The sequence below is a fragment of the Equus asinus genome, chromosome 18 (assembly GCF_041296235.1).
Source record: "Equus asinus isolate D_3611 breed Donkey chromosome 18, EquAss-T2T_v2, whole genome shotgun sequence".
Classification (NCBI taxonomy): domain Eukaryota; kingdom Metazoa; phylum Chordata; class Mammalia; order Perissodactyla; family Equidae; genus Equus; species Equus asinus.
This window is the reverse complement of record NC_091807.1, coordinates 31,635,537-31,707,473: the sequence shown is the minus strand read 5'-3', so window position 1 is coordinate 31,707,473 and position 71,937 is coordinate 31,635,537. Positions and strand designations below refer to the sequence as shown.

Genomic DNA, 71,937 nt, shown 5'->3' with positions numbered 1-71,937 from the left:
CCCTACAGCTTCGTTGGTGATGACGGACAATGGAGACAAATCCAGATGTCCAACCAGAAAGGGTGAGTTAACTAAAGCTGCGACATCTAACAGCAAAGTACTGTGCTGCTATAAAAAGGATTGAGGAAGTCTCTGTGCGCAGGTGTGGACAAAGTTCCAGAACATCTCCATGCGCAGGTGTGGACAAAGTTGCAGAACATTTTGTTAAGTGACTAAAAACCAAGGTACAGAGTATTGTGTATAGAATGTTACATCTTGTATGATAAAGGAGGGGAGATAAGAATGTATATCATATTGAGATACACATAGTCTAGAAGAATCTACAAAAACTAGAAGGGGGAAGTGGGAGACATAGCTGATGGGGGCTGGGATCAAAGAAAGGAAGACATTTTAGGCTTTTCATATTTTTAAGGAATGTGAATGCATAGCATGATGAAAATTTTAAATTAACAAACTTGTCTGTCCTATATGAAAATATCCAAAATGGGCAAATCCATAGAAATAGAAAGCAGATTAGTGGTTTCCAGGGGTTGAGGGAGGAAGAAATGGAGGCTGACTGATTCATGGGTACCGGGTCTCCTTTCGGGTGAGGAAGGTGTTCTGGAATAGACGGCAGTGATGGCTGCACAGCATTGTGAATGTACTACGTCTCATGGTAAACTTTATGCTGTCTACTTGACCACAATAAAAGAAAAAATAAACCCCATCTATCATAACAGCTACATTTTCAGTTTCACAGGCCTTCATTTGGGGATCATTTTTTAATTCCAGAAATATTTCCCAAGTCCCACTCATTCTAGAAAACTGGAGAAACAAATGTTTGTTTCTGCTCCAGGCCTAAAGGTTCTTCGTGAACCCTTGAGAGACACAAGCTCACGAGAACTCCTGTTTCACCAATTGATCAAGAGCTGAAATCCAGAGAGTGATGGACAGCAGTGGGTGCGATGGGAGGTCGGAGGGTTGCTCAGCAGCTCCCTGAGATCCTGGGTGCTGGAGAAAGTGAGGATGTGAAGCCCCGTGGGCACCTGAGACCCTAAATCACTAGCTGCAGGGGCTGCTGTGGGAAGCAGAGGAAAATGTGACTTCCCCAGTGTGGACGAGCACACACACAGACCCAAGGATGAGACCTCTTTATTTTAGGGATGCGGGCATCCATCTGTCAGAGCACCGAGCAGGTGCAAGTCTGCATGAGCACTCCTGGCTCTCCAAAAATCTCCATGTGAAACCGGCGGTTCATTGACTACTTACCAGGTCAGCTGGCCAGAGAGACGATTCTGATGAACCAAATTGACTGACAGGTTAGAAACAGAATCAGCCCTTTTGAGTTGGGATGAGGGAGTTGAATCCGGGGATTCTCAAGGCAGGATCCACATCCATGACCTAACAAAGAAACATAATTTCTGGATATGGTTGGCAGCGGGAGGGAGGGTGGGGAGGGTCGTTCACAGAGCAGAACTTTTCAAAAAGTTATCTTGTTTTTTCCTTGCAACCAAACTGTGAGGAAGGGATTCTTTCTATGTTATTGAATAGGCAATCAATACTCTAAGAGTCTGAAAGTGGCTTCCCCAAGTTTCTCGGCTTGTTAGAACTCAACGACCAGATCTTAGCTTGAGATCCTTACTTTTCTCCAAGGTGCCATACCATCTCCCACCAGGATTATGAGTGGGGTGTTTGTGTGGGTGTGTGTATGCGTGTGTGACGCAAGTGTCACAACTTAACTCCCTGCAGGACGTGGAAAATATCACTTATCCTCTCTGTGACTCAGTTTGCTCACTTGTAAGATGATGGAGACAGTAATAATGCTTACTTCGTAGGATAATTGTGAGTATGAGACCAAGTAAGGACTTTAAAGCAGCAGTACAATGCCCGAGCCTGTGCCCAATCAACGTTGGCTAGTGTTATTTTCAAAAAGGAACAGTACTTGTGACTGCGATAAATTTTCTCTTATCTAGCACGATTGCTAACAAAATTTTCTGATTAATAAAAAGTTCTGATAAATAGATTTATCATGTATATCACAAATGGATTACTATGTTACAAAAATTAAAACAAAAAAATACTCGAAGTTGGACACTAAACTAATTTTTCTTGGATAATCCAGAATGCCTTTGGGGATCTGGTGGTTCCTCATTATGAATACCAACTTAATTTCCATGTAGATATGCAGCTACAGAGGTGTGTAGAGTGATCCAGGTAGAAACGCATCACAGAGGATGTATTGTTACAGTTTGAAAATGAAGGTGAACGAAGAAGCTAATCCAAGTCCGTAGTCCACTTTATGCTTGGAAGGGAAGACTGGCCTTGACGAGGCATGCCCTCATGACTCAACCCTCTGTGTCCACTGGCTGTTTGCTGGACTCTCTTCCAAGTTCAGAATTAGCCTGAAGCTCTTTCTTAAAAAGAACAGCTCGGCCCAAGGAGGTTGCTCAAGTGACATGTCAGGCTGTCCTGGGAGTACAGTTCTTTCCCAGCCACCTGAGTCATGCCAAATTGCTCGAGGCTTGTATTGTAGAGAAGTCTGAAAATATTTCTTCTTGCCATCCCTACCAGATAGAAGATTTCAGAGTCAATTACTGAGCAATGGACCTAAGGTCAACCATCCACTTCCCTCAGTCACTGAGGACAGCACCTTTGGGGTCCTCAACTGAATGGAGAAATTCAGTATCATAACTTCCCAACACAAGCCCTCTCCTCTAACTTGACCTGTGTCATGCTGCTGTTACTGTTTCCAGAACTCACCAGGACCATTTTTACCATTGACTGCTAATTCTCTCTCCCCATTGACGTTCCCAACCTCATCTCTGCCGCCCAAAGCATTCCCAAACTCATATTGCCCTTGATGTCTGTATCATTCAAGGATGCAATCATATTCTGCCTTACATTTCAGTATAAAAGTTCCCTTGTCTATGCCATGATTCCCCATCAGCTACTTGAAGGAAGGGTCCACATCCAACAGACCCATGTGGTGCTTAATAAGGGAACAGGCACTCAAGAATAAATGTGTCAGTGAATAAAAAAAGAAAGTATGATAGAAATCCCTGTTCAGCACTCACCTCTTCTACATATAATGAAAAATACAGAATTGACCCCGAAAAGATTTGATTTGGCATACCATAGGATAGTGCCTCTCAAACTTTAGCAAGCGCTAGAATTCTCTAGCTGCCTTGTTAAAATACACATTGCAGAGCTTCTGATTCAGTAGGTCTGGGGTGGGGCCCAGAATGTGCATTTCTAACAACTTCCCAGGTGATGCTGATGCTGAGGACCACACTTTGAGAAGCACTGCCTTGGATTCATGGTCCTCAACTATGAATCAAGAGGTTTGGATGCTAGCCCCAGCTCTACCATAGGTAGAAGAGGGGCCTGGGGCAAGTAATTTAAGCTCTCCGGGGTTCGTCAGCTGAAATTTTCCTTGTATGACTGCTAATGTTACTTTTAGCTCTAAAGCCATGAGTATAAAGGTCTAAAGTATCCTTCCCTGTGTCATGGACAGTGTTATCATCACGAAATTTTCAGACAGCAAAGGGACTAATCAAAACAATGACCACTTTTCAAATCTTGGAATCACAACAGTTCAGCCCCAAGTGATGCTGGGTTCCACTGAAAGGCTAAAAGACGAGAAAACTGAGGCCACACAGCACAGAGATTTAGGAACCTGACAGGGAGAAGAGCCAGCTCTGAAGAAAGCCAGTCCAGATTCTCCTATGGAATTAGAGCCAGATCTGAGTTTGGTTGCTCTCCATGGGCTCTAGGCCCCAAACGATGCTGTCTTTACTTAGGAAACAGGAGAGGCAGGCTCCGCAGAGTGCAATGTTGGCTCAAAGGCCAATGTCCCAAGAGAGGATGACCAGATGTCATAGTCAACTGTTCTTCCCTTCCTTTAGGATGGATCCAAACTTTCCCAGATAGTTGGTGTCCACTCTGTTCTTTGGCATCACCAAGCAGAGGGCCTCCCTCAGTAATGGGATCCCTACCCATGACCACGTGAGGAGGTATCAGCCCTTGGGCATCTCCAAGGGGAGAGAATTACCAGGCTTGGTTTCATATCCTCAAAGGGAACTATGGAATATTGACCTACAGAGATGTTGATGATAAGCCATGTTCCCCATGGCTATATTCAGGAGATGATAATGTAAAAATTAGGACTTTGGTGTGATTGATACTGACACTCAATGCATTTCATGCAAGACCCATTCTTCGCTTTTGTGTTGAGTTGGAATTTCCAGCATTTCAGCCACTGCCTGCCCTCCAGCCCTGCCAGCCTCTGAGACCGAGCCTCAGCCGTTCTTGAGGCATTGGCCACTGAGGGGCCTGCCACTCTTGCTTTATAAGTAAAGTCAGCCTCCTTCAGACCTGGAGCTCCTGATGACCACGTTTTGAGAAGCACATATTTTCGATAACCACTCCTGGGAGGCGAGTGCGGTATCATTCTCAACTATAAGTGAATAAGTTAAAAGAAGGGTGGATATTCTTTAGTCTTTGACACTTCCTCTTAGATGCTGCTCATCTCTCCTCTGGCACTTTAAAAAGTTTCTCAATTAAAGTAATCTAGAAAGTTGGTGGCTAACCAGATAACCATCAACATCATGAACATTTGTGTTGCACCTTGCAGTTTCCAAAGTGCTTTGGTATGAGTTATCTCATGTAATCCTGACCGCTTTGTACTGACTGACTTCTCTAAAGATTGATGGTCATGCTTAATAGTGGCTCGCAATCTGGATGACAAAATGGGAACAGCTGAAAGCAGGAAGGCATAAAGATGATTTATGCCTTGCAGGGCCCTTCACATGCCTTCTTGACTAGAGAAAGTGAGTCAGACTCGGTGTGGGTGCTTGTGCTTGATTATGGCTTCAGAAGCCACCTGGGCCAGAGGGGACCTCCTCACAGGATCCCCGGTGAAGGATTTTTCTTGGGGAGGTTTTTCAGGGCCAAATGCCACTTGGAACAGAGCCAGGCAGTCAACATTAAAAATATTTTGGAGTGATATCGCTCCCCTTAACATTGTTTTTTAGACAAAGTGAAAATGATTTCACTTCCATTTCCTCTTGTAGTCTCAAAAAGAGAGGTGTGATTCTTATTGGCCTTGAGGAGAAAAAGTGGCCTGTTCAAGACCTCCCAACCAGTGGAGTAACTTGATTCTTGGACTAGCTCCCTGACCACGAGGTTGCTCTGCCTGCTGAAGCCAGGCCAGATAATCAGGAAGGAAGCATATTAACCCTTGCTTTTACCCAGCTTCTCCTATTTTCATGCACTTTCCTGTACTTCCTCATGGCAGTCTCAAGAGCTGGGGAGGACAAGTCTTCTACAGATGAGCAAACTGAAGTTCAACTAAGTTAATGACTTGCCCAAGGCCATACAGCCCTTTGCCCAGTTATCTTAAGTCCCAGTTAAAGAAGATAGAGAAGCCAGCAAAGAGAGACTGTAGACTGAGGATACACCATTGGGAAATGAAAACGCTAGGCATGAGATTGGTCTTTAAGAAATGTCTGCAACTGCTTGGTTGTCTCAGTCCCCATACTGGCCAAATGTATGCTCCTCACCCAAGAAATTGATTCATTTCTGAAAGCATTTTAAAAACGCGGAATGCTTTGTCCCTGAATAACCTTTCCTGTTATCTTGAAAGTTCATTGAAAACATTAAATGCTGGGGCCTACTGCTTGCAATAATTAATTGTCCAAATTAACCCAAAATTTCCTCCATTGGCTCCTGGGGCAACGTAAGCCAGTGCTGAAGGAGACCAACATTGACCATGGCCCCAAAGCTCGTCTCTCCAGGGTTAAACAGTCATTGCAACAACACCCTCCTGAAAGGACCCTATTGATTGCTCTGTTTATTAAATCTCTGCCGGCTTCTGTTTTGCATTTTTATTTTCTGCTCAACAAAGGATATACTGTTCTTTCCTAAGATCCTTGATTAAAAATCCAAGTGTTGAGTAATCTCGCTGCTTCCACCCATTCTAAACCCTCCCCCTGTGCCTTGACTCTCATCCACTTCAACCTCCCCCTCCACGGCTCTTAGGAAGATGTGGATCTGAAATCCACATTGTGTGATCTCGCCATACACACGCGCATGTACAAATGGCAGCCCAGGAGACCCCGGGACGGGGAGAGGGGAGGAGAGTGCTGGGAATTGCCATTCTCCTGAGATTAGTTGGTTCCACAAAAATGAGCTTCAGGTGTTAACCATTAACCAGGCTCCGGGTTCTAGATCCAAACTTTCTTTATGAGTTGTTACACAGCGTGCAAGACAGCAGGACCGGCCGATCTCCATGGAGCAAACTGGGAAAGCTTCTTATGATTTCAGGGGGTTGGCACTGAATTTCCCGGGGTAGCAAATCACTCCTGTGCCACCCAGCCCCAAATCCCCAGGCGAACACCACAGGGCTTCCGCAGCAGTTGTACAGGTGCTGGAGGCCCCTGCATTGGCCTTGTCCGGGTGGTGGTCCCCGCAAGGGAGCACTGCAGATTTTACCTCTGATTGCCACTGCATTTCAAAAACGTCTCCTCTTTAAAAGTGGAAATGGATCTTTAGACTTCTCCGAAATGCCAAGTAGAACCTCTTTCATAGGAAACTAACATCATCAAAATTCGGAGTAGTTTGATAGGTGATTTAACTAGTTCTCGAGCTGCCAGGCAGGGCCACCCCAAGATGTCTCTGAGAGATGAGATGCTTTCTTTGTCAAGATCTCCCGAGGAGGAGACGTCCCACCTCCACCACTGCAGCCACTTCCATTTCTAGAGACTATTTCTTTCTGGAAGAGTCTCACAGAGTGAAGTCAAATAGCCCCTGGACTCATGGAAAGCCTGGTCCTCAGGACAACGGGGAGAACAGGCTCCTCTCTGGAGACCACATTCTCGGGGAAGCCTAGAGCCCTCATACAATATGCTTCTTGATAAAGATAGAAATCGTTTCATCTGTGAAGACACTTTGTGGTTGAAACTGTATATTCATTTCTTACCAGGGAAACTGCTCTATCTCACTCAACATTGCTAAACGAGATAGCTGCTGAGAACAAAATCAGCATGCTTTGATTTTATTTATCTTTCTCGAAAAAAAAAAGTTATTTTGTTCCCGGAACATAAAAATGAAAGAAGAAGAATCATAGAAAACACTTCATACTTTTTAATATTTTTAAAATAGCAACATTATGTTATTTAACATCTCTCACGAGGAGATGATCCCCTGGAGAAAACAAACAAACTCACCCAAACTGGAGAGTCAATCGCCTTCCAAATCTGCCTGGCGGGAAGATATTCATGATTCGGAGGTGGCCTCTTGTGAAAGCTGGAAAGTCATGTCATAGTTACACAGGCTACGTGAAGCCTTGTGTGCTCTTGGAAGCAGAGCATTCTACGGCTAGAAAGAACACCGGAGATTACATAGGCCACATTCCTCTCTTGGCAATAAGGAGCCTGAGGCCTGAGACCAGGGTTCTGGCTACGTGACACCTGGTCTGGTGACCGGCCATTGAGCAAGGAGGCTGCCTTGATTCTCGTGTGCACACATTTTTGCCTCTACTCTCCAACTCGGCATTCCTATTTTGGCAGAGATTTCACTTCCCCATGCTTTTGAGTCCATGGGACCATAACTCCTAAGTGTCTTACAACACAGTGAGGGAAAAGCAAATCCATCTCCCCACCACAACTCTTGTCACTTGAAAGACTTGCCTCGTCTGGATGGATAAACCAGGACCGTCCCTGAGCAAAAGACACAATATGAAACCTACGTCCGGACAAGAAACCATCATCAGGCATTGACAAGTGACGCAGAATGAAATTCAAAGATAATAGAGAAGAATTAGTGTCTCTTGTTTTATTTTTCCAAACTCCATGTGACTTCTCTCAGACTATTTGTTTCTTTCTAAAGACAGCTTTTTCTACCACAGGAGAAACTGTGGCTTTTTTTTTTTTCTTATTTTTAATCTTTGCAACTGGCTTTTGGACTGAATTCAGGGAAGGCCAAGGGAGAGAAATCTGTCTACCTGGAACCTGGGACACTCGGCCACCTGTACAACATGAAATGTGATCATAACAAGGCATTTCATTGACCAACTGCAAAAGAATCCTTCCTCCTGCTCCACCCTCCCTCCCCACCCTTTGGCACAAGCCTGAGTAAATAGGGACATTTGGTGCCAGGACTTGAAGGTCAACAAACTCCTGCTTTGTCAGAGGAACCTGGGAATCAAGTCAGTGGACTTCACGGAAATGCCGTACCTTCTCGCTCCCTGGGTGTTTGAGCCTAGGGATTAGGAGTGAAGTGTCTCAGGGAAGCTTGCCAAGATTGTCTGCAGTAGACACCTAAGCTATGGTGTGGCTCGGGGTAGGGGGTAAGGGGCAATGCCATCTCAGCTGACCTCAAATCATGGGTTATGTTGAGTAAGGCGGATTTCCTTTGGAATGGCCATTACAGATCCTCAAACTCATCTGGGGCAGGAGAACTCTAAGATAGCCCCCAAGATTCCCAGACCCTGGTGTACATGTCCTGTATAATCTCCCCACACTTGAGGAGGGGCAGGACCTGTGCATATGATGGATTATCACCCCTGTGGTTAGGTTACATTATGTGAAAAGGCAAAGGGATTTTGCATATGTCATTGGAGTCCTTGATCAGTTGACTTTCATTAGAAACATTATCCTATCTGGGCCTGGCTTCATCAGCTGACTTTAAGTTAATCCAAAAGGAGAGAATCCAGGGTGGACCTGACCTAATAATCAGATGAGCCCCTTAAAAGGTGGACGGGGGGTCAGAGACGAAAGAAGTCAGAGAGATATGAAGCAGCAGAGATGTTCTTCTGTTGACTTGAAGAGGAAAACTGCCACATTAGGCAGAGGACCATGTGGCTGGGAATGATGGGTGATCTCTCAAAGGTGAAGTCCTCAGTCCTACAACCACAAGGCACTGAATTCTGCCAACAACCAGTGAGCTTGGAAGTGGACCCCAAGCCTCCAACGAGAATCATAGCCCTGGCTGACACCTGGATTTCAGCCAGTGAGACCCTGGGCCAAGAACCCAGCTAGGCCACGCCTGGACTCCTGATCCATGGAACCCATGAGATGATACATGCATGATGTGTTAAGCCACTAAGTTTGCGAGAATTTGTTAGGCAACCGAGAAAACTAATATATCATTCTAGGAATTGCAGAGAGAAAATGTACCCATATTTTCTCCTTCGTTTCTCCATATCCATGTTTTCTGTACCTACTTTTCCTTGTCAAGGTGAATATTCAAAGCTAGGGCTTATTTTACACATGAGCAGTGCAGACAGCTTTATGGATGAGGAGGATTCTGGGAAAGGCTCCTGAGACCTCTACACCTGGCTGTTTGGGTTATTGAAGGTCTAGTCAGTCTTGTAGAATGTGTTCCAAGAGAAGGCATCTCATTGGACCCACTGTGTGTTACTAATCCTTGGTAGTACGTGATCAGATGGTTAGATATTGCTAATTTAGTCACAGACTGCATAGATATCCTAAATTTGGGGAGTGGTTCCACCAGAAAGGAGAACACCAACCAAAAATCCCTAAAGCAGGTGGCTAAAGAGGTCCGAACTTAGAACCAAGCCCTGGGCAAGGGCTATGAGCAGGGTGATGCTCATCCATGCCTGGGGGCCTGTTCCCAAGCATTATTACTGCTGCTAAACTGTCTTGCTGACTCAAGGTTTCCAACTGAATAGTTGGAAACAACATGGAAGATTATATCATCCAATTCCTGCATTTGACAGATGAGGAAACTGAGGCCCAGGGAGGTTAGCTGTCTTTCTCAAAGCCCCCCAGACAGACCAGCAGGGGCAAGGCCAAAACTCAGGGCTTCCAACTATTTCCCGTCTGGACACCTTTCCTCAAAATGACCCACGCGCTGCCTATTGGTTAAATCTCCAGCTCTCTCAAATAGGGCATCAGTTTCTGATCCTGGTTCAGCCTGCACCTGGCTGTCTTTGCTCTGCTGGCAGCATGACACTAATTCTTCCGAGAGGCCAGCTTGCTTCTTGCTTTAGCTGTGCTATCAGCTCTAGAGTCTCTTGTTGCTAAGTAATGAGGAGGTGACTCAGCCATTCCGAGATCCCGACCTCACTGGGTAAATTAGTTTCCTGTGGGCGCAGTAACAAAGTACCACAAAGTGAGTGGCTTAAAACAACAGAAATGCGTTCTCTTACTGTTCTCTTTTGCTCCCTCTGAAGGCACTAGGGGAGGAAACTTCCTTGCATCTTCCAGTTTCCAGTGCTTGCCAGCAATCCTTGGTGCTCCTTTACTTGTTGCTACATCACTCCAGTCTCTTCCTCCATCTCCATGCCTCTTCCCTCTGTGTCTGTGTCTCTGTGTCTTCTCCTCTTCTTATAAGGACACCAGTCACATTGGATTTTGGTCCTACCCTAATCCAATATGACCTCATCTTAATTTAACTAATTATATCTGCCAAGACCCTATTTCCAAATAAGATCATTTTCTGAGGTTCTGAGTGGACATGAATTTTGGGAGGACACTATTCAACCCAGTGCACTGGTTTTACATGTGTGCCCTTGGCTGGCTCAACCAACTACCCTAAGAGTAGAGATAGATTGAATGTGCGACCCTCTCCATCATTCCTCTCCCTCACCCACCCCCTACCAGGACTCATATAACCCAAGATCTATTAGAGAGTTAATGCTGGAAATAACTTGAAGAGCATCTAGCCAAGAGCTGTTAATCCTAGCTGCACAAGAGAATTGCCTTGGGAGATTTTTAAAGCACAGCCCCAGAGATTCCAATTCAGTTGGTGTGAGGTGTTGCTTGGGTATTGGTAGTTCTTAAAGCTATCCAGATGGTTCTAACGTGCAGTCAAGGTTGAAAACCCACCAATCTAACCCAATCCGTCAGTCTTCAGATGAAAGACTTGAGGCAGGCAAACCTTTCGCCATCCCCTTCCCCTCCATTTATTGCCACCTCCCAGCCTGGAAAATGTCAGTTCTCTGACTGGAATGTCCTGCTCCTTCTAAATGGTACAAGGCCCCCGGAGTTGACAGAACAAAGCGCGTGTGGTGGGCCACACTCTCCACTCATGAGAGAGAAGCAAATAGACCTCAACACCACCATGAGACAAAATGGTAGCCACCTCAGTGCTGCAACATCATCCTCCTTAATACCAACACACAGCCATAACCTATGAAACTGTTTATGTTGTGCAGGCTTTATAAACTGTAAAGTGCTATACAAATGTGCTTAGTCACTTCTATTATTTCATTTGTGGTAGCATCCTCTCAGTAATGTCATAAAAATCCTTAAGCGTGTACTTTGCCCACTCACCCATTTGGTTTCCATTACACGTGTTCCTGGGCATCTTTCTGGCCGCTATTCTATTTTCTCACTGTAACTGCACATTATTGAAAAGCAAAGAGCATTTTTTTTCACTTCTTTTTCATCATTGTGTATTCTAGTACCATAATCGATGCAACAAATTTTTCTTTTCCTTTCCTGAACTAGCAAAAAACACCAAAGTAGGCATCAAAAGGGCCTGCCCAATACCTGAATCCCCACTAAATGACCCTGAGATTTTCTTTGAACAATACTTTTTCTTGGGACCAGTGAGTCATTTGTGACCTGCAAAAAAATGAAATGAAATAAAAATTGAAAGATTCTGATGAAGGCAAGACAAGTCCTTCTGCCCAGTCTCCCTTAGAGTTCCAGCTATCCTCCCAACCCATTTCTCCTTCCTCTTGGCTCCAAACTTATGAAAACCCAAGATCATGGCGACAAGGAGCCCCATAACATGAACAAGCATCTACACCTCAGCGTCATCACAGATTTAAAAATCAAGAGACAAGAACCTTGTTAAAATGACCTATGTTTTTCTTTTCTCTTATTTCTTTTAGTTCAGTCCACACTGTTGGGAAAAATGTGTGCAAATGGTTACGTACATTTCAAATACTTTGGCACAAAATATGACTAGGAAGGGTCGTCTCGATGACACTGCCCAGAGTTCCAGGGCAGGACTGGGGCCTCTGGCCTTCTCTGCAATTTGAAAACCTCAACACTAGACAATTTGCAGCTGTGGCTAAATTAACTCAGTTTTGGTGTCATTTCTGAGGGCTTCCTGAAAGGCCTGTCACGCACCAGAAAGTTCTCACATACCAGTGGACTGCTCCACAGCCAGTCCACCCCTACCGGGGAGTCCCCTCTTGCTCTATTTCTCTCTCTCTCCCTTTGAATCCTCTTCATGGAAAATCCAAAGTCTGTCTTCATTTTGCCTTTCTTTTTTTTTTTCTGAGCAGAAGGACACAGAAAGAATCTACCTGGTTTGCTCTTTGTGGGTTTGTGAGGAAGCTGCCTTCCGGTTTGATGAAAGGCTGTCAACCATCCTTCTCCACTAAGCAATGCATTCAAGAAGTCAGCGCTCCAGGATGCAAAAGAGAGCCAGAAAAGAGGTGGGCTTTGGTGACAGAAGCTGCTCACTGCATCGTAGTAACACAGTCATAAATAAGTCACAAGCAGTCGTCACATTTTCCTTCTTCTCGGGCAGTAAAATGGATTGGAACACAGTCCAAGGACTGTGGACTGAGCAGAAGGACCAGTGGTCCAGATTGCCCAACTGCCTTTGATGCAGTTCTACCGTGAAATCAAATGGATGGATTTATTGATTGCTTGGCAGTTGATTCGGGAACAATTAAGTAGGTGGTCAAGCAGCAGGCTCCCGCTGGCAGAGGAACCTCATTCCCCATCCTCCGACCTCACACCTGAATCGGGGGGCCAAGTTGCTTTAACTATACTCAGTTAGTGGTCTGTTTGCAAAAGTAGTTCGATGATGCATTACTAAAACCCACCCTATAGATAATGTCTCTGATGCTTGGGTCACCATGGTAATGGGTGCTTGAGTTTTTCAGGAACTGAGAGTCGACTCCTTGTCCAGTTCAGGCTGGTTAAGATCACCATCAAATGGGCCTGCTCAGGTGACCAACAGGTTACCCTTTGTTGTCAAGGAGCTGAAAACTCCGCACTCAGATCATGGTAAGGCCGCCATTTTGTGAACACACCTCCTGTGATGAGCCATGAAGCCTGACTACGCTTGCGCAGATCATGGGTTACCTCACTTCTCCTTACCTCTAATCGTCTATTTCCACACTTCAGACCACTCTGCCCCTTTGTCCCATAAATATCCCTAATCCGCATTTTCAGGGAGGTGAATTTGAGATTGGTGCTCCCATCTCCTCGCTTGGATACCTTGTGAATAAACCCTTTCTCTGCTGCACACTTGTCATCTTGGTGATTGGCCTATCTGTGCAGTGGGCAAAATGAACCTGGTTCAGTAACACAGTGCACAGCCCCTCCACCCCTCTGGGGCAGGTGAGGGGCCAGGAGGAGGTTCAGGGGACGCAGCCACAGGATGGAGGCAGGAGGATGGTTCCTCCCACCAACAACTGCACAAGTGCCCTGGCACCCTCTTCCAGGCCCAGGGCTGTAAGAACAAGTCAACTCAGGGAGGTGTGCTGACTCCAGGAGCCAAGGTTCGTGAGGAGAGGAAGTGTGAATCTTAGCCACTGTAGGTTTCTTGAGACCCAGGAATTTGCCCCTTCTCTAAAACCCTCATGCATCTCTGAGCCATCATGTGTTGGGCTCCAGCAGGGAGCGTTGGGATCATGGAGCTTGGAGAGGAGAAGGGCAAGGGACGACCCAGGGGCTCTTTTCAGTTCCTGAAGTCTACAGGGCAGTGCCCACCCCCACCCCATATCTCTTTGCACAAACAGGAAATGAATGAGGGGCTACCAAGCTGTGTTAGAGGTGGGCACGGCGAGGAGCTTCTTGTCCTTGAGGGCACTTCCGAGGCAGGGCAGAAAGCCGCAGGGCAGAGGGGAAGCCCCCTTCACAGACATCCTTCAGCGCAGTCGAAAACGCAACCTGACCATCTGGGTGTGGACTTCTGGGAAACCAGGCTGAGACCAGCAGGATCACACTATCCTTTGCTTCTCTGGCCCTGGAAACCGCCCTGTGCCACATGGGCGGCCCTGAACTGACACTGAGAAGGCAGGACTGGGTTTGGATGACGTCCTGAGCTGTATCTGCATCAGGCCAGGGGCGTCAACCCAACTGGTACCCGTTCTGAAGCCCAATTCCTGCTTCAGGTGGGATGAGGCCTCCCGGCTTCTGGGAATAGGAGGAAGCCCCACCCACTGGTGAGGAGAATGGGTGGGGCTTGGGCTCTGGCTTGAAGACCACTCACATGGACTTATCTGCTTTTCCACTTCTTGGGGCCTCAAGTAAATGTCCCGCAACTGAAAACAGGGTCTCCAAGCCAAATGGGAAGGGTCCTGAGAGAGCCATCAGGCCACTGTGGAGCCAGCCCAGTTCACAGGGTGCCTGACAGACCACAGGACCAGCCCTGGATGGCCCACAGGGACCCATCAAACGGGACAGCTGAACAGTTGGCAACCCCCATCCCACACATGGTGCTTCCTTGTAGGAAAGCGGGAGGTCAGGGCTTAACTGCCTTCCACCTCTGTGAGAAAGGCTCAAGGTCCCATGAACTTGCAAGCTTGTGCCCAGTCCATTTTGACATAATCCAGGTAAGAAGAACAAATACCAGAAAATAACGTGTGTGCAGCCAGACACATCGCAGCTTTCACAGCGAACTTTTAAGCACGCTGCTTCCTACATGACTGGGAGATATTGTTCCCATTTTCCAGAAGCAAAGAGTGAGGCTCAGAGAGATTAAATGATCATTCAGACGTGTCAGAAGTATCGGGGGCAGACTCAGGACTCTGTGTCTGCTGTTGTTTGTTTTGTGGTTTTTGAAACATGTCCACTGCCTTGAAGCTTCTTATAGAAAAGAGAGAGTAACATGTTTAACTTGTTGGCACTTAATGTGTTTGTAGGGGTTTGTATGTGTGAACGTGCCTCTGTGTGTTTGTGCATGAGTGTGACTGTGTTGTGAGTGTGCACATATATGAACCTGTGTGTGTGTGTACATATATGAGTGCGCATGGATGTGAGTGTGTGTGTCTGGGGAGCAAAGGGCTCGGGCATATGTATATTCAATTCCTGGGGATGGACCCATAGATCAGATTTCTGGTCTCTAAAAGTCCTTTCCTGGGCTAAATTCTATCCTTCCATCCCCATTTTCTGGGCAGTATCAGAAAGTATAACTTTGCGACGTTTTCTGTATTCTCCTCCAGCCCACATTTGGAGATTCTGTGTTCAGAAGTAAAGCTAATTTTTTCTTTTTTTTTTTTAAGATTGGCACCTGAGGTAAGATCTGTTGCCAATTCTTCTTCTTTTTTTTTTTCCTTTCTTCTTCTTCTCTCCAAAGCCCCCCAGTACATAATTGTATATACTAGTTGTAGGTCCTTCTGGTTGTGCTGTGTGGGACGCCACCTCAGCATGGCTTGATGAACAGTGCCATGTCTGCGCCCAGGATCCAAACCAGGGAAACCACAGACCGCCAAAGTGGAGCGTGCGAACTCAACCACTCGGCCACAGGGCCAGCTCTTAATTTTTTTCTAATTGTCAGGCCTCTTGGGCAACTAGAAGCCGAGAACGGCATCCCCTGCATCAGAGAAGCTTCACACGATCAGCCTCAAAGGAGGGCTTCATTCACAATTCGTCCACATTTGCACTATGTATGGTGTGCATTTTGTTTCAAAAACCACAGTATAATAGAGATTTTAAGGCAGCAGATCAACCCTGGAATATTTCTCACCTTCCCACATATGATCAGCTTTTTCGGGGCCTGTGAACAGGCTGCTGGGAGGGGAAGACTGGCAGGACCTATTCGCTTTCCTACAATTACATTTAAAAATGGAACAGTCTTCAGGGCCTCTATTTCAGCCACCTGGACAAAGTCACGTGTGTCTTTTCAGACCTCTTTAAGGCTCCATTAAAATGTCTTTGTGGTTCACAATTCAAATACAGATCATCTCTAATTCAAATACCAATCATCTCTGGTTCAAAGTTGCTGTCACCATTTTAAAGAAAGCCCATTTCTGTTCATTTTATTTCTTTAAGTGGGGAATGTAAAGTAAAAAAAGAAAATTAAAGCTATTGGTTCCATGTAAACATTTTTATAATTTGTTCAATTTTTAAGGCACATGGAGTTAATGTAAATCATTTTAACATCTAAGAATACAAAGTTTGCACTAGTAACAAATGGTAGTCTCTTCATTTACCAAGTTTAAGTGCAACATTGTAAATCTTGTTTCACTCCTAAACAGATGTGAAACATGAACAATAGTGACACATACTAGACACAACCTCCAAAACTGTATGGCTAAAAAGAAAGCAGACTGCTGGAGTCTCTCACGCTCAGATAAATCTGTAGCAGCCAGTAACAGGGACAGAAAGTGACCATAGTATCAAGGACTTTGTTTCTCTTATTAGACATTTTCCACTAAATCCCAGGGCAGTTACTGTTAATGAATTTTACTCTCTTCCAAATGAATTGACATAGAGCAGATGTATACTTTTTTTTTAATGAGCATTTTAGCATCAACCGCACTCTACAACCAACTCAACAAGAGGGTTTTCTGTAAGATGTGCGTAAATGTCAAAGGAACACAGCCTGGCAGATAATGCTCAACCCCTGTGAGGTCTTGATGAGTATCTAAACAGCCTCCCATTTTGTCTTCCATGCCTTGAGTTGGAGCCCAGCAACCCAGCCCACACACACAGCTGTTGATGAGATGCTGGCTACAAAGATGGTGGAGGGGAAGCCACAGACAAACCAGAAAACCCTTTTGAGTCAACAGTTTCCACTTCTTCCCCAGTTTGACCACTTACCAGAACTGCCCAAGGGTAGTCACCACGAACTTAAACTCCTTGGATTTTCCCTGCCTGACCTCGAAATGAGATAATAAAGGGCAGAAAAACAACAGAGCCAGGCTAGCCCCACACGCCATCATCCTGGAGAAGTACGGTGTTAGGTCTTAGAGAGAGCGGTCATTAGAAGGAATCAAGGTGTGCTTGATTCACATTTCAACACCGGGCAGGGGGATTCTCCAACTTGCAGCTGATTTTAAGAGTCCTCCTGAAAGCATGGTCTCCGTGAGAGGGACTGGAGCAAGAGAAGGCATCGGAAAGGGAGCTGGAACAAAAGACACAGACAGGCATTCTCCCCCGTTGCCTTCCCAGGAACCAGAGGCAGTGCATTATGGAGGCAGTGACAAGGCAGAGTGGGGACCCTCCATGGCTCCTGGTCCCTGCCGGTCCCTGTGGGTCTGTGGACTCTACAGTTCTCACCCCTGTGAAACCTGATCACAAGCATCCTCTCTAGCTCTGCAGTGCGGAATCTCTTTGTTTTGTGTTCTCTATGGATGATCATCAAGGCATTCCCAAGAGGTTCCCTCTCAGCCCTCTACAATAAAGTGACACAAGACCACACATGAATGAGACTGTGTGTGCTGTGAAGGTCTGTGTGTGAGAGAGAGACTGAAGCCGGGGAAGATGCTCACCAATAAGTCACCAGTAGTTATCCAAGTGTAGTGACACTTCCGGTGATTTTTTTCTTTCTTCTTTATACTCTCTGACATTGTTTTAAAATAGGCATATATCATTTTGTAATTACAGAAACAGTATTTTCATTCTAAAAAAAATTAAACTACGATTTTACAGGAGAAAAACAGGCTATGCATGATTATGAAAACTATCAGAGACAGACAAATTTTTTAAATCGAAGGAGGAATTGAACCCAAACTTAATCTGCTTTGAAACAAACTGAAAAACACGTGCCCTAAATATCATGGGTTACAATGTCAGTGAAGGGCAAAGACGTACATTAACATAAACTGGGCAATTGGTGTGGATAACAACAGATACTGAGATTACTCAGATACACAAGTGAGTTGACAAATTACAAGGCCACGTATGATTTGGTGTTGAGTGGATCCTGGATATTGTTAAAATATAGGCATTATTTTGCAAAGGATGGTTACTGGGGGAAAATGCAAAGAACACCATCTTCTCATAGCCTCGCTTGTACAACTGAGACAGAAGACGGAAAACACCCAGCTTCACTTCATTCTTTTCGCAACGTCCAAATAGGCATGCTCGATCTCCTGGTCAGCCGGACACGTGTTTGTGAACTCGTCCCTAGCATAAGCATTGTTCAAGTATCTCCAGATGCCAGTCATTTCAGAAGGAAATTCAAAATCTCTGTATCTCTTGGCCACAATCTGAAAATGAAGAGGAAATAATCAGCAAAAGGAAAACCCACCAACGTAGGCACTTAGATCAGACAATCCACTCTTTGAGGCGTGTAGTAGATTCTCTTTCTCAGGACGTCACCCTATAGCCCCGCTGGCTACCCCGAGTTGCATTTTGACTTTGCATGGGGCATACTGGGTATGGGAAAGCTTGTAAAGGTTCTGGACTGGAAACAGTGGCTCCCCACAATCCTGCCCACCAGTTCATCATCAATGATCCTTGTGATGCGCTGACATGAACGTGCTCTGTCCTGCAGTGGGTTTCTCCTAATGTCCCCAGCAGTTTTCTCTTTGTGTTCTGCTGCTGTGTTATTTGGTGCCTAAAGATTTGTGACAGATCTTCAATTCAGATTGTGCCAGGACCACTGTGAACTGTCCTCTTTCTCCTGCCTGCTCAGCCTTACCTCCTGAAATCCCAAATATGGGGGTATGCTATTCCTAAGGATGTCCACCATCCTGCCACTGACAGGATCATTTCATTGTGCATCTTCTGTGTGCAGAGGATAGATTCATGAACAAAATGGACACAAATCCTTACCTCATGGAAATAGTGGATGTAAGGAGAGGGCAACTGAGAATAAGCATCGTGGGCAACACAATGGTGTGGGATGTTTCCTTTGGCTGGAGGGGTGCCGTTGGGGAATTAGTCACAAAGGAGGGTGTATACCGTTGGGGACTGTATCAGTTTCCTGGGGCTGCCTTAACAAAGGACCACAGACTGGGTGTTTTAGAATAAGAGAAATTGATTCTCTCACAGTCCTGGAGGCCAGAAGTCCAAGATCAAGGTGTTGGCAGGGCCACACTCCCTCTGAAGGCTCTAGGAAAGGATCTGTTCCAGGTCCTTCTCTTCTAGCTTCTGGTCATTCCTTAGCTTGTGGCAGCATCACTCCAATCTCCAAATATGTGTGTGTGTCTCTGCGCCCAAATTTCCCTTTTATTAGGACACCAGTCATACTGGATGGGGGACCCACGCACGCCACTCTAATATGACCTCATCTTAACTGATTACATCCACAAAGACTCTATTTCCAAATAAGGTCACATTCTGAGGTCCTGAGGGGCTAGGACTTCAACATTTGAATTTAAGGGACACAATTCACCCCCTAACAGGGACCCAGGGCTACAAAGGCAGCCTTGGGATGTCTGAATGACGTGAACATGGGACTTACCACAAATTAGAAGATCTCTGGGACTTATTTCTCAGATTTTGGAGGCTAGCAGCTATTGGTGCAACAAAACAGGACCATATAACGTTCAGAAAGCCCTAAAGTGTTTACCACCTTTTGCCTGAATTCAACCTACTGCTCCTACTGATGTTTAACGTGAAGAATTCTGCTTTCCTTTCTTTTTATTTTTTTTAAAAGATTGGCACCTGAGCTAACAACTCTTGCCAATCTTTCTTTTTTTTTTTCTGCTTTATCTCCCCAAATCCCCCCAGTACATAGTTGTATATCTTAGTTGCACATCCTTCCAGTTGTGGCATGTGGGACGCTGCCTCAACATGGCCTGATGAGTGGTGCCATGTCTGCGCCCAGGATCCGAACCAGTGAAACCCTGGGCCGCTGCAGTGGAGCACAAACTTAACCACTCGGCCACGGGGCCGGCCCCTCTGCTTTCCTTTGGTTTGCATTTGCCTGGTGCATTTTGTCCATCTTTTTATTTTAACATTTCTAAGTAAATTTGTTACATGTATGTTTCTTATAGATGTAATCTTGTTTTTATAGTTTCTAATTTAATGCTTACTTCGTTTTCCATCTTTTTGTGTATATTTGTGCATTTGTGTGTGTGTTTCCCTTTCTGGTAGTTTAGAAAGTTCACGGTCCGCTTCAATTCTTCCAGTCATTTCTTACATAACTTTCAATAAAGGGAATTCTCTATTTCTTGATTGATCAACTTTAGATGATCTCTATTTATTCCTGACTATGACAAATGAGGAAATTAGCATAACTACACTTCTTTCCGTTTCTTCTCCCTTCTGCCCCTCCCGTTGGTTGTAAGCACATCCAAGTTTACTGTGTATTTTGATTCTGTCCTGTACCTAGAATTCCCACTGTTGTTTAGTCTTAGTTCTGGTTTTACATTTAAATAGGCTCTATATTGACCAGCAATCCTTTTATACCACACATCTTCTCTGTTCCTGGATCCTTACTTTTATTTTCATTTTATTATTTCATCATATAGCAATACTATTTTTAAAAATGGCCCAAGAGTGCTTATTTTATTGAGACCAGAAGTCTAGGTAAAAAGGACAATTTACCCTGGATATAAAATTCTTACATCACACATCCTTTCCCTTAATTCTCTATAAATATTAAACCACTGTTTTCCGGTTTTTAATGCTGTCATGGAGACTTATGAGGCCAGTCTGAATTTCTTCCCTTTGTAGGTGGCTTTACTATTTATTATTTCACTATCAGTGCTATCGTTGTCGTTGTCATTGTCTGAGTGCCCAAAGGCTTCTTTTGCATCCTCCCAGTCCAGGACCTCATCGAACATGTCTTAGTGTCCTGGTTGTTCTGGACAATATTTTTCTAATCATAGCACGTTGTTTAAACTGATGGGTCAAGTCATCCTTGGGTTCAAAATCATTTTCCCCAGGAGCTTCCTTTCTTTCTTTTTCCTTTCCTGTTCTCTTGTTCCTGACTCTGCACATCTGGGATCTCTCTAATCTCCTTTGTCTCTTGTTTCTTCTGCATTAGATTTGGGATGATTTTCTCAGACCCACCCTCCGAATCCCTGACCGATTGCTGCGACGTCTTTTTCTCTCTCTTGCTACTTCTAATATAACTTTTATTTCTGAAACTATCTTGTCCTTGTCTTTTTCGTGAGCTCTGCCAGCCTGATTTTCATCTTCTTTGTGATGTTATGTTTTTTTTGGCATCTTGTGTCTTGTCTTTGAGCTTCTTCTCAAAAGATCCACGCTCTCTTTCTTTTCTTTGAAGCCATAGAGAAGTCTCTGTCTGGAATGTTCTTTCATCTACTGGAGCAATTCTTCATCAGATATGTGTTTCTCACCTGCCTTTTCCTCTTTTTTCCTTCTCTTTATCCCTTTTCCCCTCCCATTTTTGGTCTCTTTTGTCTACATGGAGGTCCCACTTGGACTCTTTCTGGTTATTAATGATCTTTTAATGAGGCAGGTCAATTGGTCCTACTATTCCTTAAAAATAGTGTGGAGCGCAAAGAGACCGAGATGGGGCAACTGGTAGACCAATTTGGATATTTACCCTCAAATACCCTCTCCCCAATTGCTGATCTGTACTCTGCCCCAGGGACACGTCAGGGTGAGGGTTAGGGTCAGGCTCAGGGTCAAGGTTAGGTTTAGGGTTAGGGCATCTTCCACTCTGAGGCTCAAAGACTAGGCAGGAGGTCACCATGGCTAAAAATGACGCGCTGGTAATTCATAGTCTCTCTTAACTGGTTCATGGCTTGTTTCTTTTCTCTGCTCACAAAGCAGTCACAAAGCAGAATCCTGCCTCTCTTTTCTCTGCTCACAAAGCAGTCACAAAGCAGAATCCTGCCTCCCTTCTCTCCTCCACTCCACCTCCCCTCCCTGTGCCTTTGGAAAGAGGACAGATGGCAGAAAACAAAGATGGCTCCTCTGTATGGCTCCTCCTTCAACTCTGCCTCCCCAGAGATCTCAGCTTGACAATGATCTCTGTAGGGATATTCTTCACTTCTCTGTGGCCCACTCCATGCCCTAGGCCTCAAACAGAGAAGTCTGGGCTGGGTTTTTAAGGACTGCGTTATTTACTTTTACAAAAATCGAAACCTTGCTAAAGATATAGAGAACCACGCCTTGGCTCTGTGACAACTTGCACTGGAGGAAATTTCTTCATCTTTGAGTTGGTGATCGGTCCTTTTCTGGTTTTACGAAAGATGAAGCTAATGCTCTATTTTTTCAAATTGTTTTTGCTGGGTTTCAGGAAGGGAAATAAATTATGAATTCCTTTACTCTCTCATCTTTTACCATAAATTCCTTTAGACTGATTCTCATTTCCTTTCAGAAGTGCTCCATCCTGGAAGATTATTAAGCTGTTTGATATTTTGAGTGCTAAATGGCTTTGAAGATTTTGCTGTTAGGTCTTACATTGGAGCCATGTACTGCTTTACTTTACTCTGAAGTTTACCCTTTCTACTGAAAACTTAAAATAGTCCTTTTTTATAGAGCCTTAACAAGTTGCAATTGATGTTGTTTGGCTGGGGTATTTCTCTTGCTCTTCCCCAACATCCGTGTACCTCTGTGATGCTACACTAGTCATAGAAATGATTAGAACACATTCACTAAAGGGATTAAACCAGAACACAACTACATAAGTATTTGTTGGAAAATAGCTCCCAAACTTCCAATTTGGACAATCACCAATGTAGCAGGTTTGAGGGGCTGAGAGGCTTTCATTAAACGTTAGATGTCGGGGCACTGGCAAAGTTATGGAAAAGAACGTTCATGTGTGGGATCAGCAACATATTTAAGGCTTGGATTTCAAATTGGTACTCCTTGAGTACAACAGGGAAAAGAGAAGAAAGGGGAGAAATGGGGCAAGGATTGGGAGGGGCATAAGGAAGGAAGAAGAAATGCAGGAAGAGAAAGACAAGGGAATGATGTGGGTAACCAGTGGTGGCTGGGAGCCCACAGGAGCTTCAGGGCCACAGACTGTGTGACCCTAATTGGTAAATTTCTAATGCCAATTCAATGCGTTATTAGAACACAGGGCCCTTGACTTGTATTCCTCTGTGTCTTCTCTCCCAACTGCCCTATCCTTATACCAAGGACCTAGCTCTAGACCTGGTGGGATTTCATAATCAAGATGGCTCAGAACAAGTCTTGGGCTTCTTCCTGGGGCATCTGGGGCTACTGAGGGCCAAGGACATAGCAACAGTGATAATCAAAGTTAACACCTGTAAGTGACAGAGAGGCAGGGGGCACTACTGAGAGACAGCCGTAACCAAGGAGTCCAAGCAAATGTGGGGCCATCTGCCTTGGAATCTCAGGATCATCTCCGGAAGTTCTGATTTCGTAGGTCAGGGGCTGGATGAGGGCATTTACATTTCTAACAAGCTCCTCTAACAATTCTTATGCCTGCTAATGTTGGAGAATCACTGGTCTAGGGAACCTTTAAACCCTAATAGTATATGACCCATGACTCTTATTATATGAGAAGACAGGATGCTCAATCTGGCAGAGGCCCAGCCAAGGAGCTGTCAGCTACTCCCTCGCTGTAGAAGGTGGATGTTTAGTTTACGCCAATTATCACCAACAATTGACTGAATTCATACTTTAATACTCACAGACTCCACGCATCACCTCTAAGCCTTCCCTCAAGCTGCTTTCACACAACTTTTCCTTAGTCTGTGGGGGTAAGACTTGAAAAGAGAAGGAGAGAGGATGGAGGAAGGGAAGCCAAGTTTGCAGATGCTTCTGGAGAATATGTGAAGAATACCTAAGAATATCTATATATCTGAAACTTGGGGTTTGGCTGCCTCACACAGAAATAAGCTAGACTTTTTAATTCAAGAGTCCACATTTTAGATAGTTTTGATGTCTGGCCAAAACACAAGTCAAACAAAATAAAACAAAGCCCCATTCATGTATTCAGCACCGCGGTAGGAGGAACGACCAACCTTAATAATATGGAGCTTGGGTAAGAGGTTACAGTCGGCGAGCGTGAGCTCGTCTCCGTCCAGGAACTTCCTTCCAGAAACAGCAACTTCCTCAGTGCTGTCGGCATCTATTTCATCAGGCAGAGGGCTATTTAAGTAATTATCCAGCTTCTTCAGGGCCTTTAACAGGTTCTTTTCATAAACTAAACAGAAAGGCAAAAAAGGACTAAGATAAGCCATGTGAGTTAGCGTCACTTTTCTCTAGATGTGAAGGAAGGAGACTGTCCCCTTTCCTTCCCAAGACATGGCCGGTGGGCAGTGGGGAGTTGGGAAAGAAGGAGGTGGATTTACAAGATCTGAATAAATCACTCATTCCTCCCTTGAAAAGAATGTTGGTGTCTACACAACACTGCTACTTCTAGAACACATTCATTTCTTCAAACATCTTCATGGAAATCCCATAATGAAGTAGGCAGTGGCAGAAGGTTCATTTGAACAGCTGGGTCCCCAGCTGAGAACTCCTGGTAATGATTACTTTCCCCAGAAAATGTCATCTTCTGGGCTCTCAACCTCTAGAAGAAGTGCTCAATCTCTTGAACCCCATGTGCAGACTCAAAGTTGGAAGGACTTTTTCTTATTTCTAGACACAGGTCCCTCCCCACTGTGAAATGAGTCAGAATTCCCAGGATCTCAGAAGAAGCCCCATCAGAGGCTGCATGGAGGTCCACGTTGCAAACCAAGAACAGGAAGATGGGAGCTACTCACTCTCGTGTGCATCCTTCTTGGTGTTCTTAATAAATGCTGAGAATTTGGCAAACACGTCATTTCCTGCGGAGTTAGAATCAGGGTGTTGAGTTCCCAGCTTAGGGTACCTTGAAAAATTCAAAATGGAAGGATCACACACAAGCAGCGTTTGAGTTAGGATAATACAACGGGGAGGGGGGAGTATCTTCCTCAGAGTGGATATAAAAATGAAACCTTCCCCTTGAATATCTTCCTAATCTTTTTATCTTCAAGGTTGGAAGCAGCACATTCTAGGGAAAGCATGAAACTGACTGTACTCATCCTGGGACACAGGGCCCCACCTGGCCTCGCTGGGCTTCATTGCCTCCCTACTAAAATGAAGGTGAGGGACCAGAAGGTTCTTTTCCAGGTCTAGCACCCATGACGTTGTCTGTTAACACACACGCCTACCTTCCAGCAGTGTATGTACCTAGGAAATGACCCACCCACACAACACTGACCAACCTCCTCCTCCTCACTTCCTGCTGTCAAACCCTAATCACCAGCCTGCAGGTGCAGAGCAAAGAAATCCAGCCACCTTAACTCAAGGGTTCCAACCTTGCTCTGTGTTTTCTGCAGCACACCACGGTATAGTTAGGAAGTAAGCACCATGGCCGCAGAAAACCAAACACACAAAGCCCAGAGCTTTAGCATGGTCTGTGAAGGGGGAAAGTGACGATCGAGCTGTGAAGGCTGTTTTGATGAGGCCTACCTCGGGGGAGCTAATTTCTCCTCTAAGAACTCCTCGATCTTATTCACATCTGTCTTGACTTCACCATCAAAAGTCATAAAAGGAGGGTTTGTTCCGGGCGCCAGGTTCTGCAGGTCCGCGGGTTTCCTGGGTGGGAGGGAACGGCGGTGTTTACAGGCAGCCACAGAGTTTGGGTTCATTTCCAAGGCTTAGCCGTGCCCGCCCCAACTTGAGAGAAACAACCCTTGAGGATTTCAAAGCAGGTTGTGGGTTTGCAAAATGTCCTACTGGTGATGAAAGTGGGGCCCTTTTTCTGGATATGGACGTGAAAAGTTAACTCTCCCCAGTGCTATCAACCAGGAGTACTGTTCAGATGGGCTTTCCAGAGGTTCACAGCTGACCAGTAACTGGCAGAGCAGGTTCCTGATGACACCCCCACTTTACGCCTCCCTGATCACGTCTGATCCAATCCTGTAATTACTGTTCGCCCAACACTCAAGCTTCAGTTCAGGGTCCTGCCTGTGGATGGACATGCCATGACATGGTCTAGTGGGTCCTAGTATAGTAGTGTGTATGTGTGTGTGTGTCTAGAGAATAGGGCACGGTTATTTCAATAATGCAGAAACCTTGTCTTACCTTTTCAGATCCACTGTTGTCACATTAAATATAACGCCCTTCAGCCAGAGTATCATAAAGAGACGCTGAGAAAATGGGCAATTTCCAATACTCTCACCATCGCAACCAGCCTACAAATTGAAAAAGAAATCTTTCTCAGAGCCAGTCTCACAGTTGTATTCCGCAACACATGCACACAAAATCATTATGAATTTCTGTGAATAGTCACGATACTATAAATATCTTTCTGGGGCCATTTCACTCAGCTTCTCTGCCAGGGGGAGGAGGGGGGAGAGGGGAGGGGGCACACACTTACGCTGCACTGAGCATTTTCTTTCTACCTTCCCACCACCTCACCACTTCCTGCCACCTTGGGCCTCCGAGTAGCAGTTTACAGAGGGAAAGAGCAGAGCAGCAAGAGGGAACGCCCTTTGCTACTCAAGGCAAAGAAGAAACACATGTTCTTTCCCTCCCTCCATCTCTTGATCCTCTCCAGAAGCAACACATCTCTCTTTCCAGGAGGATCACATTTAAAAAGAGACTGGCAGACTCTCCCACCGGGACACCATCCCGCATAGTCTCTGCTCCGCTCGTCTACAGAATGATCCCTGGACATTATAAAACTTCTGCGTCCCCTCCTCTGATTCGGCTTGGCAGAGTGATGGGGGACATTTGTACTTAGAGGGCAGATTATTGCACAGTTGGCATCGAGGGTGGAAGGATATGAAACGGTTCCTCTCTGATGACCCAAAGCAGGTCACATACACACATAGCTCAAACATGGGCATGGAAACATACTGAACACACATCCCCCTTCTCATGGGCTCCCGGCAGAGGGGAAAGGCAGATGTTGGGGAAGAGAAGTGACATGTGGGGCTTCGAAACTCCTAGGAAGTTCCGAAACTCTTCTTTCTCTTCCCACCTTTCTCCACTCCCCACATGGCTGACATGGTTGTAGTGTGAACAAAACGCTGCTGGAAAGGCAGAGAGGTGGCTTGGACACACTCCTCGCATCCCAGACTCCAGGCACCACACTCAGCCGGACTTCAATGATCAAAACGCAGCCACACTTAACCCGTGACGTCCATTTCTGCCAATGTCATCAAAAGAAAGTTTAGAGGAAAGCACCATGTCTATGACTCAAATAACAGAAGGACACAAGGCAGAAAGTGAGCTGCCGGTTTGGGAATTGAAGAAAGGAAAAAAGATGCCTCAAGAAAACTGGACAACTTAAGGAGTACTTCAGAGAGTCAGTTCTCTGATAGTAGTGTAGTCACTTGGAGAGGCTATTAATAACAGGATATCCCCACGGATTAAGAGGCTAAGAGACACACAACCCCATTTTAAAAAGACTTGACCGGCCTCTTCACAAAAGGCGAAATCCAAGTGGTCAATAAGCACATGAAAAAGTTCTTAACATCATTAGCCAGCAGGGCAATGCAAATTAAATCACAAACAGATACCACTACACACCTGCCGGAATGGCTAAAATGAAAAGATCTGACAATGTCAAGTGTGGACAAGAATGCAGAGTGGCTGAATTCCCATTCACAGCTGGTCAGAGTGCAAATTGGCAGAACTACTTTGGAAAGCTGTTAGGCAGCTATCTACCAAAGCTGGATCTACATTTGCCCTGTGACACAGCAGTTCCACTCCCAACAGCAGTGAGCGTTTATGGGCGTAAGAGACACACATACAAATGTTCTTAGCTTCAGTATAATGGCCAAAACCCGGAAACAACCCAGATACCATCAAGAGTAGAATGAACAAGCAAATTGTAGTACATTCATGCGATAGGATGCCACACCACAATGGAAAAGAATTAGCTATTCCTACAAGCAGCAGTGTGGATGAATCTCACATTCACTATCTTGAGAGAAAGAAACCAGACTCAGAGGGACCCTGTATAACTCAATGGCAGAGAAGTTCAAGTGAAGGCAAACTTCCCTGTGTGACGGACGTCAGAATAGCAGTTGCCCCTGGAAGCTGCCTATTTTCCGGGAAAGATGGGAGGGAGGTAGAAATGTTCTATATCTTGATCTGGGTGGTGGCCGCACAGGTATATTCACTGACAGAGTCTTAAGATTTGGGTACTTTATTGCATGTTTTACTTTAATACGGAAGAAAAGAAAGTAAAACTATTAATTCAGAAAAAAAAAATACTGAGAGTCAGATCCAGTGGGTCTGGCATGGGGCCCAGGAATCTGAATTTCTAACAAGCTCCTCCAAGGGGATAGGATACTGGTGGTCAAGGAGCCATGAAGATGATGGTGGACTTAATATGCTCACACAGCCGCCAATGCACTCAGATAACTGAGTTCCGAGTCCTCTAAGCTCTGGGCGCTTGCTTCACACTCTTCCAGCTCCTCTTCTCTCCCTTCCTGCCCCAGCATCCACCTGCTAGAGGGGAGGGGCTGAGAATTCCCTCGGCTGCAGTCTGTGAAGCTGCTGGGAGCTTGACGGGTGGGGAAGTGGACAATTAGGACCCACGCACCCAAAGGGCCCTGCAATAGCGCCCCCTCAGCCACCTGAGGCCATTCCCCACCTCAGGGTCCCTTCGCCTCAGGGCCATTTTGAAGGCTGCCCATCTCCTCCTCTCTCTATTCTGGAGCAAGAAGTGCAGAGCTGAGTTCTAGAAAACTCCCAGCGGCTTGCTGCTTGGGATGCCTGTGAAATCACGGTGCTTTCTTAACTCCTGCAGGTTTGGGCAGAGTCAAGCCAAGGAAAGGGGAGGGGGGAGATGAAAGCACAGGGACACAAAGCCACATATTTCGGCCAGTCCTGACTTGTTCCGCAGCTTTTAAACCTCTTATTTTTATGGCAGTTACACTAAGCACAGTAAAGTCTGAGATAAGTTCTGCAGAGTGGGGCAATTGTTTTCTTTCTCTTTCTCCCTTGTCTCCCTAACCTTGGGAATCCTGTTAGAACTCATTCCGAATGCCACAAATCCCCGCTGAGCCCGGGCGTCCTTCGCTTCGGTCGCTGGGTGTCTCGGTGAAGATCCCCAGCACAAAGGGCCCAGTGTCTGCGGCCGACCGGCCTCTGCAGCCAGCTGCTCGCTGCTGCCACTTCTGGGGAATAATTCTGTTGCCCAGGTCTCTCTCTATCTTGCTCTGTGTCCTTAGCAGACTCAAATTCAAGTTCAAAGTTTTTCCTTGAAATTGTTCTCACGATTTCCAGCCAGCTACTCTTTGGGAGAAATAAAGTGGGTAGGAGCGATACGCTTTTTAAAAAATGACAACTGCCTTTGCCATCCAGCTCGGGCAAAATGTGAACTTTTTAACAGGCTCCTTCCCGGAACTGCAACTGGGACAAAACATGTGGCCGGAGGGTGGGACAATGGTCTGCGTGGCCACGGCACCCAGAGATAGTAGTAAAAGTTGCGATTGTACATTTTCCGCCTTGTGGCCTTAAAATGGAGTTGTTCCAGCCCAGCACGGCTGGTGGACTGTTAGGCATTTTAGGAGAATTAAGTAGCTGCTCCACTGCCAAGGAAACAGGATTTACATATCCAGTGTTGCCTCATCTTAAATTGCTCTAAAAAATTTTTTTCTCTCCTGGTCTGTTGTAAGTGAGGGGGTTACGGGAACATGGTGGGAGTGACGAGGACGCCATGCTGCCTAATCTCATTACTTTAATGTGCTTCAGTGCTAGGATGTGCCAGCAAAAATAAGGCAAAGATATGCCATCTCCATAGCCCACTGTTGAGCGACACCAGGAGAGCAGGTCTTGGTCGCGTTCATCAACCAGAAAAGATGATGGATAAATACATATATATTAGGAGCAAATAAGTGACACCATCGCCGTAATTGGGACGTTTTATCATAAGAAGCTCTATTTTCCAATGCTGCTAGTTCTCTCCAGCTAATTACACTCTGGGCTAAAATTTCTCAGCGGGGCTCTCAGCCTACAGGGGAAATTTCTGTATGTATACATTTCTGATAAAATCAAATTAAGCCATTTGAGAGATCAGAGTGTCTTTTGTTTCCAGTGAAGACCCAGGCACTGGGATAACCCAGCATTGTACGTCTGCCTTTCAAATGTAACTTTTTCGAGCGCCTGTGATGGTAATTCTCAAAAGAAAAACATTAATGCCTCTGACAGGTTCTGAGAAATTCTGTTTGCAGCCGAGACCAGCTGTGGCATTTGAGAACACCAGTAATTCTGCTGAGTCCCGGCCTGTGCCCACCTCCTCCTCCCAGAGGCCCTCCGAGGGGTAAGGGGCCAAATATCGCTACAAAGGTCAGCAGTCCCTCTTCACTGCAGGCCTGATTCAAATTAGAGCTCTCCCACTTACTAAGCATCTTTACCTCCATTCAGACTTGCTGGGGAAAGTTGTTTTGTGTTTTTTTTAATTTCCCTTTCAGTTCTTCTTGCTTCAGGCAAATGACCTCTCCAATGCTGGGCTGGAGCTACATGTAAGGGGCACCACCCACGCCCCACCTTCCACGAAAATGATTCCAGTCCCACCACTGCCTCTGAAGGATCCAATGGGCCCCTGGCATCATAGTCCAGACCTGACAACGGGGTGATAACCCCCTCAAGATATGCTTGGTGGCTCCTGAGCACCCCACCCTCTCCTTCCTGCCAGAGCACGTAGCACACCCACCACCTTGATTTTCCACCTTCTTGGCTCCACCTTCTAGAAAGTTCTATATGGGCCTAAATGGTAAACACATTCTATAAAGTAAGCGCTTTTCCCTACTCTACCCAAATGTAATCAAAAACAATTTTGGGGGTGGCGAGAAGATAAAAGAAGAGGAAATAGATCAGTAATATTCTAATTGTCCCTTTTCTGTTAACTGGCTTTCAACCAAGGAGGCCAGATGTGTATCCTGTGTGTGGGGAGCTATTCCAGTCCCTGGAGAAAACCAGGAGGCATCTGGAGGCAAATAGCTAATTTGGTTGGCTCCATCACAGGGAAATGGAGAAAATCAGGGAGTAATGACGGGCCGTTCCATTTCCAATGTTCAGGAGGGACTTTAGGTTGCATAAAAACAGTAGCTGACCAGAGAAGGCAAGAGTCGGAAGGCAGAGTTTGATGTGGGAGGCCATGGGTGGCCACCAGAATTAGTTCTCCTCCAAGAAGAACAATGTGGTCAAAAGGACCAGCCAGGACTCTCTTCTGTTGGCAGCTGGCCCAGCAGAAGGCTGGACACAACACGGCCAGAGAGGAACAGTTAGAGCCAACCAGATGGGAGGCAACGCCTCCCTCCAAGTCCCACCTACAGACTTCCCTGAATTCTTCCCGCGTCCTTTGCCGAAAGCATGATGGCCTTCACATGCTTTGGGACCTGGCAACCAGACATACACCGCATGGCCAAGCACAAAGATCCTGGCCTTCGAGCTGAACAGTCAGTCCTCCTCGTCCTGCTGTTCTCCCTGGACATGTCCACAGGGGCCAGGGCCCCCTTCCCTTGGCACAGGCAATTTTATTTCATGTACAGTTGACTCTGAGGTTTGATGAACACCTCTCGCGGTATGTGAGGACCTGCGGGTTATCAGCCATCAGCACGTGGCATGTGGAACAGCTGGTCCTGACAGAGCAATGTGGGAGCAGTCACTGCTCACCAGGCTGCCCAGCCTGCACCCACCGTGTCTCTGCATCAGGGCCGGCCATTTGGAGCAGATGGGGCCGTGGAAATTGTCTCAAACCAGGGAAGGGTGGGGGACACTCCTACTGGGCTTCTTCCTGCTCCCGTGTGGAAGCAGGCGAGCGAGCTGGGACCTCTCCAACTCTGAAACAGTGGGTGTCTGGAGTCAGGGACCATCTCCATTCATCGGGGCAGCTCCCACAGGCCCTGGCAGAGTTCCTGGCACAAAATAAACACGTGAAAAATGCCTGGGGGCCTGAGTCCAATTGCTCCAATGCACTTGGTCCACTTCAGAAAGCGCCTCATGGCTCTTTCTTCTCTGGGCCAACGTCCACGAGCTTTTCTCTCTCAGAAGTTCCCAAATTCTCACTACTAAGACATCCTCCATGGAGAGTGACACACGGAAGAGAACGGAAGGTGGACTAGAGAGACAGAGAAAGGGAGAGCGAGACAGGGAGGGCCTGAGTTATGGGCAGGAAAGTCTTCCCCAAGCTTCTTGGTCTAATGGTTTGACTTAAAATGCAATATTTAAATAGATCTGGGACTTCCTGATTTTGAATAATTCTGCAAGTTAAAAAATGTACAATACTTTCCATTTGCCCAATAAGTTGAAATTTCCATTTTGGGGTAGCACCAGGTGTCCCTGAGGAGACATGGGCACCGGTGCAGGCCTGGGAGCCAGGAAGAGAGGATGTGAACTGGGGGCCCACTACTTGCTAATTGTGTGGCCTTGGGCAATTCTTGCCCAAGAAACTGACCCTCCGTTCCCCCATTTGAAAAACCGAGCTAAACATACCTAGGCCTTGCAGGATCTTGGGGTGACACACCTGAGTCTCCTGGGCTCCCAATAAAGGCAGCTATTATTGTCATTATCATTATCATCATCAACATCATCATCGTTACTCTTCCAACCTGAGCGCACCCGAACAGACAATTATGGAATTTAGAGTACTTTTTAACAAGCCTCAATTAGTGTGATTTTCATGCCAAACCGTATAGCCCTTAAAGATCCACTGATTTTTTTTTTCTCAAAAAGTAACGTCTCCTATATCTATTCCAAGTGAAAATTAAGAACCGAAGTCATTTTCTTAATTGCAAAAGCAAACGGATCTTCAGCTGGGAGGCGAAATAGCAGGGCCCTGGCCTGGCTTTGGTGTGTGGGAGTTACACCAACCTCTCGGAGAAAGGTCCCGAGGAGCCAGGAGAGTTGGCGCATCTTGACTGACGGACGGGCAGGGCTGACGAGCCCAGGGGAAGTGCTTTCCGTTTAAGAAATGACAGCCAAGCACTCTGCTTGTACGAGGGGAGAGGCTGATCTCTTTCTGGCTTTTGGAGTTGGCGCAAAGGGAAGCTGAGCAGAGCTGGCTGCCTTCTTCCACCGTCATGTCGGGGAGAGTGAATTCCACAGAAGGAGAGAAGGTGGCAACCACCCCCATCAGGATTTGAAGTACAACATGCCAGGACTGCAGATCCACATGAAGAAAGGTGATTACAAGTCGGGAGAGAAACAGACTAGCCCGTCCCTTCCTTGTTTGGAAGAATGTTTTTGAAGGAATGGTCTCCAAAATCGGCAATTTCTAAGGTGATTTTTCAAAACTGCTAATAGCGAGCCCTCACTGAATGCCTCCTCTGAGTTCAAGGACGGTTCCGAACCATTCACGGACTTTATGGGCCTCGAGCCTCTCACACTCCTGTTATCACTCCTGTTTTACAGATGAGTAAACTGAGGCTCAGAGAGGCCAAGTAAGCTGTCCAAGGACACACACGGGGTCAGATGAATAAAGATCTCTCTTGTTCTCCCCAACTGGATCTAATTAAAGGTTCTCAAGATGGAAACCAGACTGTTTCCCACCTTTACCTGAACATCAGACTGTCCCCCGGCACGGCTTTCCTCCCCTGAAATCTCTCGGGCCTAGATCTCGAGCCTCACACCCACATTCCTGTGGCAGCCTCCCGCTGGGCCTCTCTGCCTAGGAATCCTAGTCCCTCTGATCTTTCCTGTAATCTGGACAAGGCTAACCCTGATAAAATGCCGTTTGCCTTAGATCACTCTGCTGGAACGTTCTTCAAGTGCAAATTCGAGTTACACTGCTCCCAAGCAGTGGGACCACCGGCAAGTACCTAACCGACTAGCACCCTCTTGCCACATTTACAATGTAAGACAATAGTCCCTACTCCTCCGACCTGGGGGGAATTAACGAGATGTTAGTGGAAAACACACAGAACAATGCCTGGCACACGGAAACAGTCAGCAGTCTGTCTACCCTCCCTCCCTGCTTAGCCCTACCTCCTCCCTCTTGCTCCCACCTTCTCTCATCTGTCCTTCTTTCCCTCCCTCCTTCCTTCTTTCCCTCCCTCCTTCCTTCCTTCTTTCCCTCCTTCCTTCCTTCTTGCCCTCCACCCCTCCTTCTTTCCTTCCTTCCTTCCTTCCTTATCTCCTTCCTTCTATCCTTCCCTCCGTCTTTCCTTTCCTTTCCACTTTCCAATCTATGCCAGTCCTGCTGGTCACTCTCCTCAAATGCCATCGTCTCTCAGGCCAACAGCTGCGCCCTTCACTGTCCTACGTCAAGCTCCTGAGATCCCTCTTATCCAGGCCACTGCCACCTCCCTCCTGCTTCCGGCCTGTGGGTCAGTTCTCCACTCTATGTCCCTTTCTGTGACTGTCTGGTCAGCATTTCCTTCTCCCGTTTCTGAATTCTGCTTACAATATAATCGGCTCTGCCTGGTTTAGCACCAGATTGTTGACTAATTATTTCCCATTGGTTCCATTCCTTCAGGGTGGACCATGTCAGCCTTCTGTACAGAAGAGGCGATAAATTGTCCCCTCAAAGTGCCTGCAACATGTTCATTCTCTTCCCACTCTCCCCATGGCATGGGCCCAGGCCCAGGGAAGGTACGCCATAAAAACTCACGTTGTGAGCAAGTAGCCACTGTCCTCAAACATCCCAGGAGACTCCTTATCACACGGAGTTCCTTTAAAGTCGAAGGAACCATGCCTCCTCCCTGAGGGGAACAGCGGCAGGTCCAGCCTCATCTGTCCCCAAACATCCCCCCAGCCTGCCCGTCACGGGGCTCCTTTCTCCATTCCCCCAAAATGACAATCGCTGGGTCACCTGGTTTGCACAGGACTGTCCTGATTTTAAAAATAGAAATCTCACATCCCCTTTGCTAAGTTCCAGGCAAGCTGGGACCGTTGGTCACTCTATCGTCTGTCCAGGTGACAGCCTCATTTTTTGGGGGGGGAGACATTATTAACATCCTCCTAGGTGACCCAGGAACAGGACTTCGCTCCGCACTGCCCAGAGCATCAGCACAGAGTAATGTAAAGCACTGGTCAGGGTAGGGAGCGGGCGCCCTGACCGCCGAGGGGATGGAGCGATGGGCTCCCTGGGAGCAGAGCAGATGGACAGGGGTGAGGCCTGTGGGGGCAGCGGGTGGGAATTTAAGACAAGCCTGGCAAGCTCCCCAAGTTACCCAGAGCCAGCTCACACGGGAACAGCCTTTCCACTCCTGGTGGTCAGGCCACCTTTGGGAAAGAGGAGCAGTTCAAACCAGCGGTCCAGTTCCGGTGGCAAAGCAACCCCAGAAAGGCCCATCTCTGGGTGCGACAGGATCTCTAAAGGTCACGACACAAATCGGCCAGAAACCAGGACCGCCTCACTCTTAAATCCCTAAATCGCTCTCGACAAATGCCACCGTCTCTCTCTGATCCTCCATATTACCCCTTGGACTAAAGAGAAGAGCAAGCATCTGTCCCAGTCGAATAGGACAAGCTTCCAGGTGTCCCCTAGGTCAGTGGCAGCTGCTGAGAAGCCTGGCGCATGGAGCGTCGGCCCCGTCTGCGGGATTCCGCGGTGCAAGGATTGGCATCAGTCACCTTGGAATTTAGCTTCCCCCTCTCATTCCAAAAAAAGGACACAGAATTAGATGCATCTTCTCAAAATAATTCACCTGAGGCCTTAGGAAGATCACAGATTCCAGATCTGTCTTTTACAAATGTCAGTAGGAACAAACTGGCTGCATTGTGAAACGATGATGATGATGATAGCAACTAACACCTAGCTTTTACTCTTTACTACTGACTGTTCTAAACACTTTCCTTATATTCACTCAAGTAATCCTGACAGCAACCCTGTTAGACGCAGGTACTATTCCTATCCCCACTTACAGGTGAGAGAACTAAGACACAGAGAGGCAGAGTAACTTGGCCAAGGTCACACAGCAGGATTTGAACTGAGGAGTCGGCTAGAGTCCATCCTCTTCATCCCACTCTGGACACTGGCCTATGTGCAAAGGGAGGGGCTTGGGCTCTAGCAGCTCCTCCTCAGAGTACGGGGTGCCATGTGAGTGCCCCTTTTCAGTAAGGTGTGGAAGCAACTTACAGGAATCCATAATAATAATAGAAGATGTATGAGAAGCAAGTGGAAAGTGCCAAGGACAAACAGCTGTTTGGACATTTGACAGTCCTGGGGGCAATTTTGGTGACCAAGTGGGCTGGGGCGGGGGGAGCCCTCTGGCCATGTGCTACCTATTCTGTTCCCTCTCTAAGAAACTTTTGCTAGAACTCAAGGTGACAATGAGTTTGGCATTGCATCCCCCATCCTCACATCTGGATGCAAACAGTCCTTCTGCCTGATTAACATTAGAGCCCCCCTACACCCCCATGCAGGGCTGGCATCCGCCTGCAGAAACTGGGGGGTCCTGCAAAGCCATGCAGAGAGCCCCACCTCTTCTTCCAGCAGGGCAGGCTGGGCCGAGGTGCTCCTGGAAAGATCCTGTGGAATCTGCTCTAATCCAGTCCATCGCAGCTCATCCGGCACATTCCACGTCGTGTGGCCAGAGAGTGGGGGTCTGGAATTTTGTTTAAGGCAGGAAAGGCCGAATGCCTGAACAGCTTTCATAAAAGGCCCCAGAGAGCATGGGGCACGAAGCAAGACCATGTCCTGCTGCAGACAAACGGCTTTCCAGAGTTGCTCTTGTCGTTTCAGAGTCTGAGAAGGCATTGGTGAAGGGCCAGGGAGGCACTCCCAGAAACAGCCAGGAAAATAACCACCCACTGACTTTCCAAGTAGGTCTACCCCTTGACCACAACTCATTCTGGCCACGGCCTGGGGTGACAATGACCGAATGGGAAAGAACAAGCTTAAGACTATTTACTGGTGCAGGAGGCTGAATAATGGCCCCGCAAAGAAGTGCGGTCCTCATCCTGGGAATATGAGGAAAGAACCTGAGAATATGGCAAAAGAGGACTTTGGAAATGTGATCAAGGTTATGGATTTGAGATGAGGAGACGTCCTGGATTATCAGGCGGGCCCAGTCTGACTACATGCATCTCACAAAAGTGAGAACCATCCCAGGAGCGGTCGGGGCAGATCTGACCGGGGAACGGTGGTCAGGGAGATGAACGTCGCTGGCTGTGAAGATGGAGGAAGGCGCCACGAGCCAAGGAATGCAGGCGGCCTCTAGAAGCTAGGAAAGGCAAGGACATGGGTTCTCCCCTACAGCCTCCAGAAGGAATGGAGGCCTGTGGACACCTTAATTTTAGCCCAGGGAGACCTGTGTCGAGCTTCTGACCAATAGAACTGTAAAATAATAAATGTGAGTTGTTGGAAGTCAGCGAGTTTGTGGGAATTTGTTACACGAGCAATGGGAGACTAATACAGCCGATGATCCATATGGGATTTCTGAGCCTTCCCCTGAGATAGTTTAGTGGAACGACCATTCATCAGTCCTGCAGAGGGACAAGCCCTGAAGAGGAGCACTTAGCCTGTTCCTAGAAGCTTCCTATACCCGCTCCGTAGCCGCTCATCTCATTTGCCAGGGGTTTGCGTGACAGCCTCAGCACCAAGCAGGGTATGTAAGTCACATCTGAAGAAGCTCTGTACCGAAGCCACCAACAGTCATGCCAAGCCCACAACTCCTCCATGTGGATTTGTGAACTACAACGACCTTTTTGACCTGAGTTGTGGGGAGCCCTGCTGGTTCCTCCAAGTCACCTCTGGGGCCCCAGCCTCCGGTGGAGGAGCCCCCAACATCGCTTTCTACTTGGACTTAGGGGTTATATTTTCCCCCCAATTTTTTAAGACTGATTTGAGGATCCATCTGGCCAAAAATCTAACAGGGCACCGTCACAGATCATCACCTCAAGAGGAGGAAGGGTTCACCCACAACATTTTGCCCTTTTTAATCTTGGTTCCTGACTGTGGCTTTAAAACCCGCCTTCTCGAAAGGCCCTTTTGCATCAAGCCATGGAACAACTTCAAGAGGCTGTTGGCGCCCCCTAGTGGTCTCGAGATGCACATTCAAACTCATGTTCATTTTCACCATGTCCATCTCTAGTTAACGTTCCGGTGGAAAATGTCACAGGTTAATTTTTAGTCCCTTTAGGGGGCCAAACCTTCCCGATTTGCTGGGACTCGGGTTTCCTGCTACCTAACATTTTCCATTTTAAAACCGGGAAAATTTTGGAAAGACTAGGGCGTGTTGGTCTCTCTACCCCTGACTCCCCTCTTAGATTCTATGGGAAAACCACCCAAAAAAGCACTGTCCCTCTGTCTTAGGTGCTGTGATGACTGGGTCACAATTGGGCCCTGAACAGTATGCCTTTAAAAATGCATCTGAATTTGAGATCAGCAGCCGAATTGTGCATGCTTTGCTCTCGTTGGGAAAATAACAACTGAAGATTTGTAAATTATTTCTCGACTTTCATTGAAAAAGAATGGGGAGAGGTGGGAGGAAGCGTGGTGGGTGGGAGAGTAGGGTCACCCCATAAGGTGGGCACAGTGCACCATGAAACAGAATTCTCATGATCTCTAGGAGTGTTCAAATTCAACTTTCTCAATTTGCTAAGAATTTGCTGGCCCTTCCACAAAATTCTTTAGAAATAACGTAGCTTCCTGAAGAAACAAAAAAACAGGTAGCTGGTTTCTCTTTATTTTTCCTTGCAGTGTTTACAAACTTTAAGTAGGCTAAGGACCTGGAACTATCTATTTACAAAGAAAGTCTAATGCCTCAGAGATACTCAGGTCGGTTTCCGTGACCAACTTAGGAAAGTCCTCCAGGTCAGGATGGGGGATGAGAGGCTGGGATTCTGTACGACTCTTTGTTCAGACTGACACTAGTCAGATAATTAGAAATACCTTAAGGGTTATTGAGGGAATTCTTATGAGATAGGATTTAGGACCACTGTGGATTTCTTAAAGTTTTCCTTTTAATACTGAAAGGTGGTAGAAACCAGAGGCTTTGTGGTTAACTTTTCAGGTGAAAAGCAGGAATTACCTGTGTGATATGATTTGTGAGATCTGGAAGAATCCACCTGTCTAAAAATGTCTACACCAGCCTCTCTTGAAAGCCTGAATCTCAGAGAATTGTCTAGAAAAAAGCCACAGTCTGTTAAGGCAAGGGGTGGTGGTTACTCTTGTCTAGGAGACTGCACCAGTCCTAGCAACCTGTAACCCTCCTGTAAGTTGACACTGCCTGTCCATTTCCTCATATACAACATGAAAGGGTCCATTTTGGGGACTCTTTCTACACTTTACTACGGGTGTTTAAGGAAGTGGCAAAGCCAGATGAACACTCTTGTCTTATTAAATTTCATTTTGTAAGAGTATGCTTGTCAGATCTCTTTCCAAAAGGTTCAAGGTGCTTTTGAGAAGCTATATTAATTACCGCTGATGGTCACTATAGCTATGAAAGAGATTCAAATTCTAAAACGAAATCACGTGGTATACTGAAAAACAGCACCCTAGGGTACTAAGTAGATGTGGTTTTCTAAATTAAAGTTCATAATAGATCCTATGGATGACATGTTCATTGAAAATTTTTGCTTGATTTTAAAGGACAAATAGAACAGAGCTATTTCTAGTCCATTAGGTAATCCATTTCTCCTGCTGTTGTCTTGCTTAATAGAATAATGGAATTATCCCCGAATGGCTTTTGCAACTTCCAACAAGAATAACAAGCAAATGAACAGCTCCCAGCACAACAAAACTCGTAAAGGAGAGAAGCAGCAACTGCATAACTCACAATGGGACCGCACCCAGGTCAGCCGTGTAGAGGGAGGGTATTTTTTCATTTAAATGCAAATTGGGTATCCTTTGCCCTGTATCTTCATGTTTAAAAAACCTAAGCTACATCCGCTTGCTAATTTCCCAGGCTGTTCCCTTTTCTCCCAGCCACTGAGAGCCGAAGCTGAGCTTGCATTACTACACAGAAACCTGAGGTTTCACAAGCATTGGACTCAAACCAGCCTGTCATTTTGCACTGGTGAAAGGAGACAAAAGACTCAATCAGGAATACACAAAATAGTATTATGTATCAAAGAGGCAAAGTTGGCTTTAAGCTTCAAAAGCAAGAAATTTGGAGTCGGAATAAAAAAAGAAATGTGGCGTTGAGGAAAATCACAAAATTTTCTAGAACAATGCTCAAGAGTATAACGACCCCAGTTTTAACAATCAGGTTTCCTTTTGCATTTCCTTGTAGTCCCGTATCCTTGCAAGGCCAGAGGTTCCTAGGTCATGGATAATCAATGTGCTGAACTTGCAAGGTCCTTATCAGCGAGCAGAGACATGCAGTACCACCCTGCAGATGTGAGCAATTTAAACGGAGAGATTCAAGAGACTTCAGTCGTTACAGGATTATCTGGAAGCTTCGCCTTCCCACATTTCCCACTGTTAGTTACAGGACTATATTCTATGGCCTGGCGTGACCCACGCAACAGGGAAGGCCTGTGGCCTAAGGCCAAGGGGATCAGCTCTCTCCAAACTAGGAGAAGCACCAAAGTGGCTGGCCAAGGTCAAGGTTAACGCCAAGGCTTTGTCATAAGGAAGTCTTTTCTGTGCCACATGCATTTTTGGCAAATATCGTAACTCCCTCCCCACCCTCACCCCTGGGAAAAGAGAAGGAGGGGGGCCTATCCTGTTTCAGGATTCCCTAACCCCGACCCATTAGTTAAAGAAGACGGTGAGCCCGAGCTCAGCTTCACATAGACGCCCACAAACCAGCTGAGGAGCAAACCATTCTGAGGCTCCGGTTTTCAAAAGGGGCAGTTATACTAAGTGGCCGGGAAACCAGTGTCCCTCATTTGTTGCAAATCATACTGTAACGGTGGCAATCCGGTGTCAGGGCGATGAATCGCTTCATCTGCCTCATGGAGACTCTGGACCCACCAACACCACAGGAGGAGAACCTGGGGTTTTCTAAAGATGCTCGTTTATTATCCTAAATCCAACCTAGGCAGGTCCAGTTCCTTAAGAATTGCCGTATTTCACGTTTATGTTAACGGGCAAAGGAAGGCTTGGAAAGCTGGAACGCAGAGATGAGGCAGCAAAATGTTAGTTTTTGAAGAGAATAACTTGAAAATGTTTTACACCAGGGAGCCTGTAGGTCATTAAATAGGAAAAGACAAGTGCTCTCTATTTCAGGAAGAAAATGGAATGTGTAGACAATCTGGCTGGGATCTGGGGGGACGCCACCAATCCCCAGAGGATCTCCAGGCCGTGTTCTTCCCTCACCCATCACAAGCTGTGAGCGAGACCAGAGAAGCCCCCAACCCCAGCCTCACCCCCAGGAGATCTGCACTTTGTTTGGGAGCATATGAGGATCTGGATGCCCCTCCTGGAACCCCCGACAAGCTCCCGTGATCCCTCTATAGGAAATAGACTGGGGAAATAATGGGACAGTCTTTCATAGGAATAAGGAAGTAGAAACTTGTCTCGCCTCAAGACTGGAGAGCTAGAATGAGGATGGCTCATCAACGGAGACGTGAGCACTTGTCGGGACGGTATGAGGGAGAGAAGGACATCATGTCACGCCGTGTTGAAGGCGAATCAAAAATGATAAAGCATTCAGGGAAACATCGGAGCCAGCAAATGGAGTTGTCTGAAAGTTTTTGCCAAACCTCAGAAAGTGAACCCAAAAGAAAAATCTCCAGGAGCCGCAGTCCCCAGAGAAGTCCCCGGATAGCAGCGTGGCACGACGTCATGGGCGTGTTCATGTTCCAGTCTACGCTGGGGGGATAGCGCCCCCGGAATTTTGCCAAGCAATACTAAGGGACACCAACGTCAACCCAGTCCCAGACAGTTCTCAGAAAAAGGAAGAAGAACTTCAAATCCCTTGACACAACAAACGAGAAGCATGCTAGAGCCCCTTCCACATAAGAAAGGGGACCCGAAATCAGAATTGGTAGAAAATGATCATAGAAAATAATATTCAGAATGGATGGCGTGATGCAGGGCATGTGCTTTGGAACTTAAACACCTTGGAAGCAGTCTCTGGTTTTGTTTCACACCCACCTCCCAATCCCCGAAGGGAAATATCACTCTTCAGCCAAGTCCCCAACACTTAACTTGGGCTTCTCTGCAACAAGCTCCTTGCCTCACACCTGTGGGGTCATGTGTTGAGTGTTAACAAGTTCTTCCTCAGAGTGGGTCTGACCACGACCCCTGGAGGAGTGAGAAACCAAGAGGAGCTGGCGAGCCCAGAAATCCGGACCCTTCTTGTGGCTCTCCCCTCTCCCACATGGAAGAAACAAGGGGGACGGGGGCTTCGGAGATGGGGGTGCAGGCAAACGCTCCCTCGGGCAGGGGAAGGGTGACACAGTGGCCCTTTGCTCTCCCTCTGACCCGCGGGGGAGCTGTCCCACTCCACACTGAAGCCAACTTTATAAAAGTGCTTTGAGTTCATGGAAAGAAAGTCCCTACTGGAATAAAAGCCAACGCCTTATTTTCATGCCTCTGTGGGGCTCTCGTTCACTTATGGCTGAAATAAAGTCATCCGCACAAATACGAAAATGAGAGCATTCAGGGGATTTAAAGGAAGACGACTTGCTGGGTCTTAGGTATTTCTGACCCTAAGGGGGCTACATGCCTCAGCTCGTCTAGCCCACTCTCGGGCACCAGCTAAACCAGACTTGTTCTGATTCCCTGGACCCCGTCTGCATCCAAATCCATATCATCCACGTGACCGGGATCACAGAGACCCTCTAACGACACCAGAAGAAGGAGCTGAGGGCAGCTTGGTGGGCACTGTCTCATCTGTGAGTCTACTTGATAAACGTCTACTTGACAAAATAAGACAAGAGAGTGAAAAGAGCATAAAACATCGGGCCCCTCAAACCAAGAAACACAAAACCTCATTATGAAAGACAAAATTGTGCAAAAATAATCTAAGATTTTCTCCTATCGAATTTGGGATGCTTACTAACGCTTGCTGAATCAGTGAATGAATACATGAGTCAATCGAGCGATGATGCCCAAAACACATCAAGGCTCTCCACCACTGTGAACAGAAACACTCAGTGTTTTTGACGTGTCAACACATCTTCAGGGTCGAGGGGGCAGAGACGATGGAGCAAGAGGAGAGGCCCACTCAGAGAAGAGTTGGCTTCCAGAATTTCACACACTTTATTCCTGACCCAGTTTCAGGGTACCCGTGGAGTTGAGAACATTCCAGAACCCCTCCTACAGTGGATAGTGTTAGAGAAATACAGAGCCAAGACTCACATCACACATTATTCTCTGTGCGTAAGTTGAACAATTTCAGGATATTTTTAACTCTCTGCATTTTTTTTTTTTTTTTTGCATTCAGATGCATGTTGCATTCAGATCCTATTGGTGCAGGAAGTAAGAACTTAAATGATACCCTACAAACCTTGAAAAGCTAATTCACCTAATTCACCTAAATAAGGCATGCTGTAGACTTATAGTTCTGAAAACTTGGACTGCAGATTAAAAAAAAAAATTCTGTTACTGAAATATCCCCCACTGAAACCCTTTAGTGGAAGAACATCCTTAATAAGGAAGCTTCGATCCTGGGAAAGATGATGTGAGGTGAATTGATATATTGGCTGATTTTCCCATGAAACAATGATACAACTGAACATTGTTTTCTTTGCCAAAAGCTAAAGGAACCCCTTTTATAGAAATGCCCAGTCAACCAGAAAACTGCAGGAGGAGCGCCCTATGAAAGGTCAAGTGTTCTACAGGATATACAAACCACTTGAGCGGGTGACAGAGATGACATGGGGAAAAAGCAATAGAAATGTGACAGAGAGCGCCAGTCCCTAATGTGCTCAGTTCTTAACTAATTTCACAATTTCTGGAAGGGGCAAGGAATGCAGGCAAGCTTTTTTCTTTGGGGAGATTCTGACACTGCAGCCGTTAGAATTCGATAGCCCTGCTCGAATTCTGGAATTCCTACTTTTGAGTCTCCCATAGAGACTGAGGGAAACCAGTTTTATTGCATCAGTCATGAGAAACACCACTGACTGAGGCTGATCAGCTTTCTCCCTGCACCCTCTGCCCTAGCTTTTCTCAGCTCAGCGTCACCTCCTCCTCCCCCCCTCCCCCTCCTCCTCCTCCTTCTATAGTTTGTTTCAGCAAAGTAGGAATTCTTGCTGGTCTTATCCCCACCTCTTGGTGAGATGCAGAATGGAGCCCTGTTGGGTGGGATGGGGGAACAAACCATCCTGCAGTTGGGAGGGACGAGGGCCCATGGGGAAGAGAGCAGACAGCCAGACCATGCCCTCCCTGCTGGACTCCTGTTAACACCACCGATTGCAGGGTAACTGCCAAGGTCAACAGGAAGGGCTGTACGGGGCTGCTTGCAGGTAAAGGGCCAATGATTCCAGAGGTCCCATCGCCATGACTCCCACGCAGTGCAGACCATCTGTAAGGCTTCTCAGTTTCTTTAACTTTTCTGCAAGGCAAAGGGAAGCCTAACTGGACAGGAAACCACCCAGTTGGCTCCCTAGCATTCCGTTCCTTATCTTCCCTCTTTTGCCCTCCAGAGGAACAACAAAATAGCCAACAACCAACAAAACCCAGAGCCAGAAAGGAGGCTCCTCACAGATTGAATCAAACCGACAGATCTTCTCTTTTGCCGCGCTTAGGAGCAGCGAAGGGAAAGGCTGCCATGCCCTTCATTGTCATCTCTTTGTTGCTATTGTTCATTATTATTTGACTGGCATATCCCCTGACACAAATATTATGCATCACACTTTGTGTTAGCCTGTAGAGGAAAAATGTATCATAATTGCAGCAACGTCTATTTTAGAAAAGACAAACTGAGTGTGTTTTCCTTAAATAAATGAAAGCCCGCACAGTTGATAGCACTTTCTAGATTGACTTTGCATGCATACCCAGTCAATGGTTCAGGCCGTGTTTCCCCAGCGGAGTGGAGAGTTGGACTCATTGTCTGCACGTCCTTAGTCAAATGTGTTCATTAGGGTCCTCACTCCAGGCCCCAAAGGGGATTCTGCTCTATCTTGAAACGTGCTTTTCTCTCTTCCATCTCCTTAAAGTTAAGAACAATATCATTCATCATTACACCTAGGTCCTAAGAAATTTTAGATCTTAAAACTTTGAAACATAGATAGGAACTTTTCAAAAAGCCTATTAATCCTAAATATGTTCCCAAGTATGTATAGTATTTATTCTTTTCAACTGTCCTAACAATCGATGTATTTTTAGATGGATTAGCTGGCTCACTACCGTTGATCCACACAGCTTGACCATTGAAGCATACTGCTCTTAGCTTTAAATTCTGGCCAGAGGCTTGGTTATGTTAGTGTCCATTGTCACAGTGAGTGGGACCGAGTCATAAGAAGAATGCGGATGAATAAAAGGAAACTGGCTCTTTATCCTCATATACGAATTATGTGTTAAAATGCCAGGGCTATTTTTAATCCTTATTTAATAATATGGCCTGATACCAACTGAAGGCTTTACATGGAGATGAAAAGCTTATTTCCTTGTAATATTCTCACAAGGAATTATTACAACAAAGGAACACCTTGTTCTGGAAAGCTGTTTAATGATGCAGCCTGTTTTTCATATACCCTAGTGGTGTACATTCTTGAAGGACTGAGAATATTCCAATCCCTATAGAGACTCAAGGGGGAAAATGTCACTCACCGAATGGAAGAGCTGGCCACAGAGCCCTCCTTCCTGTGCACCGGCCCCCAATCTCGGAACTGCTTTAAAGCACTCCGGACCTCTCACCTGGTCCTATCTTTCCACCTCCGTAGACTTCACCAGCTTAGGAGAGACATAAGCCACATGTCCCAACTACCCATTACCAAGTAACAAATTACCCCAAACTTAGCAGGCCAAAGTCTGTCTTATTATAATCTCATGATTTTGTGAGTCCAGAATTCAGACAAGGCTTGACTAGGTGGTCCTTCTATTCCATGTGGCATTAACAAAGGTCGCTCAGTGGTGTTCAGCTGGAGGATGGGCTGGTCTGAGGGCTCCAAGACAGCTTCACACACTTGTCTGGCATCTTGCTGGCGTGGCTGGAAGGTGGGCTCAGCTGGGACTGGCAAATGGAGCCCCTACAGGCAGCCCTGCCAGCATGGGGGCCTCAAGATGGTCACAGAACAAGGCAGGAGCTGCACAGCCTTTTAGAATGAAAATCACACAGCATGGCTCCCAGCGTATTCTACAGGTTACCAAGTGTCACAAAGGTCAGGCCAGGTTCAGAGGGGGGAGAATCAGAGCCCGTTTCTCAAAGGGAGGAGCGTCAAAGATTTTGCAGCCATCTTGAATCCACCACATTATGTGAATTTCAGGGTGTGCTGAAATGTTCAAATAATTTATTTATAGATCCAGTTCTTTACTAATGTAAACCGGTTTAAAAAAAGTTTAGCAGTGCCTAAAAGCAATGGAGGTTTTTTGGGTTTTTGCGGGTTTTTTTGCATTCATTGATGGGCAGAGAAGTGTATCTGCCGGGCTTACTACAGCAAATCTCAATATCTGCAGACTGGCAGAGCACTCTTACTTTATTGCTGCCGTTTATGATGCAAAGAATCATAACATATTGGTCAAAATGGCAGATGACAAAAAAGGCCCCCATCCATAGCTGATGTGTTAACACCTCTGAGTTTTCTTAAGTATGGAATTCTTTCTTTGGGGAGTTAAATGACACAAAGAAGCCATTGAGTGCAACCCAAACCTTCATCCAGTCTGACCGTTTATGGGACTAGAGGTCAAACAAAGGGAGCAAAGTTGGGGGAGAGATTAAGTCTTTCCAAGAGTCTTTGAACTCACCGCCTCCAAGGCCCTGACACCGAGAGCACCAGAAAAGTGTTAATTTTCCTCATTTGGGGAGAAAGGCTGGTGGCCCTGGATGTCCAGACCACAACACCTTTATTCTGTGCAGCCTTCAAAGCACATGACAGCTGGGATATGCTGGAAGTCTTAGGCAGGCACGTGGCCACTGTCCGAAGGGCCCCATCAGAACCCCTGGGGTGCCTCCACCCAGGGATGACTCCTGATTCCTCATCCCCACACCACACTGGGGGCACCGCTAGGGGTCCTGTGAGGTTCTTCCTACCAGACTGCAGCATCCTAAGCCCACAGGAGGTTTAGAAAAATACAAACATAAAGCCAGAATGGGTTGAGGCTTTCTCCTCTCCCAGCAGCTGGCCCCCTGTGCAGAGTCCCGCTGGCCGGAGGCAGAATCCCACAGCTTTATCAAAGGAGACCCAACTCTCCTCCAGGGCAGCTCTGAACTCGCACACTCAGAAACAAAAAGGGGGCACTGAGCCTAGTGTCTCCCTAATCACTTAATCACCACTGTATTGCTTCTCCTTTGTAAGAATAAATGGCTGCGTCTTAGGGACAACAAAGAAATGACCATAGAAAGGGCATATGGAGTGGCCCAGATCTTGGCTCAAGGCCCTCTGTGCTTGTGAACTACGGCTTATATGGTGTTTGTATGGTATTAAGATGTGCTGTGGTAAGTCCTGCAGATACATTGCTCTGCCCATCAATGAATACAAAATAAAATAACTCCATTGCTTTTAGGTACTGCTAAACTTTTCTTAAACGAGTTCAAGTTAGCAAAGAACTGCATCTACAAGTAAATGATTTGAGCATTTCAGCACACCCTGAAATCATATAATGTGGTGGATTCAAGATGGCTGCAAAGTCTTTGACCCTCCTCCCTTTGAGAAACGGGCTCTGATTCTCCCCGCTCTGAACCTGGCCTGACCTTTGTGACACTTGGTAACCAGTAGAGTAGGGTGGGACCCATGCTGTGTGGTTTTCATTCTAAAAAGTTATGCAGCTCCTGCCTTGTTCTGTGACCATCTTGAAGCCCCCATGCTGGAGGGGCTGCCTGTAGGGGCTCCATTTGTCAGTCCCAGCTGAGCCCACCTTCCAGCCACGCCAGCAAGATGCCAGACAAGTGTGTGAAGCTGTCTTGGAGCCCTCAGACCAGCCCATCCTCCAGCTGAACACCACTGAGCGACCTTTGTCACTCTCCCCCATTTTGGTCTTCAACTGTATTCCTTACTATAGGCTCCTGCTGTAGAAATGGAAAGGTAAAAGTGATTTTCAACATGCACAGTACTTTAATAGTTGTTCAATGACTGTGCTCAGAAAAAAGCTAATGTCTGTAAATGCAGTCTGACTGGTGAGGCATTGCTGGCTTAGATGGAAAGAATTTATGGGATTATAAAATTTACATTCTGCAAAATACATCATTAAAAACTGACCACCCAGTTTTTTCCACTCTCTACAGTAGCCACGCTTTACGTTGCCATCATTCATAGACCCATCCCTGGCACACAGCACAATCTGCCAAATAGAGGGGAATGCAGCAGAAGGGCAGAGCCCGTGCAGTCGGAGAGCTAGAGGTTAAATTTGCCTTTTAAGGTGGTCACTGCCCAGCCTGCCATCCTACCCTTCCCACCCGTCCAGGAACCCCCCGGGCTCCCCTGCCTCACACAGTATTGCAATTGGTTCCTTCTGGATCATTCTCCAGGCTTAAGGTTCCAGAAACGCAGGAGCTGTGTTTGTCACTGTTGTAACCTCAACCCCAAGCACAAAGTATGACACATGACAGGTACTCAATATTTGCTTTAAATAGCCACTTGGGTCCAAAACACCACTTGGCAGTTTGGAAGACCTCCCCACATCAAAGCAGTCAACTCTCACATGGATAGCCAAGTGCAGAAGGGAAGAGAAATGGTGAGTTGGGGGCAGAGTCCACAAACCTAGTAAAAATTAGAGAATTTTTTTTAACCTGATGATTTCTTGCGTGCATATGTAAGATTAGATTTACCCTCACAGACTGAGTAAGTATACGTCAACATGGTCTGTGTTTCTTCACGGAGCTACCCTCTCAAACGATTCAAATTTTCTTTCCAAACAACTTTTGCTATCTGTGTATTTCAGCTCTCCCTCTCACTCATAAACATGGCTGTGGGTAGGCTTCCACAGCCCCACAGACCTCTACAAATAGGATTTGTCATCATTCTCTATAAATCTTGGTCAATTCTTTCAACAGATGGGAGCATAAACAGAACATCTGGCCACAACCTTGGAAACAATATTTTGATATCACTTCATCATAGACGATTACTTTTCACCATGGTTTTTATTGGCTGGAATCAAATTCATTTCGGTAGACGGCAAGCCAAGATCAAAGTGAGACAGCCTACATTTTCAGCTGGAGCAGTGTGGGCGTGAAATGATCCTGCTGTCTATGCATTGTAAACTTTGTTTTGAACAGGAATTCTTAGATGTAAGAAGGAGTTTGATCCTGAAGGACATGTGCTTCATAAAACGCAACCTGCTAATTAAAAAGAAAAGGAGAAAGGCAGGACTTGAAATACCTAATCCCCCAGGATTTAGGACATTATAGAATATAAAGCAAAACAGAGAATTTAAAGATTCCAGTAAATGAAGTGAACGTTTCTAAAAGCGCTATCAATCTATGATTTGTTTTCCCATGCATCAATTAGAAGAAATTACTAAGACTAAAATGATAAATTGCTCCAGGACAAATAGTCAAAAGGGCCCCATAAAAATATATGCAACTCAGATGACCAACAAAGGTCAAATTTCCTTAATATAAAAATCAAGAAGGATAAGGCGAAAAGGCAATTTAAAAAATGGGCCAAGGGCATAAATAGCCAACTCACATAAACAGACACCAGCAGTTTTTAAATATATAAAAGTATACTCAGTCTCATGCATACTAAAATAGATGTGAATTAAATGACAGTGGGCATCTTTTTTCATCTCTTAGATTCAAAAAGTTGGGTAATACACTGAGCAGGGAAGGTTGGTGAGGCAAACATGGCACTCATAGCGTGTCAGGGGACAGCTACTTGTATAGCCTCTTTGAAGAGGAAATTTGATAAAGCTTATCAAAATCTTAAATAGGCATGTCCTTTCCCCTAGCACTACCATTTCTAAGAATTTAAGTTCCGTGTATGATTGTACATCTGTCGGGGGACATTCACTACAGCATCGTTTAACATATCAAAAAGAGGAAACTACCTAAGCATCCATCCTTGGGGAACTGATTGTAGAGAAATATCCCTAGAAAACTACGAAATCTTTAACAAGAATGTGAGAGAGCTACAGACCAATAGGGAATGATTTCTAGGATATGCTGTTAAGTAAAGAAAGCACGCTGTAACCCAAAATACACCCAGTGTACTACTTTTTATGGAAAAAAAGAAAAAGGTAGGTATGGTATTTTTAAAAATGTGTCCACAAATTCTTTGACTTTCTCTTTAAAAGGTGGAGCTTAATTCCACTCTTCTTGAGGGCAGGACTTAGTGAATAGAATAAGGCAGAAGTGACTGCGTAACTTCTGAGATTAGGTCATAAAAGGCATTATGGCATCTCCTCTCTTGAGTCCCTTCTCTGGGGCGAGCCAGACGACATATTGTGAGGACACTAGAGCAGCCCCATGGAGAGAGTCTAAGTGGTGAGGAATTGAAGCTCTTGCCAGCAAAAATGTGAGTCAGCCATTTTCCCTTCCTACCAGCATTAATTGGGTGCTTATTGTGTGCCAGACCCTAAGCTGGGGGCTGGGAGAACAATGATGAGCAAAAACTATACGGTCCCTCCCACTGCAAGTTTCACCCCAGTGGAGATGTTCCATGCACTTGATATATATAATACATTGCTCAGTCTCTGTTTTCTGTGCTAGATGGTAAGTTCTGTAAGGGTGAGGACCTTGTCAGTCTGAGGGACACTGTGTCTCCAGACTCTAGCACAGTGCCTGATACACAATCAGTGATAAATCCACATGTGCTGAGTTAATGGATTAATCTAGAGCAGTGTGATCCACTTGAACCTAAAATGTGGACCAGAGTTTGGATTTTACACGCTCCTTCAAATTCTAGGTTTTATTTTTCTGTGTATCTGAAACAACAGGGTAAATTTCCATGCTTAAAGAACCCTGTGTGGCGTTTTTGAAGGTTTCCTGTGGATCATCAGATGCTCAAGGAGGTAGGATATCTGAGTGGGCTGAATGGAAAAGAGCTGGCCACATGAAACCGAAGAGATAAAGGAGACCCCATGTGAGGAGCTCAAGCTGAAGGTGAAACACAATTGCTCACTTACTCCTATGAGTCCAGTGCACACGGCCCACCAGCCCAGGCAAGGGCAGGATGATCTGCACACATGGCAGGGCAGAGCTGCAAATTTCCACAGCCCCAAGGGGATTCTAGCATCTTCCAACTTTGCTACCAAGAAGTCTTCATGGAGAAGAGTAGCTCCAGCCCTTTCACAAGGAACACTAGACTGGGACAGTGGAGAACAGGGCTTGTGTCCAGCTTCTCACTAGCTGAGTCGCCTTCAATCATCCATCCATCCATCTGGCTATCTACCTATCATTACCAAAAAGCACTGATCGAGGGCCTCCCATGAGCCAGTGCCATGCCAGACGTCTCAGTCAGTGTGGTGAGAGGGGTCCCTACTCCCAGTGTGCATGTGTGTGCCCATGTGTGTAAGAGGTGAGCAAAACATGACGTTCTACCTCGGTTTCCACCCCAAACAACCCTGTATGATTTCATGTATGCAATTTGTGAGCAAGTTGTATAAGACAATTAGAAAATAAATTACCAAAAAAATGTCATTTTTTAGGGAGAATGAAAGTCGCAGAAATGCATCTTTGCTCATTTCCCTTCAGAACACATAGTCCACACACAGTTAGGAAAATAACATCTCCCTTCAAGCTCCTTGAAGACCAAGCCCCAGAGAACAGGTCTTAACCTGCTCTCTGCCTGGGAGGTGTGCACAGAGAGCTAAAGCCTACTGGTCTACCAGGAGTCAGTCAGATGCTGGGACATGTTCCCAGCCCCCTCCATCCCTCCACGTGGTGTGCCATCGCCTGGGTGGCTCTATTTATTTATTTTTTTGGGGGGGGGGTGCATTCTTGAGTGATAATGCTTATTCAAAGGCCATGATTTTACTTTCTTCCATCACCAATTTCACCTCTCTGGAGAACTCAAATGTGATGGCAAATGCAAGCTCTCGAGCTCAGCAGGAATTACCTGTCTGTAGTCAAATGTATGGTGTCCAGCACACAACTTACGAAATTCTTAGACTCTGACCCAGGATTCTTGACTGGTCACGCTGAGGTTTTTTAAGTCATGTGAAATTTGCCAGGAAATCCATACCTCAGACTGTCCCACCGCTAGACCCTGCCTGCAAATATACAGGCGGGATTAGAAGAACGAAACCTGTAAGCAAGACTTCCTTGGTGACAAAATCCCCTCAGCTGCTGAAGTCCTTAATTTATCCTTCGTTGTTGGTATTTTGTCTGTCGTTTTGTTATGAAGTTATTATGTTGCTGCCCTTTGTTGTTATGAGTAAAGAAGAAAAGAATCTTCTTAATATATTGCAAGGTTACCCTATAATTTGATGACAAGTAATTAACACTTCTTTGAGAAAACAAAACTAAAAATTAGCATGATCAGCAATTAATTTACCATACAATAATTCAAGGAGGTTTTCCTTGGCCTGTTCTAGACATTTCTGGCTCTTTTATACCCAAAAATACATTCTTGCCTACTTATAGAATAAAACAAAATGACAAATTAAGAAGATAACTTTCATAAAGATGGGGACTATAAACCATTGGGTGGCTAAAATTAGAAGTAGATTTTATTATTATGTGTTACTGGGCCATATGTCATTACTTTCTGGTATATTTGTAACCAACATGTTTATTTCAAAATAGGAAGAAATGTAAAAGTTCACAAATAGAATATGGGCTAATGAATTTAAAACTGTGTTTACCAGGCTGTCCTATGAAGGCTAGGAGAATGTTTAGAAGAACATGCAGTACTCTCCTTAAAGAACAGTGGTGTGAATATACACTCCAGTGATGGCATAGAAAACCCACCACGACACACTTGCCTTGACATGTTTACAAAACCTAGAAGGTCAGGTGTCCACTATGGAATACAGAGTCAAATAAAGTGGAGGCCAAAGAAAGAAGGTAGAAAGGTCTAAATCTGGCAAAAAAAAAAATCCTACTTTGAACTGATTTAAAGATTTTAAATCAAGTATTAAAAACTCAAAATACATAACAGTCTATAGAGCTTTTGCTTGATTTCTGTTTTGAAGTCTTCTGTTTTGTTTTTTAAAGAAAATCATGAGTAGGATAAGAAGAAAGTGAGATGCACCTATGAGGCACCTCTTAAAGGATCCTCAGAAGTCATATCAAGCAGTAGTTGCTTGAAAATTAATCTCACTATTTCGAGATCTGTTTATTTCCTTAAAGAAAAAAAAAAGACAAGGATTGAGCACCAAGCCAATCATCAGAGCACAACATTCCGGATACGCTCTCCACGCCCTGCCTCTTGCCTCTGCTGACATGAACTACCCCTGCGCAGAATCTGAGAAAACGGCTTGTTTTTACTTTCACAACACTCTTAGCCCCCAAGAATGGAGGTAATTAGGTACCTAGAGAGATTTGCCCTCAAAAAAAACTAATAAAGTTTCAGGGATGGAATAGGAAGGAGATTGTTTCTTGCAAAATCAATGAAAGTCGATGGGAGCAGAGTAGACGTAACAATAAGAACCCACACTATACTATGTTTATTTCAAGCCAGTTCGAAGTGCTTTATACTGTCTAATTCTTGGATCCCCACAACAATCTCATAGGGTAGATACTGTCATTGTCCCTATTTTAACCATAAGCAACAAAGGCACAGGAAGGTTAAGTAATTGCCCAAGGTCACACAGCAAGAAAGCAGCAGAGCCAGGATTTGATCCCAGACCTACTGGCCTATGTCCGTGCTATTGATACCACAGTATACTACCTCATGCAGGCAGCCACCCATTCAAAGCTTCATCCCGTTCCAGACCTGGGTTCCACATCAGAGATATAAGATGAACTGCACACAGTCAAGGGAAGAGATACAGCATGCAGAGTGTATGAGTGGAGCTTAACAGAGGGACACCCAACCCAGACTGGGGTTGGAAAAGGCTCCCCAGAGGAGATGACGCTGTGCTGAATCTTGGACACACAGCAGATAACAAGGCAGGGGGTCGAGGGAGGGGCAAGGGGGAGGAAGCTCGATTCAGGCAGAGGGTATGGCACTTAAAAAATTTCAAGGCAGGAAAGAATGTGGTTCTCTCAAGGAAAAGTAAGTAATGCGCTACACTGGCATAGCAGTACCACAGGTGACAAAGGGTGGGGACGCCCAGGGAATGTCATAGAGGCAGGAATAACATCATGAGGAGGCTTGTGGCCTGGCTAAGGCATGTGGATTTATCTGAAATTCTGCCACAAACAACTGAAGAATTTTACACTAAGAAACAAAATGATCAGATCTTTTATTCCTAGCTCATTGGCTATTGCGAAGGAACTAGGTGGAAGAAAGCCGAAAATGGAAGCAGAGAGACTAGTTCGGAAGCTGTATTTCAAAACTGTGACAAGAGGCTGGAATCACATAACCAGGCGAGCAGAGCAACGGGAAATTTCTTAAACCAAGGAGCAGATTGGGGCACACACAGCAGCCGTGTATTCAGCTCTCGCCCTCCCCTAAGGGCCCTGCAGACTCCCAGCTCCCAGTGAGCTTCCTGGGGGTCGTCCCCTCAGGTTACGTCCCAACACAGAATCTTAAAATGTCTCAGGGTCTTAAAAATTGCTCAGAACAGCACCTTCTCAAGGGCAAAGTAATGCGTGCCCTTTCTTCTCTAACTCCTTTGCCACCCAAACACTTCTTGAAATTCTGATGTTAATCACTTTGGGAACATTTCGTTTTTTGCTTATTAGAATTTGCTTACATTTCAGTCAAGGAGTTTTAGGTCATAACTGGCTTCTACAAGCCTGAAAGTATTTTGGAAGGATTAAGATCCAACATGCAATGCACATTCTTGACCTTATTATCTGCTGTTTTCCCGGTCTGGCCAAAGGTCTTCAGAAAGCAGGTCTTTTTTTTTTTTTTTAACAAATATCTTCACGTGAGCTGCCGCTGGGCCCTGCCCCTCATTTTAGATACCTTGTAGAAATGCCGACTTAAACTCAATACTTCCTCCGTCACGTCTGTGCAGATTCTTAAACAAAATCATTGCTCTCTTTCCATTTGAAGGAAGGTGGAAAATAGCACACAAAGGCAGATGATGTTCAAGTCACCACCGTCTTGTATTCTTCCAAAATAAATGTTAAAATGTCCACTAAACATTACAATATTTAAATAAACTTCCACCTTTCTCCCAAACATATCTCATCGATTCTACCAAAGTGGGATACGTTTTTGGAGCTGAAAACATTGGCCAGCTCTGGGCCTCTGGGATTTTGGAAGCACGCACATTTCTCACCTTACAACCTACTTGTTTGCATTTTTTCAATTCAAGTATTCGAGCTTCCTTCGGCAGAAATTGCTTTGAACATCAATAAGGGCGTGTCGCTTTTTATTTCTTTTTAAAGTTTACTCTTTAATAACTTCCTGTCTAGAATGGCCAGTTAGGATTTTCAGGACAAAGGACAGTGGGATGCTGGCCCCACATCCCCCTTTCCCCTCACTCACACTCCAACTTCTTTGCTTCCAAACCATCTTGTCCTCCCCCAAACCCGCCTTTACTCTTCTCCATGAACCCCAGGCTGTCCCACCTCCCTCCCGTGAGCAGAAGCGACATTAAGGCACCCTCGCGGCGCTTCCCCCTTGGAAGACCAAGATTAGGGATGGGAGGGAGCGTCCCGGGAGTTGGAGGAAGCGAGCTTTACCTTCACAAAGAGAGTAATGTCGTGCTCCTGCCCCGGGGCCCCCTCCTCCGACGCCTCGCTGTCCTCCCCGCCGCCGTTCACCCGCGCCGCCGTCTCGTCGCCGCCCTCGGCGCTGCCCTCCTCCGCCAGGTGGTTGCTGAGCTCGGCCTCCGGCTCCGCGGCCCCCGTCGGCGTGGCCGCCTCCCCATCCGCGCTGCCGTCGAGGGGCTCCTTCTCGTCCCCGGCTGTAGCATCCTGGCCTGGCTCCTCCAGACCCTGCTCTCGCCTCTCCTTCTCTGTCTCCTCCATCTCCTCCTGGGCCCCACTCTGGTCCCCGTCCTCGCCAGCGTCTGCCCTCCCTTCCCCGGGAGCCGCTTCCTCCGACTCCTCTCCCCTGGGGGCCCCCGCCTCCCCCGCTGCACCCCGAGGCTCCGCCGCTAGCTCCCCGGGGCTGTGCTCCTCGCTCTCCGCCACTGCGGCCTCCATCGCCTCCGCCTGCGGCTGGGGGCTGCGGTGCCCTCCGTCCCAGGGCTCACCCTGGGCTCCGTGCGCCCCTCCCGCCGGCCCTTCCGCGTCCATGCTTGCCCCCGGCACCCCGGGCGCACCGCCTGCCGGTTCCTCCGGCCCGCGCTCCGCCTCCCCCTCCGCCTCGGGAGCCGCGGGGTCCCCGGGCTCCCCCTGAGCCTCCTCCGCGGCCTCGCTCTGCGCGCCGCGCTCGAGGCTCGCCTCCTCCACCTGCTCCGCGCCGCTCGCCGCTTCCCCTCCCGGGGGTGCCTCGGGGCCCGCAGGGACGCCCTCCCCGGCCTCCGCCTCGCCCTGCGCAGCCCGCGCTCCCTGCGTCTCGGGCCCCACGTCCCCGCCCGCGCCCGGCGCCAGCTCGCCCGCGCGCCCTCCGGCCGACCCCGCGCCTTCTCCCTCCTTCCCCGCGGCCGTCGCGGCTGCGTCCGCCCCCTCGGCCCGCTGCGCCCCCTCGGCGCCCTCGCCGGCCTCCTCCCCCTCCGCCTCCGGGCCGGCGGCCTCCTGCTCGCCTAGTCTCTCCGCCAGAAGCACCGAGCCCGCGGGCGGCCCCTGGGGACCCGGGGCGCCCCCCTCCGGCTCTGTGGCCTCGGCCATGGCCGTAGATCCCAGTCCTTGACCGGAGACCCTTCCTTGACGCTGCTGAAGGGGCAGGTGGCGCTGGACAAAGGGCGCGGCGCGGGTGGCCACTGCGCCCCCTCGGAGAGGACGCCGGGCTCCGGGCTCTGAAGGCGCCCGGCCGTGCGCTGGACGCGCAAGGCGAAATCCGCTCCGCCCCGAGACACTGTGCCTCTTCTCCCGGATTTAAGCTCTCTAGACTCTTCTCCTCGGCTCGTGCTTCTCCCCGGCTCCGCGTCTGCTTCCCACCCGGACCCTAATTCCGACCCGGGGTCCCTGGAGGCGGTGGGCCGCTGCGCTCCTGCACCCTCTGACGTGCCTGGCCCGCTGTCCTGGGGTTGACCAGAAGTCCTTGGTGCCAGCTCCATCCGTCTGGGGCTTGGGCGGGGTTTGCACCCCCGCCTTTTTGCTTGTTTGAAAGGCCTGGAAGCCTAGCCAATGATAGCCTTTCTCATGGCCCTTTAGATTTCAGTGAAAAGATCTGGGCCGCTTGGGTATTTTCTGTAACAGCCTCAAGTTCCAGAGCCATTTAAATCACCCCCCAAACATACAGTCCCACACCCAAACACCTAATCCCCGCTTCCCCAGGAGCCAAGTTTTAAGCTCAGCTGGTACCCAACTGAAGATGCCCATGTCGTGTCTCCGTGTCCAAGAGCAAGGTGGCGGATCCTGGAAGAAAGAAGAGGAGGCCACACCGCCACCTTCCAATTTCTGCAAGGCCCTCCTGAGAAGTTCCAGAGGCCCCGATATAGAAGCAGAAGGAGCCAGTCGAGGTGCTCTGGTCAGGAATGGGCTGTGTTGTGCTCAACCTCGCCCGATACAAAGGGTCCCGTGATGGGAGAAGGTTACATCCTTCATCTCTCTAGTTCCTGAAGCCCCTAAAAGTCTGTTTATCTTGCGGATTCTCCTAGATTTTCTAAACCTTTGCCCAGTGCTTCACCCTCAAAGTTGTGTGTTAAAAGCTTGGGGAGCAGAAAATACAAGATTTGACAGAGGAGAGCTGTGGAATTCACTGGGTTAGGAATTTCCCAAGATCGCAGACTAGACATCTTGTCCCTAATAAAAGAAGTTATGATGAAAACTGTGTAGTAAATTTGTCATGAGCTAGGCTAGATCTTGTGGGTTACGGTGAGGAATGGGTTGCCCAGTCTACATGTGATGGAGCAAGGATCCCAACTCAAGACTGTTTTGAGTTGTCAGGCTCTTGATGGCTTTCATACTGCCCTGAGACACATTATCGGATCAGGACCACAGAGGATTCTGTTATCACTAAAAGGTCAGGGGGTGTCTTTGATGTGGCTTGGAGTCACACATTTGGCCCATCATCAGGATGTTTCCCTTTAATTCCCATTGCCAATCACTGATTGGTAACAAAACAGGAACCCAGTTTCACCCAGATTCATGCTACCTTTCTCCAAGGTTGTGCCCTGTCTGGGAAGAAACAAGAAGAAGCTTCATCATCACAAAGCACTCACACATGTGAGCTAGACAGACGTGTCAGATCCAGATCCTGCTCTGCAGAAGCTCCAGGCACCTAGAAAAGAAATCCTGCTCCATTCACAAGGCGAGAAAACAGCCATCAGCCTTATTTCTTAAGGAAGAGTGAAGCCAGCACATTCAGCCCCAAACAGCAAACACAGTACAGGATTACAGTCCTTTATGCAAACCCCATGAGGCCAGATGTGCTATAGAAAACAGAATTCTTACAAAGATAACTGAGTGCTTATAGTCTATATTATGTAACACTGCACATAAACCTGTGATCAAACACATTAATATCCTGCAGTGAAACAGATGAAGATTCCCATCAGGTGGGATATGTAAAACCCATACATAGCTTTAGGTCTTCTCGTTGAAGTGCACCATCAAATGAGTTCTGGTCACTCTGGTTTTGCTTCCAGATGAGCTCCCCAAAAAGCTTGCCATTTTTCAGAGCCCTTTGGATTTCAGAATATATATAATGGATTTGGGTCCTGCGACCCATTGAAAGGTTCTAGGTATATTGCACTGGTTGGAAACATCCAAGATTAGTTACGTCTGTAAGTTTGCTCTTAATAACAAGTGGTCTCCAAGGCTCAACTTTCACACACACACACAAAAAAACCAAACAAATTAAAGGCACATACTTATGTGAATAATAATATTCCATAAACTTTAATTCAGGCAAAGTTGATAGAAACATCCCGATTAAAGGAAGGTAGGCATTTCTAGAAAAAGCTCCTTTTGAATTGAGCCGAGACGTGATTAACTAATCAATGCAGACTCCATCCAGTTGACTGGCTGGCTGAGAGCTGGCCCCAGTAGTGTGCTCGTAGGACAAAACACTAAGGGCTGGCCCCCGCAGCCGAGTGGTTAAGTTCCAGCGCTCTGCTTCCACTGCTGGTGCAGACGTAACACCGCTCATCAAGCCATGCTGTGGTGGCATCCCACATAGAAGAACTAGAATGACCTACAACTAGGATATACAACTACGTGCTGGGGCTTTGAGGAGGAAAAAAAAAAGAATAGAAAGCCAACACTAATAAATTTTGTCCTGGTACCCAATCCTGTGTATCACGCAAGCTTTTTATTCTATAGGATTTGGACTTATTCCTTTATACTGTTTGGATTCATTTGCTCATGACATTGGCTCTCAAAATAACATCATTCCATCTGTAGAATGCAGAATCTCTCACTTTTTAGTGATAGTCTTAAGAAGGAATTTAAAACAATTTTATGTTATATAATTCTGAAAATTTCTTGGATTTTCTATAAGTAAACAAAATGTATTATTGTTAAATGAATACAGGCTCAATGCTGAAAATAAGAAAGACAGACAATAACTGAGCTCTTTACAGTTTTTCTCGAATGCCATTACCCACAATAAACACATTCTCCATTTTTGAGCAAGAAAGACTGTTCTAGACACTGGGCATGCAGGAATGAATAAGACTGAGAAGGTCCCTTCTTTGGCTTTGGAGTGGAGCAAAAATAAATAAGTAAACAATTAGCTAAATGCCTCTGGATAATATTAAGCTTTATATAGACAAATAGTCATGTGCATGCACACACTGAAAAGTTTAACTCCTTTCTCTCATGCCCACATCCAAACTTCCAGTAAATCCTGTTGTCCCCACTTTTTAGAATATATCCAGAATCCAATCTCTTCTCTCTATTTCCATTGCTACCACACTGACCCAGGCCCCCATCACCTCCTAACTGGTCTTACTTCTTTTCCCTTGCCCTCCCTCAGTCTGTTCTCCACCCAACAGCCAGAGGATCCTCCTTTGAAATCACAAGTCCACCCATGCCACTTTTATGCTTGAAACCTTTCAAAGGTTTCCTGTCTCACACCAAGAAAGAGTCAAGTCTTTACACACCAAGTATGAGGTCCTATGAAATCAAGCACCCCAATCTCTTTCTGGCTTCATTGGCTCCTAACCAACCAGCCTCGACGGTTTCTAGAATTTACTGGGCATTCTCCTGCCTGGGTGCCCTCTATATCTTTGTAGCTCACCCTTTACCTTGTTGAGGTCTTTCGTGAGCTATTTTCTCTAAGCACCCTATTCTGTTTTATTTTAATTTTTTTGTGGTGATAACACCTAAGATCTACCCTCTTAGAATATACAATAAAATATTGTTAACTATAGTCACATTATTGTACATTAGATCTCCAAAAGTTATTCATCTCATGTAACTGAAACTTTGCACCCTTGACCAGCATCTCTGCATTTCCCGCTCCCCCAAGCCCTTGATAACCACCATTCCACTCTCTGTTTCCATGAGTTTGACTATTTTGGATTCCACATATATGTGAGATCATGCAGTATTCGTCTTTCTGTGTCTGGCTTATTTCACTTAGTGTATCCCCTCCAGATCATCCATGTCACCACAAATGGCAGGATTTCCTTCTTTTTTAAGGCTGAATAATATTCCGTTGTGTGTGTATACCACATTTTCTTTATCCATTCACCCATCAAAGGACATTTATGTTGTTTGCATATCTTGGCTATTTTGAGTAATGCTGCCATGAACATGGATAAACACTCTATTTAAAACACACTCCTACTCTCTGTCACCTTTTTCTGCCTTATTTTTCCCCAAAGCAGTTATTTCCATATGACATCTAATATATTTTACTTACTTATTCTCTCTCTCCCCTGTTTCACCCCACTGGGATGGTGGTTCCATCGGTTTTTGCTTGTCACTGCCTAGAACAGGACTGGGCACATAGGAGAAGCTCGATAAATATTTACTGAATGAATGAATACATGCATGCTTTCATATACATATGTATCAACCTGAACCAGTTTTCAAAAATACTGTTCTCAGTTGGTTTTATTCAACAGGGGACAAGCTAGTGTCACAAGACACACTGTTCACAGAAATTCTTATCTACTGACTTTGGTGAATACTTCAGCGAATACTTGTAATCATTAGCAAAGGCCGAGTCAGTTCATATAAAGAACACAAAAGGAAATACAGAATAAACAGAGTCGTGAAGGTGACAATGAAGTCACGAAGAGATTTGCACGTTGTTAACTCGGCAGCCAGCACCAGATTAGCTATTTAAATACCAAGGAGTGTTAAACATAGGTGACAAATTCAAGGATGGGAAGCAAGAGGCAAAAGTACTGATAGTTAAGTAGCTGTTAGTAATCATAGTTTTCCTACCATATATTACCAGGAATCATGAAGCAGGGCAATTCAGGGATTACAAAGAAAACCTCAAGGGCTTATAAATAAACAATTTAAAGGTTTGTTGTTTTTGCTGTTTTTCCAGAATGAACAGACTCGTTTCCACAGAGATCCCCTCTTTCTCTAGCTGGTCTCTGCTCCTTTCGGAAGAGCCCTTGGGATGATGATGTACTGATAACATTCAGATCACAGGATGCACTGATGGCAGAACAAAAGATTTCTCTTCAAACAGCTCTTCCTGCTCACCTAAGAATGGCCCCAAACCTGCCTGGCTTCGTTCAGTTCCTTTTAAAGATATACTAGAGTCAGAAGAAGGATGTCGCTGCAGAATAGGCTGAACCTAGGAGGCAGGGACTCAAGCACCATATAGCATCCTGCGAGACAATGAGAACATTACACAACGTGAACAATGCCGTGGTGAAATGGATGGGTTCTCAGGTCACATTGCCTGATTTAAATCTCACTTCGCCTTGTATTAACTGTGTGATCTTGACTAAGTTTTTCATCTAGAACAGTGGGTGTTGTAATAGGACCGTTTCCATTGTGAGTTTTAAGTCAGAGAATGTCCTTACCATACTCAGCACAGCTCTTGTTATTGTTAACATTACAACCTGGCTGTTAGTCTTGTCGCAGAGGGCAGAGTTATTGAGTCTTGACAGGATGGTATATTAAAGGGCTGGAAGAGCCACAGAGAACCAGAGGAACACTTCATTCCGCTTAGCCCGTGACAGTCCTGGGTCATGCCTGTTGTCTCAGCAGTGTGATCATAAGAGTGTGCCCTGTCACTCTCAAAAGCATCCTAATTTGGACAATGAATTATCTGGTCCCCCTACCTTGAACTCATCTAGCTAGTGAGAGTTTTGTCTGTTCTCTTTCCACACGCTCTTGCAGTTTTCTTAAAACAAACTAGATTTTGAACAAATGCTTATTGGATGATACAGGAAATTTTTAAAAAGAGAGAAAGAGAAGAAGAGGAGGAGGAGGAGGAGAAGGAGGAAGAGGAAGTGGCTGTTGGTGGGGGGAGGAGGAGAAGTCTCCAGAATTTTATCACCAACCACTTGCTGAAACCCCTTCTGGAAAGATAGTCTATAATCTCAAAGGAAAGACGGAGTGTTGTGGGCTTCAGATAGAATGTGGTCAGCCCCAGGAGAAGGACGGGGTGGGAGCGTATGTAGCTGTCATGACAAGCTGGCTTCTCATTCTCACGTTACCTTCACTTCTGACACCAGGAGCAGCCATAACAATCCTGCTGGAGATAGAAATATAAATATCCCTGAGCGTCACGACGTAAGTTTTTGTGCTCCCCTTTTTTTTCCCCAGCTTTATTGACATATAACTGACATATAACATTGTGTAAGTTTAAGGTGTACAATATGTGATTTGACACACCTATATTGCAAAATGATTACCACGGTAAGGTTACTTGACACCTCCATCCTCTAACATAATGACCTTTTTGTTTCGTGTGGTGAGAACATTGAAGATCTCCTCTCTTAGCAACTTTGAAGGATGCAATCCAGTGTTATGAACTGTAGTCACCATGCTGTACATCACATCCCCAGAACTTAGTCATCTTATAACTGGAAGTTTGTGCCCTCTGATCAACATCTCCCCATTGCCCCCTCCCCAGCCCCCGGTAACCACCACTTTACTCTCTGTTTCTGAGAATGCGGCTTTTTCAGATTCCGCATGTGAGTGAGACTGTGCTGCACTTTTGTGTAGAGCTCTCTTTTGGGAGCGCGTCTCCCTCCCTGTGCCAATCGCTGGCTCTGGACCACAGCCTTCCTCACGCAGGTTCACCATGAAGGCCGCTACCCAAATCCCTCCCTTGGCCCCTGCCAGCCTTCCAAACACTACTGCTAAATTCTGTTCTCTTTTAAATAGGCTTTTCTTTTCTTTTTGTTTATTTATTTCTTCTTGAAAACAGAGCCTACTGGGAGCCCCAGAATCTGAGGTCTCCTGTTCTTCAGCATGTTAACAGTTGGCCCACTGGGAGCAACAATGAGAGGCAGCGTATTTTTCCGACCTTGTACTACAGCCTAAAAACAATAAAAAGATGTTCTGGAAAGATCTCAATGCCAAAGGTGTTCTTGGCAGATGAATTTGAAAAACAAGTGACGTGGAGGCCTATGGTGCCTGGCCCTCTTAACGTGTCAGAGCAGCAGGTGGGGTTCTGGGGCAGCATTGGACCAGATGTGTCACCCTGGCTTCCTTCTTACTAGCTTATCACATGATGGTCCAAGCCATCTCCATCTCTAGCCTGGACCACTAGAAGAGCATCCTAACTCTTCTTCCTGCTTCCACGCTTGTCCCTAGGTCTGTTCTCAACGCCACAACTTGAGTCATCCTTTAAAAATGCAAACCAAATAAGGTCACTCCCCCACTAGACTCCTTCCAATGGCTTCACTTTACAGTTAGAACTAAATCCAAAGATATTCCAGGGGCTCTGACGCTCTGCGTGTGTAACCTGGCATCGCCTCCCACTCCCTCTCCTGCCTTGCTGTCCCCCATCATTGTCCTACACTGGATCTAAACCAGGCCCCCTGGCGGAAGCTCCCTACCCCTCTCTCCACATGGCTCACGTTCTGATTTCTTTTAAGAACGTAAATCGCCTCCTCATGGCCACCTTCCCTGACTGTCCTGTGAAAACAGCTGCCCGTCCACACCTCCCTCTCCATCTTCCTACCCAGCTCTATTCTCTTTGTTGGTTGTCTATCTCCCCATTAGGGGAAGGCGGGAGCACGCCTCTGGTTCACTGGTGTCTGGTCACCACCTAGAACAGTGCCTGGTCCCAGAAGGCTCTCCATAACCACTTGGTCTATGAATGAATGTTACTTTGATTGAACTGACTTGACTTGCTGTCTAAGTTGACTAGATGCTTTAGGACTGTTTGCACAGCCAACGTTTTTTCTTAGGGAGCAAGTGTCTTACTCATTCATTCAGTCAGTCAACCATCAAAGATGTTTTCATTGGCAAAGTTACTCTGTCGTTCATGCCCAGGTGGAGGTGAACTAGTAACTTAGCTTCTGAACTGTCTATAAAGTCAAGACCAAAACACAGCCCTCTCATTTTTCTTTCCAAGGACTCATTTGTCTCATTAAGAGGAAGTCAGGTATCTGTTTCTTGGGCCTCCCTCTCATTTGATTTACCCAAGAACCCCAGAAGTCTCCTCATGCCAAAGGAGTGAGAAACTGCTCTGGTTTTCCACCCTCACTCATGCTGGTGCTCAAGCCAGGGACCCTTCTTGCTTCTGCAGAGAGGCCTCATCCCAGTCCCCACCGAGCCTCAGGGGGTAAAGCTTGGAGGGGAGACAACCCCATTCCATGGCCTCTGAGGGAGTGCCCCACATCACAGCTCTCAGACAGTCCTCTGTGGGTTGGACACCCGGCCCCTTCCCAGGGCCCATGCTGGTCCCAAGAGTCTGAGGTTTGAATGCAACCCAGTACCAGCACCCCACGGTGCCTCCTCTAGAGTAGGCTAGCTCCTTTTAAACCCTCAAAACAAAACCACTCTTACTCTACCGTCCCCAGGTAACCCAGGCCAACCCCCTCTGCACCCACCTTTCAGTGAGTCCCAGATAACTGACCAGCCCTTCCTCTGCTGAGGATGGCAGCTTCTCCCACCAAGAAAAAAAAATACACCCTTAACATCCAACACAGCCCTCCTTTGGAAGGCTCCCGACTGCATTTCTAAATGAAAGACTGCTTTTTTAAAAATTCCATTTCATATTTAAACCCCTGAATTTCACAGATGACACTCATAATCCTTTATTAATATCTAGGATTGCCTCTAAACAAAATTTCGAAATAAGCTGAGGGCAGACCCAGCCCTTCTTTCTTTCTCTTTTCCTTGAGCTTGGCACCTGGGTGTCTTTGGATGAGTCCTAAACACCTCGGGACATTTTTCCCCAACCTGTACTCTCGGGAAGTGAACTCTGCCCTGCCCTCACAAGGTTATTTGGGCCCAAACAAGAAGTCTGTGTGAACAACACCCATAAACTGTGGACACACAGACATAAGGCATTCTTCATCAGACTTTTGGTGCTCAAAGCCTGTGGGGTCCAACCTCAGCTGTGCCTCAGAATGACAGGGAAGCGTGTCAGAATGAAAGATCTCTACGCCCTGTCTCCGGAAGTGGTTTGTCTGATCCGTCAGACTTGAGGCCCTGGTGTCCGTTCCGTAGGTTCCACAGGAACGTCTCACAATCTTCTAGGACTGGGGAGACAGCCCTGAGGATGTGAACTCGGGTCAATGAGCTACTACGCTAAAGGGTATTAGCGCTTTCAGTCCTATCTCTACTTGAGAAATAAAAGCTTTGCACCCATTAAATTTTTAGGGCACCCAAGATCAAGTAAGAAACCTATTTTTCATTCAGGAAACCTATTTTTTTTCTGGTAGAGCATCTTTGACAGTTCCCTGGAGTTAACCCAGCTGGGACCTTGGGTGAAAGAATACAATCAAGGTATATTCTGACCGTATGAGTTTTTATAGTGAGGAAGCAAATAAGGAATTTGGTAGGACTAAAAGCAGTTTAGGCACGTGGTAGGAAGGGGAAAGTCCTAGATTTTTTTGGAGGTGTGAAAAAAAGGGTGAAAAGCTAAACTTCAAAGCAATCCTATTTAGTAAAGATTTTATTTTTTGGACATTTTTTTCCCCTCATAAATCTCAGTGTCTTTAAGGATTACTGGTCTGTGTCTCTGGTGCACTTATATTCATTACATCTGAAAAAAGCCCATTGGGTGAGTGCAGGAGCATTTGATACACGTAAAACTTGAAAGCTGGTTTTTAAGCCCGTCTCCAGACCAGGAAGTTGAATTTTCCCAGAATCAAACGGGCTCATGTTTCAATAGAAACTCAGAGCTCACAAAATACAGGTTGTATTTTTCTACCCCAAGCTAAATTCTTCTTGCCTTCCCCCCACCTCCACCCACCCTTTTGCTTTAAGAGCGTGTACACTGCTATAAATGCAGGTGGCAGGTCTCCTTGTGGAGATCGCGTTAGACGGTCCACCTCTCCGAGGACTTTGGGGGCTTTGTTCTCTTTCATGGGACATGAAGGCATAATTGTTAGGCTGCTGTAAGCTGAGCAGTTTCTGAAGTCACAGAAATGACTAGGGATCAGGTACGTGCTTAAAATAGGTAGGTTATACACTCATCAAAAGCTGTGAACCAGCAGAGAAAAGGACCCGGCTCTATCTCAGTGGGTATGGACGTCAGCAACAAGGAGTTGATTCTCCTCCGTTTTTAAGGTTGTACCAACAAAATGAGCTGCATGATCTAATTAGAGCAAGATGCCAGAATCCAGGTCCCCACAGGTTATATGGATAGAATTCAGGACTTCATGGGAAAAAATATTTTTATATTTATGAACCTCAAATTGAAACATCATTTCCTTCAATTATGAATGTGAGAATCAAACAACAGTAGTAATTATCGTGTCCGTGACTTTGTCCCCAATAAAAATCACAGATATTTGTATATCTCATTCCAGAAGTGAGTTATCTCAAAGTGCCACTTACACTCATCATTATCTGGAAATTTCAATAGATATTAGACCTGCCTGGGATTTTATTTGATGTGTTCGTAAAGAAATACATATGCTACCACATCACAATTTCTTCTTAACATTTGATCATTGTGTTTCAATATAAGTGACTTCCTTTGGGATCCTATGCATTTTATTTTACGCATTAAAAACGTTATTCAGAGATGAGTTCACCACACTAGCAGAGGGACCCATACCTCAGAAGAGATTAGGAACCCTTGAACTAGAACTTGTTTCTCAGTGGTATTTCAGATGCACATATATGTATGTCTTAAGAGGAGTGCAAGTTACATAGGCATATTGATTTGTCAAAATTATACAGTTAATGAAAACAGCCTAAACGACCTTGAACTGGGGAATGGATAAACTGTGGTATATCCATACATGGACTACTTCTCAGTAAGAAATAGGAATAAGCTACTGATCCACCAACAGCATGGATGAATCTCAAACGCATTATGAAAATGAAAGAAACCAATGTCAAAAGGCTACATGCCGTATGATCCCATTTATATGACACTATTTCCAAGCCAAAACCATAAAGACAGAAAACACATCCACAGTTGGCTGGGGCAGGGGGGGGTGGGTGGCAGGGAGTAGGGTCAGAATTGCAGACAAAGGGACACACAGGTTTTGGGGAGGCTGATGGAATTTTTGCATTTCAATGTATGTAAATTTACCTAAAAAGTCAACTGTCACCCATGCACTAGTTGCCTGAATATCCCCCATCTTCCAGCTCTCCCCAAAGATGTAAGTAACCAGAAGCCTCATCCTGAGCACAGAGGGCAGCCCAGCATCTTTCTCGTTGCCTCCACTCCGTCTCCCCTGGTCACCTCTGGCTCTGGGTGCCTCTGTCTGTCCCACCCCAACCCTGTCTCCACCCGCCCTGCTCTCCCATCCTCTTCGTCGCAGCCCAGGTGAGCCCAGTGTCTTTTCCTTGGTTTTTGAAACACATAACCTCACAAAAGGTAGTTGGCATAGTTAGGACACAATTTATAGCCAAACTCAGTAAAAATCAAAAGTAACTATGCTGGGGTTACAGGCGTAAATCACGGGACTGTTCTAACAAATTAGGATGCATAGCTCCATGACATGGGAGATATTTACTTAAGATTTGGGGCTAATGATAAGCAGTGGTTGGGGGTTGGTTACATTAGAGCCACAACAGGGAAAAAAAATGACAAAAAGTTGAAAATTAGACATAAAGATTCTTAAGGGCTTTAGGCCATCCCCAGCTCCTGGAATTTTCACTGGTTACACCGTTAGCTTGTAACACCCGCCCACTCTTCCTCTCGGCCTCGTCCTGAATTCTTCCCCCGTCCTGAATTCTTTTTGGATTCCCCCAGATCCCTACTCGTTTGTTGTACAGAGCAATTTAGCCCACTCTCTGTTTCCTGCCTCGGCCCCATCTGCCTACGCCGAGAGCTATTATTCCAAAACCAGAAGGCCCATCAAGGGGCTTTTGCTAATTAGCTCTCTACCCTGGTAGGATCCTTCTGTCTGCTCCTGAACTCCAAAACAGAGGGAGTAACGTTAACAGCTAATGCCTAGTGACACATTCGTGTGCTAAATTCCGCGTGTGGATCATCTCATTCCATCCTTTCAGAGCTCTGTGAGGTAGCTGAAATTACCATCCCCCTTTTAAAGATGAGCAGACTGAGTTTCAGAGGCAACAAATAACCTTAGAAAGAGGCAGAGCCAGGAGTCTGACTCAGGTCTCTGGGACAGCACGGTTGACCTGTAGAACTGCCATTGCCCTTCCTCGCTTTGTCCCAGGGCGCCTAGCACAGGTTTCAGGCAAATGTTTGCTGTCTGGCTGCTTGATTTAATTGTTCAAACAACCAAATTAACTCAACAGCTGCCAAATAACCCCATTGTTTCCATTGCATTTGTAACTGCATGAGCTCGAATAATCAGTCAAGGTCAGGATGAGCTTCTGAAAGCAGGCTCAAGAATCAAAGCACTCTTCCAATTCTTGGCTTCTCAGAAGCCAGAATAACCTTGTTCAGAAGTTTGCAGTTGTTTCCCCTCTAGACATTAAAACCTAGGCTTGGCACCACACCGGGTTGTTTCTAACTCCAGACCTGTGAATGCAAACTGAAAATGTGGAAGGAGAATTCAGGTTTTAGTTCACTGTCCCATGGCATAAATATGGAGAATTTGAAATGCCTCCAAGGCAGATTTGAATTTTCCATTTCAACCAAATGCACCACGGTTTCATACAACTGGCAGTCCCTTCTTTTCTAATGGATGTGTTGACAAGCGGAAACGTAGGAACTTGAAATGCATTTTTCTCATGGAAACGATGTGATAAATGCTGATCAGGTGACCAGAGAAGCTTCCTCATGTGAGACCTGGGGAGAGAGGGCCAAATAGGAGAGGAGGGAAGGAAGAAAGAGAGTTTCATTCTCCATTCCTGGACCCCAAATAATTGTAAAAATGAGTGAGCTTCTGGAACCTTCCCACCCTCTTCTGCACTCCTCTCTGAGGTCCTAATATTATTCTTAAGAATTCAGGCTATTGGTTTTCTCTTTTACTGACATGAAGACTCCCAGCCTACCTTGTCTCCCATCCCCCCTTCATCTCAACCATCCACTGTCCCCCTCTTACCAAAATTCTTATCCTCTTACTGTAAGTTCCATTGAGTCTTCAGAAACTCTAACAACAAAGGTAGTGCTGACTGTCTGCCAAGCACTCTTAAGCACATAACACATACTAACTCATATGATTCTTATGATAATCCTTTAGGTAAATACTTCTCACCACCCCACAATAAAGGTGAAAAGACCGGAAGAGAGAAGGTAAGGAGTTTGCTCAAGGACACCCAATCAGAAAACAGCAGAGAGCAGCCATGTACCTAGACAGCCTGGCTCCAGTCTGTGAACTTGACCCCTCCTAATATTTGGGAAGCATGTGCCTAGTGCCAGGCACTGTACAGTGTGTGCACATATTGAGCAGATACGCCCCAAGACCTGCTGACATGCCAGTCACTGTGCTGGGGCTGGGGACCCGGGGTGACAAGGCTTCATAGCCTATGCCTAATGGAGCCCCAGCCCTAGGAGGCCTCAGACAATTAGACAAGCAGTTACAACCTGGAGAAGTAAATGTTCCCTGAGGAGAGGGCCACATGTCCAGGAGCATGTTGGAGGAGTACCCAACCCTGATCTGGCACTGAGTAGTGTTGGAGTGAGGCCTGGTCAGGTTGAAGGTAACTGAAGGAAGACTGGAAGTTTAGCTGGCCAAAAAGAAGGTGGGAGATAGCATTCCAGGCAGAGGAAAGAGCATGGGGGAAAACCGAGAGCAAGAAGTACGCCAAGAAAAACAAATCGTCTCAATGTGAATGGAACACAGCGTGGAGGGGTGCCGGGGGCGGGCTGGTGAAGGGCTTAGGTTCTAGAGAGGGAGCAAGGACTAGCTGTTGATGGGGTCCCTGTGAGCCCAGTCAGAAAGTCTGGGCTCTATCCAAAGATCAATGAGGTACCTGAAGGGCTGTCCACCAGGGGACTGGTATGAACTGATGTGCTTCTAGAGAAAGCACTTGCAGAAGATGAGTTAGGAGGATGTGGCTGTGGTCCAGGAGAGGGCATTGGCCACCCTTCTCTACGGATCAGATGCAACAGCTTTCTAAAGAGTGGAGGGCTCCAACCTGGAGGTCTAGGGCCTGAATATTTGCACTGGGCTCAATATCGAAGAGTAAGGGGGAGGTAGGGGACATCTGAAAAGGGTCACCCAACTGTGGGGCTGTGGTTTCCCACTAGTAGTTCTCAGCTGGGGCCATTTTGCCGCCCAGGGGCATTTGGCAAAATCTGGAGACGCTTTTGGTTGTCCCAGCTTGGGAGAGTACTAGAGGTATCTAGTGGGTAGAGACCAGGGATGCTGCTCGACATCCTACAAGGCACAGGACAGCCCCCCACAGCAAAGAATGATCTGGCCCCAAATGCCAATTGTGCCCACATTGAGAAACCCCGCATTGGCTCAGGGCTAATCTTCCTCACCAAAAAAACTCCACAAAACTTGGCATTGACTATAGACTGTTGGTTGGCATAAGCTCTGGAATGGGGTGATTTGGGATGGTTGTTTTATTTAAAATTTTTTAGACCAGAGGTTTCTACCCTCCCAAAATTCATACTCCTTCCCTTAAAGAGATTTTTTAGCTTATGGCAAATGTAGACTTCAAACAATTGGCAATGATTCGATTTTCAGCAATCAGTCCCGGGGCCTCGCTCCCCTTTGCCAAGAGGTTCCGCCCTTCACCAAGGTAAGGGTGACCCCTGCCAGCTCTGGAGGGAAAGGAGCCTGGTTGAAAGATGCCGCTTCCCTGCCAGAACTGGAAGGGGAGGGTCGTGTTCATCAAGCCTTTCTCTCCTTTCCTTTCCCACATTCCCAGAAAGGCTGCAGCCGGCTGGTGACTCAACGCAGGAAAAATAACAAGATATAGGTACTGGGCAGGGGGTGGGGGGCGGGGAGTGAGTCATCTCTGTGAACACCTTTTTAGTGGGGCTTTGACTTTTGAATCCCGTACCTTCAATTAATTATATTAAAACTTTTAAACATTAAATGTTAAAAATTCTTTTTCCCAATTCACTAACAATATTTAATTAATTTTTTAAAAGAGGTTAGCAATTCAGCTTTCCAAACTTTTATCGCTTCTGAACTTCATTTGTAAACTCTGGATTTTTCTGACGACTCATCTTCTTAATAAATCTTTATATATTGGTGGCATCTTTATCAAAACACTGTACTGCCTGATAGTCCCTTCCTGTGAAATTGACACAGCTGATATGCACCCTATTTCTTTAAAAAAGCTCACCCGGAAGGTTTAATCTTTCCTGGGGCCAACAGTGGTCTGGTTTCAGGGAACTTTGTTTTGTTCCAGGACTTACCTGTGACACGTATTTATTCTACAGGGAAGCTTTTGAGGGAGTCGATCACCTGATCTCTCCCTGGAATCCATAGGCTCCGAGAGGTCAAAATTCCTGTTTTCTCCCGAGGCCGCCAAGTGCCTTCACAGAGGACAGATCATATATCCAAGGTGTGTGAGCCCTTCTTTCAAGACTCATCCACCTGCGAAGGGGTTCTTGGCAGGGGCTCAACCTCCAGGAACTTGAAGCCTTGACTTGTTCCCCAAAGCCCTAGATCATGGGGCCCAAACTGGTTGATTTGGGGGGTCAGCCCATGGAA

The 71,937-nt window shown here is 46.3% G+C and overlaps 1 protein-coding gene across 1 annotated transcript; it reads right to left on the bottom strand.

Moving 5' to 3' along the window:
• Positions 1-16,003: 16,003 nt before the first annotated feature.
• On the bottom strand, positions 16,004-56,658 carry CLIC6 (chloride intracellular channel 6). The gene is made up of 6 exons (XM_070488826.1): positions 55,424-56,658; positions 25,866-25,975; positions 25,251-25,376; positions 24,521-24,627; positions 23,777-23,958; positions 16,004-18,127 (listed from the first exon to the last, which is right to left on the bottom strand). Exons 1-6 carry the CDS (start codon positions 56,513-56,515, stop codon positions 17,966-17,968), a joined length of 1,779 nt encoding a protein of 592 aa, XP_070344927.1. The 5' UTR covers positions 56,516-56,658; the 3' UTR covers positions 16,004-17,965.
• Positions 56,659-71,937: the final 15,279 nt, after the last annotated feature.

Coding starts and splice junctions, on each gene's coding strand:
- CLIC6 (XM_070488826.1), bottom strand. CDS start 56,515: ATGGCCGAGGCCACAGAGCCGGAGGGGGGCGCCCCGGGTCCCCAGGGG. Junction 25,377..25,865: donor ACAACAGTGGATCTGAAAAG/GTAAGACAAGGT, acceptor CCTCCCACCCAG/GAAACCCGCGGACCTGCAGA. Junction 23,959..24,520: donor CAAGAAGGATGCACACGAGA/GTGAGTAGCTCC, acceptor CTTTCTGTTTAG/TTTATGAAAAGAACCTGTTA.